This window comes from Balaenoptera musculus, chromosome 12 (genome assembly GCF_009873245.2).
Source record: "Balaenoptera musculus isolate JJ_BM4_2016_0621 chromosome 12, mBalMus1.pri.v3, whole genome shotgun sequence".
NCBI classification, from domain to species: domain Eukaryota; kingdom Metazoa; phylum Chordata; class Mammalia; order Artiodactyla; family Balaenopteridae; genus Balaenoptera; species Balaenoptera musculus.
Window position 1 is genome coordinate 50,108,018 of NC_045796.1, and position 57,390 is coordinate 50,165,407.

A 57,390-nucleotide genomic window follows, 5' to 3' on the forward strand; every position below is an offset into this window, starting at 1 on the left:
TAGATAAAAGAGAAACTAGAGGTATATATATTTTTTGTAAAAGAAGAGCTAACAATCACTATCTGCAGATGAGGTAATGCTATACCTAGAAAGTTTGAGTCACATGAAAAATGATGTCAAACAATATGGGAAGTAATTTGGCTTGTTAAAAAACAAAAACAAAAACCCAACAGAATGAAACAGTCTTTTGGGACTTTCCTGGTGATGCAGTGGTTAAGAATCCACCTGCCAATGCAGGGGACAAGGATTCGATCCCTGGTCCGGGAAGATCCCACATGCCACGGAGCAACTAAGCCCGTGTGCCACAACTACTGAGCCTGCTAGCCACAACTACTGAAGCCTGCGTGCCTAGGGCCCATGCTCCACGACAAAGAGAAGCTACTGCAATGAGAAATGAGAAGCCCATGCACTGCAAAGAAGAGTAGTCCCCGCTTGCCACAACTAGAGAAAGCCCACGTACAGCAACGAAGACCCAACACAGCCGAAAATAAATAAGTAAATAAATTTATTTTAAAAAAACAGTCTTTTAAATAAAAAACAATAATCAATTACAGGACGTAACGGAAGACCTTACTTGCATTGTAACTGAAAAAATAAATTAAACTGAAAAGAAATATGGAAGTTCTAATTAAAGAAAAACTTAAAACACCACTGAGGGATACAAAAGAGAATGTGGACAAATGGAAAGGCATATTCTGCTTTTGAGTAAAAAGACTCAACATCGGAGTCAAGTAAACTTTCCTTACTTGGGCTTCCCTGGTGGCGCAGTGGTTAAGAATCCACCTGCCAATGCAGGGGACATGGGTTCGAGCCCTGGTCCGGGAAGATCCCACATGCCACAGAGCAACTAAGCCCGTGCACCACAACTACTAAGCCTGCGCTTCAGAGCCCACAAGCCACAACTACTGAGCCCGTGTGCCACAACTACTGAAGCCCGCGCTCCTAGAGCCCATGCTCCACAACAAGAGAAGCCACCGCAATGAGAAGCCCGCGCACCACAACAAAGAGTAGCCCCCGCTTGCCACAACTAGAGAAAGCCCGCGTGTATCAACGAAGACCCAACGCAGCCAAAAATAAATACATTTATTTTTTTAAAAAAGACAAAAAAACAAAAACAAAAGGTTTAAAAAACAAACAAACAAAAAAACTTTCCTTACTTTAAGGCAATCTCAGTAAAAATACTGTAAGGAACTTTTTTGAGACCAATTAAGATACCTCTCAAGTTAATATGAAAAATAAATGGGCAAGGAGAGCCAGGATAATTATAAAAAAGAAGAGGGGAAAACCAACCCAGTTATTAAAACATTTAAAGTCAAAACAATTTACACAGTGCAGTGTTAGCATATGATAAGCAGTTCAGTGGAACAGAGTATAAAGTCCTGGACTCGACCCCAAAGCTTATATATGACATAGTATATGACATTTACTGTTGTTCTGGTATATGATAAAGGTGCATTTCAAATAAGAGGAGGAAAAATAAATTTTTCAGTCAATGGCATTGGGACAAATTGGGTAACTCTCTGGAAATAAACTAAGTTGGACCCATACTTCATACGTTACACCAAATAAATTTCAGGTGGGTCAAAGACTTAACTATAAGAAGTAAAGAGAAGTAGAAAAGAGTATGGATATATTTTCATCTTGGAGTAGGAGAATTTTCTAAGTATGATATGAAACCTGGAAGGCTTGAAAAAAAGTTTGATAAATTGAACTATATAAAAATGAAAAAGTTCAGTATGAAAAGAATTACCATAAGGAAAGTCAACATACAAATAAACTGGGGGGAATTTGCAATTCTTATCACGCATACGTTTTATTTTCCTGTTATAATAAAGAGCTCCTACAAAACAATAAGAAAAATACCTACAACTAAAAAAGGATGTGAACTGTTGAAGGAAAACACAGAAGGCTCTTAAATATATGAAAAGATACTCAATCTCACACATAATAAGAAAATGCAAAAAAAGAAGAAAAACTATAAAGAACATTTTATATGTCAATTTGGCAAATCTCATAAGTTTGCTAACATACTATGCAAGTGAAAGTGAGGGAAAAATAAACATTATTACACATACTGAATGGAGTGTAAATTGGCACAATGACTCTGAAGGGCAATTTGACAATAACTATCAAGATTATAGATACGAATATACTTCCACCCAGCAATCATTTCTAGGAAATTAGCCAACAACTAGCTCTCATATGTGCAAATGGTATATGTGCAAAGTTATTCATTGTAGTATAATTTGTAATTGCAAAAGACTGGAAACAATCTAAATGTTCAGCAACAGAAGTTTGGTTAAATGAACTACTGTATATTCATACAATGGAAAAAATGTCATGCAACTATTGAAAAAAGAGATGTAGTGACTTGGATTATTCTTCAAGATAGAGTACAGCAAGGTGCAGAACCATTTGTGTGAAAAAAGTAAGGAAACTAATAGAAATATATTTATTTTTGCTTGTTTATGCATAAAATATTTCTGAGTGGATCCCCAGTATCTTAGGTCAGTCTGCAACTAGACTAGATGCCACAGACTAGATAGTTTAAAGAACAGAAATGAATTTTCTCACTGTTCTGGAGGCTGGAAGTCTGGGATCAGGGTGTTAGCGTGCTCAGGTCCTGGCGAGGACTCTCTTCCTGGCTGAAGATGGCTCTCTTCTCCCTGTGTGCTCATATGGTGGAGAGGGAGTAAGCTCTCTGGTATCTCTTCTTATAAGGGCACTAATCTAATCCCATTATGGGGGCTCTACTCTTATGACCTCATCAAAACCTAACTACCTCCCAAGGTCTCCATCTCAAGATACCATCACATTGAGGTGGGGGGACTTAAGGCTTCAACATATGAATTTGGGAGGGGGGGATACAATTCAGTCCATAGCACTAAGTAACTGATAATAGCAGCTGTCTCTTGGCCCAAGGAGGGAAACAGGAGCTAGGGGATAGGACAGTAAAGGTGATTTTTCATTGTTTGCTCTTTATACCTCTGTAATTCCCCAACACCAGCTGGATGTCCAACAATTTGATTCAATTCTGATACTATCTACCTGGAGTTAGTGTCAGATCCCACAAGTTAAAGGGCTCAGTCCCACAAGGCTGCCCCCACTTCAGATGCCAATCACAACTCCTGGGCCACCAGTAATTCTGACCAACCAGCTATAAATTGGGGGTTCCCATGACCCCTTCCTCAGGTACGATAATTTGCTAAAATGGCTCACAGAACTCAGGAAAACATTTACTGGTTTAGTATAAAAGAGGCAAATGAACAGCCAAATGAAGAGGCACATAGGCGAGGTCCAGACGGGTCCTGAGTGCAAAAGCATCTGTCCCTGTGGAGTTGGGGCGCTTCATCCTTCCAACATGTGGATGTGTTCACCAACCTGGAAGCTCCCCAAACCCTGTTTAGGGATGTTTATGGAGACTTCATTGCAAGGGTACGATTGATCAAATCACTGGCCATTGGTGATTGAACTCCATCTCTATCCCCTCTCCTCACCCCTCCCCAGTGGTTGGGGGGTGGGACTGAAAGTTCCAACCCTCTAATCAAGGCTTGGTCTTTTTGGAGACCACTCCTGATCCTGAAGCTATCTAAAGGTCCACCGAGAATCACCTCATTAGCACAGACTCAGACATGGTTGAAAGGGGCTTGTTATGAATAACAAAAGACACTCTGTCACTCAGAAAATTCCAAGGGTTTTAGGAGTTCTGTATCAAGAAGGGCATGGAGGGGGACATAAAGACCAAATATATATTTCCTATAATATCACAATACCTTTTCTTTTTAATTTTTTTTTGATGTGGACCATTTTTAAAGTCTCTGTTGAATTTGTTACAATATTGCTTCTTCTTCTTCTTTTTTTTTTTACCAGAATATTCTCACATTTTATTTGTTTCAAGGCACTTTCCACCAGAAAGTGTAAAAAGAAGAAATAAACTACCCTGGTAAAACATTACATTTTAACAAACACAACAGAGAGATCCAAATGAGACAAAGCAGAAAAACTGACATACTTAATGCTCATTATCTTGAAATGGCTTAAAGTAGTTTGCTTGCTGAAAAAACAGAGACTGCAAAAAGGAGGAAACAGAGAAGTCTGCCAAGATGCCCCCTTGAAGATTTTCAGCCCATGGGGAAGGAACTAAATCCCTTAAACAAAGGTAAAGAACCGAAGAGTAACATCTGAATTCTCCACATCTCGCCAGCACCCAGCTCACATGGGTTTTAGAACTGGCTGATCAAGTCACTCACTGATTGAACTGGTGAATAAAATAGCAACACTTCTCATAAGCATTTAACAACATTTCATGCACGTGACAAACCCCATTCAGGTCCCAATAGTTTATGGATGATTCTTGCCCATTACTATACATCTCAAACCCTCTATCTTGAAAAATATGACAAATTGATTATATATTAATTATGTACATAAACGATCTTATATACACTAATAATAAAGGATTAGGAATATGCTGAATTACCTGGTGCTTTTCAAAAAATGTACGGTTTTATCTCTACTTCCCTAATATTTTCCTTCCAGCTTCTGCTGTATTTAACTCTTAATTTCCTGAAGATTAAAACCCCCTTTCTCCTTAACTTATTTTTATCCTCAAACCTCAGAGGAAATGATTGTACAGAAAGGTCACACCTGAGGCTGACGACTGAGACAGAATTGAAACTCATCACTTCTAGGAGGTAAGGAAAGGACCCCCACCCCAATCCTCACAAGGTCCAAAGGGCAGCACAAAGGGCCAGTCTAGGCCCTGAATGGTCTACAAGGACCGCAGCAGTTTTGCCTTTGCACCCGTTACTGAATTACACCATCACCTGGGGAAGGAAAAAAAAATATGGAACGCTTCATGAATTTGCGTGTCATCCTTGTGCAGGGGTCATGCTAATCTTCTCTGTATTGTCCCAATTTTAGTATATGTGCTGCTGAAGCGAGCACTGCTTCTGTTTTTTATGTTTTGGGCTTTTTTTGGCCGTGAGGCATGTGGGATCTTAGCTCTCGGACCAGGGATCGAACCTGCACCCCCTGCATTGGAAGGCAAAGTCTTAACCACTGGACTGCCAGGGAAGTCCCCCACAATACCTTTTGAATTTTGACCTATGTACACACACACACACACACACACACACTAAATAGTATTAAAATACTGGAGAGGGGGGAATGCTCAAAAAGCCTGAGTTAACCAATTTCACATAACTTGCTAGGGTGAGACCTGGGCCTCAGATTTCCTTACTTCTATTTAAAGATTCTTTACAATGTGTCATGATTATTTTTTCATCTCTTTGAAGATGTTTACTGCTTTTGTGACTTCAGGGTTCTGAGATTTCTAGTTTTCATATTTTAAAAAGGCGGGTCCTCCAGACTTTGGGGCATGGGACACCTGTGGGAGATCAACATTAATGTAGTTTTTCTCCAAATATCAGTGCAAGACAGTATACAAAGAGACAGTTATTTATATCATGCAAATTGGGAAAGACTTGGAAACCATCCCATCCAAAATACCTCTCTACTAGTCTGTTCAAAGACCTGAAAGAAATCTTACTACTGTAAACCTCTTAAGAGAAATGCAAATATTTCTAAGAGAGGTACTCTCACACTCTGAACAACCATTATTAACTCCTGAAAAAATGAATTTATTAGGTTCCTACCTCCAGGTCAGATTCCAAGAGCAAGCTCCTAGAGGAATGGGACTAAGGATAGTAAATTTTGGTAAAAAACAAAGTTTTAAGGCTCGGTTTTATCATCTGTAAAATGAGTGGGCTGGACCAGTGTCTCCTCAGATTTTCTTCCTAAATACCTGCTCTGCTAAATACCTTATTTCATTTGTTCCATGGAAAAACTGGGATGTGTGAAAAGGGGAGAGGGGATTGTTTTTCTTGTCAGATGAGGAAACTGAGGCTCGAAAGAGCTGGGTCTCTTGTCCAAGATCATCAGCCAAGGAGCCTGTTTGACATGATCACTTAACTCCAGGTTCAGTGACCTTTCCACTGCATCATATTTGTTTCTTCATCTTTTGAGCCCCTACTACAGTGTACGGTGCTGGGATGCAAAATTGAAAAGATGAGGCTCCTGCCCTCTTGGGGTCTGGCAGCCATTGGAGAAGATAAGTACCTAGCCACATTGTCAGCTCCATGCTGGAGAGAGAGATAGATGGGAGGATGGAGAGTTGGGAGTGGGGATCAGCAAAAGCTTCACAGGAGAGGCACATCGCTGAAGTTGAACTAGGAAGGATGAGCAGGTGTTTGGTATAAAGAAAGGGAGGGCCAGTGCTCTCAGGAGAAAAGACTTCCCCTTAAAGTGGGACGCAAGGTGCAGTGAGTTGTCTGCAGCAGATTCTCAGAGAGAAACTTTGGGGCACAGGGGCCTTTCAACCTCTTTTGGATAACATCATTTGTCATTCCCTTGTTCAGGTCTGTGCCAGATTGTTGGGGTCATAGGCTCCTTCTAACTGGCTCCTCTGCCATCCCTATGTGGTCCTTTATTTAAGGGGTTATATTATGAAAGAAGATGGAAAGTGACACAAATAACCGACCATGCCATAACTTCTTCAGTTGTTTTATACTTAGTTTTACTTCCCAGATTATGGAGTAGGGGATTGGAATCCCTCTTGAAGTTTTCACAAGAGCCAGTAACACACCCAGGTTACAAGTGAAAGACAAAGACAAAATTTTCATCATTGATTAAAAGAAGAAATCCATCAAGGCTACTGCCTGGGCCAGCTGGAGTCGTGGGTGACGGCTCCTGGAACAGGGACAGGTTGCTACCAGATGGCTTTGAGACACCGCATTGTGCAAGCCTCCCCTTAACATCCCAGAAACGCACTTCGGAAGTAGAACTAGAAAGTCTCTCTCTTCCCTTCCTCACGTTTGCTCCTCAATTTTTGACCACTTGGGTCAGTATAACTCTGACATACATCTGCCTCTGACATGTCAGTGGTTCTCATTTAGCTCACTTACAGACCTGTAAACACAGACAGACAGACAGACAGACAGACACACACACACACACACACAGACCTCTTGTACCTCTCTCCTGAAGTGGGTGAAATCCATCTTCTGCTACACTCTTTACATTTCTAACACAGACACAATACTCTGGGCTCCTAGCCAAAACTCTAATTCATTTCATGTTCTTAAAAGAGACAGGTTATTCCAAATCTTTTGCCCATTTTACAAATTCCCTCTTGTTTGCTTGTTTTCTTTTACGGTAAGGGGGGAACACTGCATTCACCTGAGTCTTTCTTACCACATTGCATTTGTTTATAAATCAATCCTTTTAAAGCTGCTCCAGGTAGATCCCTTGGTGGGTGTGCAAGTGAAATGCACCAGAGAAAGACTGTGCTGTCTAGGATAAGAGAAAATTGCATAGTTCCCTAAAGAGAGTGGGGAGGGAGGGTGAAGATGAAAAGAGGAAGGAGGAAAGAGAGGAGCCCGAGTGGCCAGGCCACCATCTTCCCAGTCAGCCAGGTTTGTAACCTCAGGGACTTCTCACCTCCTCACATTTATGTGCCCTCCCCAGGCAGCCAGTTGCCAAAGCCAGCCATTCTTCCTTCTCTGCCTTTTAAGTGGGAATCCCCTTCATTCTGTTCTTCTATCACATCTTTAACCGGGATCCTGAACACTGAGATCGGAATATATCAGCCTCCCAGCTGACCAATTTATCAGCTTCCCGGCTGACCTTCCTACCACCAACTTCTCTACCCTCTGTCACACCCCCATTATCAGACCAATCTTTCTAAAACATACTTTGTTCACCACATTGGACAAAGCCTTGGCGGCTCCCCACAGCCCTTTAACTAAAGCTTGCTAGCTTTAGCTTAAAATTCAAGGCCCCATGCATGTGGCCCTAACTTATCCTTTTTGGCCTATCTTCATAGCATTAGCTATTAGTAAACACTTACCAAGGGCCAGGCACGCTGTTAAAAGCTTCTAAATGTTGTTTGTCTAGTTGGAATCTCTATCCAGGAAAGGTGTTTGTCCCCCGGTTTGTGAGACCCTGTCGGGTGGCCATTGACGAGAGCTGAGCATGTGACACAGACCAGCCAATCAGAGCATTCTTCCACCCCAAGCCGCAGGCCAGCCAATCAGAGCATTCTACTCTCCCCCATCTCCAAGCCCAGCTTTAGGAAATTTGACTTGCAGGTACGGGAGAGAGTGGGTTTGTCTCTTCTTCTGGGGTTGAAATCTACACAGAAAAGCAGAGAAGAGCAGAGAGGAGAAGAGATGGAGAATGAGAGAGAGGGGGAAACCTGATGACATTGTTTGTCCCTCTGGATCCCACCACGAAGGCAGTTAGTTGTACGTCTGGCCTTTTACCATAATGAGTGAAAAAGTCCGTTCCTTACTTAAGCTTGTTTGAGTTAGGCTCGCTGTTATTTGCAACTGAAACAATGACTAGAGCACTTTACAGGACTTAACTCATTAGACCCTTACCACGGCCCGGTGAAGTAGGACTGTCACTTTCAATCATTTTGATGAGGCAGTGACACCAGAGGGATGTGACTTGCCCGAGGTCTCGCAGCTTTTAACGCGGAGATATTTACGACCAGGCGTCCGACTACAGAGCTCTTACGGTGTGTTCTAAGGCCCTTCGGGAAAACATGCCCAGTATTTCCTGTGTGCCAGGCAGGAGGCTGAGTGCAACGCACGCCTGCTCCCATCCCATCTGCTGATGTGCTGCACACTATGGCCTCACACAGGTCCTGACTTTTTACATCTGGATCTTTACTCAGGCTATTTTCTCCACCTGAGCATGCTCCCTACCCCACCTCTGCCTGGCAATATATACTTATCCTTCAAATCTGAAATCAAATATCAAATCCTTCTGGAGGCCTTTGAGGTTACCCCACCCAGAAGAAATTACTTCCTCCTTTGAGTTTTAAAGACTTTGACTTGAACACGGGGCCACATGGGTGTCTTCCAGGGCTTACTGCACAGTAACTTGTGGGCATTTCTTATGGAGGTTGAGGGGACTGGTGGTTTGAAGTCACCAGATTTCCGCTCCAGTCATTTCAACGGTAGCTCTGCAAAACCCACACGTTTTGTAACAAGCGGTGCCAGTGCTGTGGTCATGAGTGGTAGCTTTAGAGTGTACAGGGCTGGGTTGGAACCTGGCTCTGTAACTCTCAAGCTTGGGCAACCTTAAACAGATTGCTTGTTCTCTGGGTGTTTCATTTTTCTTATCTGAGTACGGAGATGAGAACAGCATTGATTTAGAGAGCTGTGAGAAGTAAATGAGATAACCAACGTTAAGGTCTTAGTATCTGGCATACAGCATATATCTCTATCTATCTATCTATCTATCTATCTATCTATCTATCTATCTATCTCTCTATCTAAAGTTTTTATGTAAGGGATCATATCTTCTACTCATGTTGCCTCCTCATACAGAGCAGACACAAGTAAAATACGTATTTATTAAGTGAAGGACCAATCTTACAAATATCCACTCCCTTAAACCTTCTCCCAGGCTTCTACAGCAAATGACCAATTACAGCTGCTTGAGGAAATGAAAGAGAGTTGGAAGCAGCAGGATAGAGGTGGGGGGGAAGGAAGAGGGAAGATGGGGACCAATGGAACCTTACAATTCTGGAGAAGAGGGACATGACTGGAAGTGATGCTTGAGAGGTAAGCAGGGATCCAGTCCTGGGAGGCCTTGGAGGCCATGCTGAGGAGATGAAACTTAATTCTGAAAGCCAGGGGGCCATGGAAGGATTTTACTGATGGCATGGTCTATTTACATGGGAATTTTAGAGAGGTCATTCTGGTAATCTGAGGTGTGATGGGTGGAGTTGTCCAGTAGAGAGCTGGGATAAGGGGCTAGAATTATGGGAGAGCAATGGGCTGGGGGAGTCTGTAGGTAGGTGATGAGAACAGAAACCATCTATCTTTGCATGGTTGATGGTCCACATTGAACAAGACAGTCCACATTGGGATGAGGGCTGGGATCTGGAGGCTGTGGGACCACAGGGCATCAGAATATTTTCTCACATGCCAGGGACCCTAAGTCACCCAATCTAACAACTACTCTTAGATTTAGAAGGATGCACGAACATTGTTTTCTCTTAGGCCACTTCCTTTATCCCCTGCCTGTCTGCCCATGTCCCTTCCACCCACTGGCAGAAATACATCTGCACTGTATTTGTGTTAAAATGACCTCATTGTATTTCTAAGATGGAAAGTGTGCTGTTAGTGGGCTCCTCTTTAGGAGAACCCAAGACTTGTCTGAGTGGTGGGTAGTGTTTGAGCCAGGCCCTTTTAGGTTTCTTCCATTCATTTGTGGAGAAACTGGTGCCCTTAGGAAACTGCTTAAATTTTGTTTCATTATTCCCTATGTTTGGATTATGTCCATTCAGTCATTCAACACATACTTACTGTATTCAGTCATTCAGCACACCTGCTATATGTCAAAGTTCCTGCCCTCATGGAGCTTATATTCTATAGTAGTGATACTATATATATATATGATATAGTAGTTATATATATATATTAGGTTGAAGAAAAATAAAACAAGGTGGCATGGTAAGGGGCTAGAGAGTGATGAAGACTGATACTTGAGGAGGAGCAGAGAAATCTTCTTAGAAGAGGCAACATTTGAACAGTGACCTGACTGACGTAAGGAACCGGCCATATGGCTCTTGGGGAAAGAGGTCTCAGGTAGAGGAAATTGAACTCAGAAACAGAGACTAGATTTGTGGTTACCAGGGGAAGGGGGTGGGGGTAGGGGTAGGGAAAAAGGGTGAAGCTGGTCAAAGGGTAAAATTACCAGTTATAAGATGAATAAATTATGGGGAGCTAATGTACAGCATGATGAATACAGTTAACAATATTGTATTGTATACTTGAAAGTTGCTAAGAGAGTAGATCTTAAAAGTTTTCACCAAAAAACTATGTGAGGTGATGGATGTGTTTCCTAACCTTACTACAGTAATAATTTTGCCATTTATACATATATCAAATCATCACATTGTACACCTTAAAATTACACAACGTTATATGTCAATTATATCTCAGTAAAGCAGGGAAAATAAAAGTTACAGGAAAGTTTCCAGACTGTGGCAGGCGGGGTGTGATTTTTTTTTTTTTTTTTTTTTTTTTTTTTGCTGTTGTTGTTTTGTTTTTGGTTTTGGCCGTGCTTTGCGGCTTGTGGGATTTTAGTTCCCCAACCAGGAATCAAACCCAGGCCTTTGGCAGTGACAGCATGGAGTCCTAACCACTGGATCACCAGGGAATTCCCTGTTTGGTTTTATTGTTGTGGCTGTTTTATTTGGGACATAATCTTAAATTGAAAAATAAACAGAAAGTCAAAGTGCAAAAAAAAAAAAAAGAAGTTTTGAGGTAGAGGGAATAGCAAGTGTAAAGTGCAGGGACCGGGGTGTGTTTGCTGTGTTAGAGGAATGAGCTAGGAGGCCAGTGTGGCTGGAGTGAAGAGTGGTTGAGAAAGAGAGGTAGGAGATGAGTCAGAGAAGCAACCAGGGTCATGGAAGGACTTTGATTTTATTCTAAGTGTGCTAGGAAGCTGCTGAGCAAGGGAGTGTCATGATCTGAATTATATATATATATATATATATATACATTTTTTTCCCATAGAAAGCAGAAAAATTATTTATTCCAAAAGATGGCAGAAATAAGAAATTCATCCTGAAAATATACTTTGGTATAATTCTGGTGAGACAGATTTTCCCTCTGAACATATTCTCCTACTGACTGCCCCACTGGAGTCTTACTGTGTGTAACAGTTTTCAAACACTTCACTCATTCTCATGTTGTGAGCAGGCAGGAGCCACCTTCAAATCCACAGGATCCAAGGAGATAGTAACATTATTTCTCAGAAGAACGGCACTTTCTATCTCGGAAGAGTACATAAACATTTTGTGGAGGCAGCACAGTTTAGATTAAATAGGCACATCATTCATCAAAATGTAAAGAAGGAGACAGGAAAAAATACTGCATTCTAGAATAAGATATTCAAATGTGGTGTGAATGTTTAAGGCAGCTGATGGCCAATGTGGGCAAGTCAGGGAAGGTGGTCTGGGTACGGAGGTGCTTTTGCATCTAGAGGAGTTCTCTTCGTGACCTCAATGACTGAGCCCTGGCGAGCAGGTCTTCTTCCTCAAGGCCAATGATGCTTGAGGTACCTACCAGATGGTTTCATTTTTCAACCGTGGTCCAAAGAGAGGGTTAAGTTGGGCCAGAACTGCAATCAGCCAAAAGAGATAGCAGCAAACTGAATAGGTTACCAACATGGCGATGACAATGGTGCTAACTCCCCAGCTGGGACCCTTAGGGATGAACCCAGGGCACCAGGAAGCCGAGGAAGCCCTAGAATGCACTCATCACGACGAGAGGCACCGTGAAGCCAGTATACACCATGGCTGCTGCGGGAGGGGTCAGCCCCTGCCCCGCCACCTCACTTTGGTCCCATCTGGAAGTGTCAACTTGAATTATATTTTTCAGGAACGCTTGCCTGCTGTGTGGGGCAAGGGAGGAAGCAAGGGGACCAGTTAGGAGGATGTTGCGTAATCTAGCAAGGGATGACGGTTTGGATAAAGAGGTTAGCAGTGGGGGTGGAGAGAAGTGTTCAGAATCAAGCTCTATTATAAAGGCCGAGCAACTAGAATTTTCTGATGGAAAAGAATGTGGAGTGTGAAAACGGGAGAGGAGTAAAAGAAGACACCAAGGGTTTTGGCCTAAGCAACTGGGTAAAAGTGGTACCATTTACTGAGGTGGGAAGTTCTGGAGAGAAGCAGGATTGAGGGTAGCCATGGTAAGTTTGAGGTGCCTTTTAGATAGGTGATGGAGACATGGAGAAGGTAGTGGTATTAACAAGTCTGAAGTGCTGGGGTGAGGTCAGCTTGGACATATAAATTTGGGAGTCATTAATGTAAGTTTTGAAAGCCATAGGACTAGATCACGGTTTGGTATGCTTTTTTCTGTTTGCCATCAGAAGGGCAAACAGAAGGGCCAGATAGTAAATATTTTAGGCTTTGTGGGTCATACAGTCGTTCATAGCTACTTAAGTCTGCCACTGTAGTATGAAAGCGGCTGTAGGTAATCTATGAATGAATGAGCATGACTATGTTCCAATAAAACTTTATTTGTAGAAGCAAGTGGCAGGCCAGATTTGGCCCATGGACTGTAGTTTACCAGCTCTTGGACTAGATGATGCTACTAGGGAGAGTGTAAAAAGAGAAGAGAAAGCTCAGAGCCGTGGGGCACTCCAACATATAGAGAAAATGGGAAGAAGAGGAGGATCGAAGAGACTGAGATACAGAAAGTGGCAAAGTAAGAGGAAAATCAAGAGACTGGGCTGGCACAGAAGCAAAGGAAGATGTTTCAAGAAGGACAATATGATATTGTGGTGCCAGTAAACACTGTGAAAGATTTTGAAATGAGCGCCCGCCCCCCCGCCTGCCAAAAAGAATGTCTGTCTAGTATACCCTTTAGGATTATCTTCATCTTTCATTGTCTTTGAGCTATTTTATAGCTTTTTAAGTTGTAGAAAACTGATCATAACCAATGATTCTTGTCCACAGAAATGAATTGCATCCTGTGGAATGCAATTGATTGCATTGGTGGAATGCAATTACCCTGTGGATAGACCAGTTCTGCATCTATTTGTAAATCTGTTCTAGCATTCCTTATTGCTTTAATACTTGGGCTTCATTGAATTCTTCTTTGAACTGATTGTAACATCTTATTAGTTCCCTCATTAATTAATGATTAAAAGAGGGGCTTCTCGGGCTTCCCTGGTGGCGCAGTGGTTGGGAGTCTGCCTGCTAATGCAGGGGACACGGGTTCGTGCCCTGGTCTGGGAGGATCCCACATGCCGCGGAGCAACTCGGCCAGTGAGCCACAATTGCTGAGCCTGCGCGTCTGGGGCCTGTGCCCCGCAGCGGGAGAGGCCGCGACAGTGAGAGGCCCGCGCACCGCGATGAAGAGTGGCCCCCGCTTGCCACAGCTAGAGAAAGCCCTCGCACAGAAACGAAGACCCAACACAGCCATAAATAAATAAATAAATAAATTAAAAGGGGAAAAAAAAAAAGAACAATTACTAAAAGAGGGGCTTCTCTGGTGGCTCAGTGGCTAAGAATCCACCTGCCAATGCAGGGGACACGGGTTCGAGCTCTGGTCTGGGAAGATCCCACATGCCGCAGAGCAACTAAGCCCGTGCACCACAACTGCTGAGCCTGCGCTCTAGAGCCCGTGAGCCACAACTACTGAAGCCCGCGCACCTAGAGCCCATGCTCTGCAACAAGAGAAGCCACCACAATGAGAAGCCCATGCACCGCAACAAAAGAGTAGCCCCCGCTCGCCACAATTAGAGAAAGCCCGCACACAGCAACGAAGACCCAACGCAGCCAAAAATAAATAAAATAAATAAATTTAAAAAATAAAATAAAATCATTGACGTGTTCATTGTATATTTGTATGTGAGTCATGATTTTACCTTTTAAAATTATTTTTTAACAGTGGACATTGAGTAAAATAAAGGTTGAAAACTGACCATGGAATTTGGCAATATGGAGATCATGGTGACTTTGATAAGAGCTATTTTGGAGAAGTAGTAGTAAAAGATTGGAGCAGATGCATAAAACTAAATGATAAAGACACATGGGCACAGGAAAAAGTAAATAGACCAACGGAACAGATTTAGAGAGTCCAGAACAAACCCACATGTAAATAGAAACTGTATAGATGACAGAGGTGAAAATGCAGAGAAAAGGATGGAATATATTCAATAAATGGTGCTGGGACAATTTTTTACATGTATGGAAAAAACCAAAATTGGATCTTTACCTCAAATCAAATAATCTGTTCCAGTGGCTTTAAGACCTAAATAAGAAAAGCCAAAGACTAAAACTTTTAGAAGAAAATAGAATATTTTTGTGACCTCATGGAAAAACAAAATATTTAAAACAAAATACAAAATCACAAACTATAAAGGAAAATATTTATGGATTTGACTTAATTAAAATAAAAAAATACCACTTCTGATCATCAAAAAACACCACAAAGAGATTGAAAATACAATTATTCCTAATGCTTAACTGACAAAGGTATCTGGAATATGCAAAAAGCACTTACAAATCAAAATAAATAAAAATAACCTAATAGAAATATGTGCAAAAATATGAATAGGCAATTCTCAGGAAAGAAAAACCAAACGATCAATGAAGATATGAAAAGATGTACAACCTCAGTACTAATTAGGGAAATGCATATTTAAACTCCAACATAATACCATTTCACATCTCTGAAACTGACTAATGTTTAAGGGTCTGATGAAACAAGTATTGTGACAAAGGTGTGGGGAAATTTTATAGCCTCCCGGTTGGAAGGCAAATTGGTATGACCACTTTGGAAAGCAATTCAGCAATATTTAATAGTTGATGTATGTGCCTTACAACACAACAACTCCATTCCTAGGTATATACCTTAGAAAAACTCCAATATATGTACATAGGGACTGTTTACAGCAGTATTGCTGTAGTAAAAATCTGAATACAATCTGCATGTCCATCAATTAGAAAATGGTTAAGTAAATTGTGGTTTGTTGGAACAATGGAGTACTAAATAACAATGAAAAAGAAATGAACTAGAGCTACACATATTAGTATGCATGAATTTCACAAACAAATATTCAGAGGAAAAATCAAGTTGCAGAATACATGCACATACCTAGATTTTAGTGATATATCTTGCACATTTTTTTGTTAGATTTATCCCTAAATATTTATATTTTCAGTGCTATTAAAATGTTTTTTTTTAAATTTCAATTTCCAGTTGTTCATTGCTAGCATATAGACATACAATTAATTTGTTGTATATTAATCTTGTTATCATGCAACTTTGCCAAAGTCACTTATTCTAATAGGTTGGTTTTTTTTTTTGTAAACTCCATCAGATTTTCTATATAGATTATCATATCATCTGTGAATACAGACAGTTTTACTTCTTCCTTTCCAATCTGGAGAACTTCTTCTTTTTCTCTTTTCTTGCCTGAACCCCCAGTACAATATAGTGGCAGTGAGAGTGGACATCCTTATTTTATTCCTGATCTTACGGAGAAAGCGTTCAGTCTTTCAGACATTAAGTATGCTATTAGCTATGAGTTTTTTGTTGATGACTTTTATCAGATTGAGGAAATTCCCTTCTGTGATATTGTGATATAATAAGAAATACATATTCGGTCTTAATTCTCAGTTCCTGACACAGAGCTCCTAAAGCCCTTGTAAGTTCCTGAGTGATAGGGGTGATAGGAGGATCTTTTGTTATCATATTTGGTCTTAATTCCCAATTCCTGACACAAGAGCTTCTAAGACCCTTAGAATCTCTAGAATCTCTAGAGTGATAAAGGTGTCTTTCTGGTATGGTAATAAGATGACAGGTGGTTGGAGGCCCCTAGATAACTTAAAAATGGGGGCTGGTTTCTAGAAAGACCAAGGCAGGCATTAGAGAGTTGGAACTTTCAGCCCTACTTTCTGACCTCCCAGGAAGGGAGAGGGGCTGGAGAGTGAGTTAATCACCAATGGCCAATGATTTAATCAACCATGCCTGTGTAATGTAACCTCCATTGAGATTGAGAGAGCTTCTGGGTTGGTGAACATATGGGGTGCTGGAAAGGTGGCGTGCCTTCCGTGCTCCTTCCTCCGTACCTCGCCCTGTGTATCTCTTCATCTGGCTGTTCATCTGTAGCCTTTATAATACCTTTTATAATAAACAGGTAAATGTAAGTAAAGTGTTTTCCTGAATTCTATGAGCTGTTCTAGCAAATTATTGAACCTGAGGAGGGGGTAGTGGGAACCCTGATTTTTGTCAGTTTATCAGAATTACGGGAAGCCTCGGACTTGCGATTGGCATCTGAAATAGGGGACAGTATTGTGGGACTGAGCCCTCAACTTGTGGGATCTGATGCTAACTCCAATAGTTAGTGTCAGATTTGAATTACATTTAGGTAACCCAGCTGGTATTTGGAGAGTTGGAGAATTGGTTGTTGGTATGAGCAAAAACCCCACACATTTCATGTCAGAAGTGTTCTACGGACAGAAACAGATCATAATACCTTCTATTCCTAGTTTGTTGAGTGTCTTTATTATGAAAGGATGTTAGGTTTTTTGTCAAATGCTTTTTTTTGCATCTATTGAGATAATCATATGGTTTTTCTTTTTTAGTTTGTTAGTATGATGAATTTCATTGATTGATTTTCAGATGTTAAACCACTCTTGCTTTCTTGGGATAAACCTTACTTGGTCATGATGTATTGTCCTTTTTATATAAAGATGCATTCAATCTGCTAAACTTTTGTTAAGAATTTTTTATGTCTATCTTCATGGGGTATACTGGTCTGTGGTTTTCTTATGTCTTTGCCTGGTTCTGGTATCAGGATAATACTGGCCCATAGAATGAGCTGGGAGGTATTCCCTACTCTTCAGTTTTCTTGAAGTGTATGTGCAGAATCAGTATTATTTCTTCCTTAAATGTTTGGGCCTGGGGTTTTCTTTGTGGGAAGGTTTTTAACTACACATTCAATTTCTTTAATAGATATAGGGCTATTCTGGTTATCTGTTTTTTTCTTGAGTGGGTGTTGGTAGTTTGCGTCTTTCAGGGAATTTGTCCATTTTATCTATGTTGTGCCATTTCTATTTGGTGTAATTAGAATAGCAGATAAAAGTTCAACTTTCCCCATATCTCCCCCCCTCCCCCCACCACGCGTACCTCCCCAGCATTTCCAACCTTAAGACTTTCTAGTTAGTAAGAATCTACCTAATTAAAAAAAATCCATTCCAAATTGTTTATTACTTAATGGATTAATCATTCCAGGAGCATTTGCATTTCAAAAGAAAATAGAATTATTCATAGCAAAAATATATAAATCATTAATGGTGTTATTTCAGGCTTTGTGACAAGTAGGTAAGGGAAGTACTTTGGGAGATGTGCTTTCCTCTTTTTCAAATCCTCTTCGAGTACAAGTTTGCTATTTTCACTATTCTGCTTAAGTTTCTACCCAGGGAGTTCCCTTTGCCCTTTGGTTAACATAAGATATTTCACACAGCTCTGCAAGATCCTGCCACTTCTCAGGGTCATCAGAATCCATTCTCTATGCCCTGCTCTTGTACATCCCTGTCGTGGCCCTCAAAAGGGTGGACTTCTCTGAGAAAGTGATATTTGTGCCCAAGAGTGGAGTCCAGAAATGTGCATATAAAACCAAGTGCTGGGGCAGACTCAAGCACAAGTTTGAGAGCCATGGTTGTAAGGCGCGCGCCTCCAGACCGAACCCCGGCCTCCGCATTCCCGCCTTGGGCTGTCGGGCGACAACCTTTACCCAGGCACCGGCGCTTCTCTCGAGCGTCGACCCAAACGGACGTGGTGAGTGTCCAGGGTCTGATGGGGCGGCGGGGAGGCCGCGGGAAGTGGCGGGGCTGGGCGCACCGTGCTAGTGGGGCTCCGGGAGCACAGCGCACTGGGAAAGAGGCCGCGGCGGCGGGGACTCGCTCGATGGGAAGAGAGAGGAACAAAGCCTGGCCCCGCGCGCGGCTCGAGCACTTTGACGCGCGGTGGACGCAGAAGCCGGGGCGGGCCGAGGCGCGGCGGGCGGGGGCCGGGTTGGGTTGGGTTGGGCTGGGCTGGGCTGGGCTGGGCTGGGCTGGGCTGGGCGCTGTGCCCGCAGCCCCCGGCTCTAGGCGAGCCTCACGCGTCCGGCTGAGGAGCGCGGGGCACGGCGGCAGCATGGGGTGCGGCAGCGTGGGGTCCGGCAACTTGGAGCTGGTTTTTGACAGCGTGGGGCACTTTGGCAGGTAGGGAGTTGGAGTGGGGGTGAGGAGGGAGGACGGTGCCGGGGGGGGCGGGGAAGCGGGAGCCGAGTTGGGGGAGGCGCCGGTGGGGTCTATTTCTTCCCGTTGCGACGGGGTTCTCGTGCTGAGCTCGCGATCCGAAAACATTTCCATCCCTCCTTTCCCAGAGAAGTCGGGAGGCCTGCGTCCCGACTCCTGGCCCTGGCTGGGCTCATCCTCTCGAACTCTGGCGGCGGCACCTCCCCAGAGCAAGCAGGGGGCGCTGGGGCTCGCTTCGGGAGTGGTGGGCGCAGGGCTCGTCCGGCGCGCCTACCGCTTGGCAGGTGGAACCTGGGGCGCGCCGTCTGCGGGTGCCGGCGTCCGGAGCCCCGGCTGGAAAGGCAGCTCACAGGGGTAGAGGAATGCCTGTTCTTGGCGGCTCATTTCTCTAATCGGCCAAACGGGCTCCTCTTTCACTTCCCCAGACGACTGCTGCCCCGCCCCGCCCCGCCCCGCGGTAGAGTCTCCCTCAGTGCCTGGCAGGTATTGAATTGCTCCAGAAACAACCGTTAGCGGTTGTTGTTGTTGTTGTTGTTTCCGTTTATAGAAACCTAATATGTGCCAGCTACACAGTGCTTTATTTGATGCCCACGGAATCTTGCAAAGGGGGTGAATCCTTATTTTAATGATTGGGAAACTGAGGGACGCACAGGTCCCTCAGTCTGTGGGCCAAGGACCCAGAGCTACGGCAAGGTGGGACCTAGGTTTAACCTTTGTACGATTGTCACCCTCTTTTCATTTGTCAAATTAATTTAAAAAATTTAAAGTGTATTCATTCATTCATTCATGGAGAAAACACTTCTCTGACCTGGAACGTTTTGGGAGGAGAGGTAGCTGGGTGAGGGGCCATACAGCGTGCGGATCAGAGGTTGGGAGCTCAGTCTGAATCCTGGCCTGCCACTCACCGCGAACGTGACCATGGGAATACTGTGCCTCGGTTTCCTATCTGCCAAGTGAGAATTATAATCGTTCCTGCCTTTAGCTCCCTCCCAGGCTTGTGGTGAAGAGATGATGATGTGCTCTTCTCCAGGGTGGAAAGTTGCACAAATGTTGGTTATGATTCTCAGGGTCCACAAAAAAGAAGTGGTGGAGCAGGCAGAGGAGGGGCAGGAGGTCCCAGCTCTCCCCTGCTTCCTCCTGATACCTGCATTATTGAATGCTGAGTTGTGCCTGGCTCTGTCATAAGTTCTTTGTACATGTTACCTTTAACCTTCACTACAGTCCCATGATATCGGTGGCAGCACTCATTTTACACATGAGAAAACCGGGCCTGCGCCTAAATCACAAATCTGTTAGTAGCAGAGCAGAATTGGACGTCCATTGGCCTTCACGGTCCATGCTGTCAACCATGGTGCTCTCCTGAGCACAACCCTGGCACTCAGCCAGGTCCTTCATGTATTCCCAGGATCACGTTAGCAGTGAGTTGCAGGCCAGGATTCAGACTGAGCTCCAAACCTCTGATCTGCACGCTGTATGACCCCTCGCCCAATATTATCTCATCTTATCCCCCTTGAAGCAGAACAGCATGGGGATTACAAAATCAGCTCTGGGGATGGATGTCTGAGTTCCGATCCTGACTTACCAATTATTAACTGTATGGTCTCCGACATTTGACTTACCACTTCCTCATCTGTAAAATGGGGGTAATAATAGTACTACAAACGTTTACTTTAAGGACTCCACCTTCAGCCTCTCATTTCATCATCACAGTAACCCTATGAGGTAGTAGTTACTAATACCATTCTTTCCCCATGTATTTTAGGGATTAACTAAGATACTTAGGTGCTATAATAAAAAGATGCCTCAGTTGGAGGTTGTTCCTCTCTGGTAACTGTGCAGGGCAGGTTGTGCTCCATGGGGTTGTCCAGGGACCCAAGTGGGTGAGGCAGCTCCGCCATCCACAGCACCGGGGGCAGCTGCTCTATGTCCTCACCCACATGGTCAAATGTGGCTCACCATGGTGGGAGAAGGGGAGAATGGATTTTGAGAGACAGCTCTTAGCCAGCTACAGTAATGTATGCAAAAGTCTTATCATTCAGTAAGTTCTCAATAAATCATGGCTATTATTATTACCTGAGTCCCCATCCTGGTGGGAAGGGTAGATTGTGAAAGCTGCTTGTAGGAAGGTAAAGGGTAACAAGTCAACGCTTACAGCAAAAGGTGAAAATAGTGTGAGCATATCACAGTACCCATATTTTCTCTGGCATTTGCTCTAATTGGTCTCTTTATTGTTTATAAATAGAGAGTTTATTGTGTATTATTATTATTTAGTCTTAAGGAAACCTAGTGAAAGTGTTAAGTAGAAAACCCTAATTATCTCTCATTTCTCATTAGTCATTTCTAAGGTGAGGAAGCACTATCCTAATCACCTTTAAGAGAGGAAAGCGAGACACCTAAGAAGAATTAGGTTTCCAGGACTTGTCCTGAAGCCATATTGAAGTTACAAAAACTTCATGGCTTAAGTCCCATGTTAGAGGGAGTTGAGGAAACCAAGATTCAGGCATCTGTGTTGGGGGATCTAAGAACCTGGATCTTTGAGTTATTTTGGGATAAAGGGAGAGATGGTTTAAAATTTCAGAGTTGGAATGTTGAGCCTTGTGGCTGACTTAATCTATGGATATAGGTACTGGGGTTTTTCCCCCCCAATATATGAACCTTTTAGATTTTTTTTTTTTACTTTGGCTGCTTTGGGTCTTCGTTGCTGCACACGGGCTTTCTCTAGTTGTGGTGAGTGGGGGCTACTCTTCGTTGGGGTGCGTGGGCTTTTCATTGCAGTGGCTTCTCTTGTTGCAGAGCATGGGCTCTAGGTGCACGGGCTTCAGTAGTTGCGGCATGGGTTCAGTAGTTGTGGTATGTGGGCTCAATAGTTGGGGCTCACGGGCTCAGTAGTTGTGGCTCACGGGCTCTAGAGCACAGACTCAGTAGTTGTGGCGCATGGGCTTAGTTGCTCTGCGGCATGTGGGATCTTCCCGGACCAGGGATCGAACCCTTGTCTCCTGAATTGGCAGGTGGATTCTTAACCACTGCACCACCAGGGAAGTCCCTTAGGTTCTTTTTTGACTTCACCTTATGAACATCATAATAACTAGCACTTTTATGCACCTACAATATGCCATAGTGCTTTCCATATATTAACTCTTTACATTCCCACAACAACCCATTTTTCACATGAGGAAACTGAAACTCAGAAAGGGTAAGGATCTTGCCCAAAGACCCAGATGGTAAGTAACCAGAGACAAAATTCAAACCATGGCAGTCTGGCTCTGGATCCATGCTCTTAACCACAATGGGATGACACTAGTTATGCTTCATTATACAGAGTGATATAAATCTAGGACCAAAAGTAATCTTCTTCACCTGTCACCCAGATAGCATGAGTCTGTTTCCTGGGGGTTCTGATAATCTTTGCTTTTCCTTGCCTCTGGGTTTCCTGTCTATTGTGTCTGTATGACTCTTTTTCCATTAGTGTTTCTCTCCAGCTGTGGGCACAGTGATATGTTGTGTCTCTGTTGTTCTTTTTTTTTTTAATTAAAAAAAATTTATTTTGCCTACACCACGCGGCATTGTAGGATCTTAGTTCCCTGACCAGGGATGGAACCTGAGCCGCCTGTAGTGGAAGCGTGGAATCTCTAGGTCTGTTTTTCTGAAGGGGACTTAGGCTGGGGGGGACACCTGATGGACAACAATCTTTATAAGGGACAAAGTGATATGTTAGAATGCTAGACACCTAAGGAAGTAGGGTTTTGTTTTTTTCGGGAAGTTATCCTTGTAACAGGGAAAGGGAAATTCAAATTGAAAGAGTGCTCAAGACCTTCCCAGCACATAGAAAATATAATTATATGAACTAGCATGGTTTGTTTGGGGACTGCTAAGTGGTTTATTTTTTATGGAGTATAAAGTATGAGGGTGAGAGAAGGCCAGTGAGGGGTACACTTACAGTCATCCACAAGAATATTTTTGATGTCATGCTAAGCAGTTTGGGTATTAGGATCACTATGAAGAATGGAAGGTGCATTGGAGGGGCAGGAGTTGGGGCAAAGAGACCAGAGAAGACCCAGGTAAGAGCCCTGGTGGGAGATAATGAGGGTCTGGACCGGATCAGGGGCAGTGTGAGCAGGTAGGATGGGATAGTTTTAACCGGTGGAATTGATGGGACCTCCAGGCCCTAAGGCATGAAGGAGAAGTGGGAAGGACCATGAGGGCCCCCCATGCCCTGCCCCTACACCCTATTTCTGGTTTGTGTGGATGGTGGTGCCCTAAACTCAGAAGCAGTTACACTCCAGGTGGGGCAGGCTTGGGACTTAGGTATTGAGATCCGTTGGAGACTCTTAACGCAAATTCATTGTGGGAATTCCAGATCGAGACATCCAATAGGCATTTGGGTAAATATGTATTATTCAGGTAAGACACCTTCTTGTTTTTGTTTTTTTAAAAATTTTCTTTACTAGTTTTATTTCAAAAGAAGCCAATAAGTGGTATTACATTGGTACATTAATGATAGAGGCTTGATGGACCCAATTTGACACTTATCATTGTAATCGTTGTTTTTGAATAGCTATAAAACAGAAATGCTCATAATGTATATGTCTATACATTGCTATATATTTCTTTTTTTTTTTGAATGTTGGACCATAGTTTATTCCTGCAAGTCACATTGAAAAGAAAAAACAGCTAACATGGAGCTGGTGGGTGTATGCTGCTGTTAGAATCTTGCACCACTAAAGTTCTCCATGGCACAAATTATACCCCTTTTGTTGTCATAATAGATATACATAAATTTTTAAAATTTAGAAGTGCCAGTCTTTTTTTTTTAAACATCGTTATTGGAGTATAATTGCTTTACAATGGTGCATTAGTTTCTGTTTTATAACAAAGTGAATCAGCTATACTTATACATATATCCCCATATCCCTCCCTCTTGCATCTCCCTCCCACCCTTCTAGAAGACACCTTCTTGTCAGTATGGATTGGGTGGCCAACCAGGGCTGCAGTCTAGATGATAGGCACCATGTGGACAGATTGGGTGTGCCTTGGCAGCCATGCCAATCACACCTCAGCAGGGGCATTGCTGAATACTTTTTCCTCTCCCTGGGTCTTGCAAATATAAGACTTCTAAATTGATGTATTATGTATGTACAGAAAAGTGTGTACCCTAATCTACAACTTGATGAATCATCATAAAATGAACACATACGTGTTACCACCCCAGATCACCCCTTCTCATGCCCCCTTTCTCTCCCCCAAACTCACTACTATCCTCACATCTAACACCATAGGTTAGTTCTGCCTGATTCTAAACTTTGTATAATTGGAGTAAAAAATCACGAACTCTCTGTCTGGCTTCTTTTGCTCAACACTGTGCTTGTGAGATTCACCCATATCGTATGTCACAGTAGTTTGTTGATTTTCATTGCTGTGTAGTATGTCATGGCATGAATATTCCACAGTTTATTCATTTACTGTCAACAGATATTTGGATTGTCTCCAGGTTTATTATGAATAGTCTTTCTTGTATATGACTTTTGGGAGCTCATGTACACATTTCATTGGGTATTTTCCTAGGAAAGGAATTGCCCTGTTACCTGAGTGTGCATGTGGTCAGCTGCCAAACGGTTTTGCAAAGTGGTTGTAATAAATTACACCCTTGCAAGTTGTTTATGAGACTTCCAGTGGCTCCACAACAATTGTTAAGTATTTTGAATGTCAAACGTTGTGTCAGCATATGGTTAAACCAGGGAATTTGATTTTTCGGACCGGGAAGCTTGCTTGCTCACTTATTTATTTACTTACTTATGGCTGTGTTTGGTCATCATTGCTGCGCATGGGCTTTCTCTAGCTGTGGCGAGCGGGGGCTACTCTTCCTTGTGGTGCGTGGGCTTCTCATTGCACGGGCTTCTCTTGTTGCGGAGCTCAGGCTCTAGAGCACGCGGGCTTCAGTAGTTGTGACACGTGGGCTCAGTAGTTGTGGCTTGCAGGCTCTAGAGCACAGGCTCAGTAGTTGTGGTGCACGGGCTTAGCTGCTCTGCGGCATGTGGGATCTTCCCGGACCAGGGCTCGAACCCGTGTTCCCTGCATTGGCAGGCAGATTCTTAACCACTGCGCCACGAGGGAAGTCCCTCTCCTGGGAAGCTTTTTAAGCTTGTATAGAGTCCTGGATCCCACCTCAGACCTCTTGAGGGTGGGGCAGAGAAGACAAATCCTAGCTTCAGGGGCCTGCCAGGGTAGGTGCTCTGTTGGGGGGACTGTGTGTGAATAGAGAATGAGAATAGAACACTTGTGTGACTCTGTAGAGAACTCTAGTGACAACTGTGGGGTTCGGGTTGGCTGGGGAAGGACCTGAGGCCAGGTAGGTGGTGACAAACTAGAGAAGCTGGTGGGATTCAAAGACTGGAGCCCTGGACGGTGCAGGAGGTGGGGTGAGTGGGAGGGACAGGGGGAGCTGGGAGGATGGGAGGCCGTGGTCAGAGAGCAAAATGTGAGCTTTTCAGCAGTGGAGCTGCTCCAGGTGATGAGACTACTTAGGTACCAAACCCAAACGCCTTCAGGGGCAGGCAGGTAAACTTCAGACAAACAAAATCTGTCTGCTGTTTGCGGGGGCTGTGTTGTAGTTTGCAGTGCTGGAATTTGTGGGGTGGGGAGGAGTCAAAGACTTATAACAATGATGTATGTTACATTCTCAGTCATATTCATATAGGATTGTTATTATAGGATGCCTCTTAGGTCCCAAACAGGATTTGGTTGCAAGAGGATCTGGTGCCCAAGTCTTTATTGCCTCGGTGTCTGGCAGTTAGACACTGGCCCACCACAGACTCCACTCTGTAATGATCTGGACAGGGTGATTCTCCCTCTGTTCTAGACACCAGGAGCTTGCCTTTAGTGAAAGACTCCATGCTGCCCTTTTCCTCTGGAATCTCCCAGGCAGCATTTATAACTTTTACCATAATTTATATAACTAATCTCCTGCTGGAAGACATTTAAATTTCCAGTGTTTTCCAGTTACAGACTAAACTTGTACATTAACTTTGGGAGAGTTGATATCTTTATGATGTTGAGTACTTGTTACTCCAGGGAGGTAAAAAATAAAAATTACTCTCAAGGGCAGATGGTAATACCCATTAGTGTAGTAGAGACACTTAGGTGCTTGATTTTAAAAAAAGAATTAGTAAATCTGAACTCTTTTCTTAAGTAAGATTAGCTTTCCACTTTATTTACATGAGTAATTTGCTAAGCAAAGATTGACCAGTAAATTTCAGGTCACTGTTGGCTTCAGTCTGTAAATTTGGAGACCCTACATTTACTTTTAAAATTTTGAATAAACTTTTAATTTTTGGATAATTTTAGAGTTACAAAATAGGTGCAAAGAGAGTAAGGAGTGTCCCTGTGCGACCCTCACCAAGTTTCCCCCATTGTTAACACTTTATACTACCATGGGATATTTGTCAAAACTGAGGAACAGACATTAGTACATTACTATTAGCTAAACTCTAGACTTTATATAGATTTCATCAGTTTTTCCAGGAATGCCCTCTTCCTGTTCTAGGATCCAATCCCGGGTACCACATTGCATTTAGTTGTCATGTTATCCCACTCTTCTCTGGTCTATGGCAATTTCTCAGTCTTTCCTTGTTTTTTATGACCTTGACACTCTTTAGGCGTATTGACCAGGCAACCTGTAGAATGTCCCCCAATCTGGGATTATCTGCTGTTTTTCTTATGATTGAACTGGGGTTATGGTTTTTGGAAAGACGGCCACAGAGGTGAAGTGCCTGTTCATCACATCATATGAGGGGGAATGTGATATCCATACAACATCTCTGAGGATGTTAAGCTTCAACATTCGGTTAAGATAGTGTTTGCCAGATTTCCCCACTGTGAAGTTTCCTTTTATCCTACTATGTTCTTTGGAAATGAGTCACTAAGTCTAGCCAAGGGGGAAAGAGTGGGAATTAAGGTCCATCTTCTGTAGAGAGGGAATATCTACAGGTATTAGTTGGAATTCTACTGTAAGAAAGATTTGTTTCTTCTTTCTTTTTTCTTTATTTGTTCAGTCATTCTCTTATATAAGTGTGTATTTGTCAGGGTTCTCCAGAGAAACAGAATCAGTAAGAGATAAATAGATATAGATAAAGGTAAGAGGAGATTTATTATAGGAATTGGTTCATGTGGTCCTGGAGGTGAGAAGTCCCACAATGTGATGTCTGCAAGCTTGAGACCCAGTGCTATAATTCAGTCCAAGTCCAAAGGCCTGAGAACAAGAGGCTGATGGTGTAAGTCCTGGTCTCAGTCCAAAAGCCCAAGAACCAGGAGTGCCAGTGTCTTTGGAGAGCAGGAGAAGATGGATGTCTCAGCCCAAGCAGAGAGATCAAATTCGCCCTTCCTCCACCTTTTGTTCTATTCAGGCACTCAACAGATTGGATGATGCCCACCCCCACTGGTGAGGGCGATCTTCTTTACTCAGTCACATGCTAATCTCCTCCAGAGTCACCCTCACGGACACACCAGAAATAATGTTTTATCAGCTGTCTGGGGATCCCTTAGCCCAGTCAAGTTGACATGTAAAATTAAACATCATAGTATGGGACATCATATCATATCATATATTCCAAAGTGTTAAAAGGATTGTCAGTGCAGGCTATTTTTCAACAGGTTAAAAAAAAAAAAAATGACACAAGTGCTCACTAGATCTGATTTGCCTTCTAAATGACATAGTTGTGAATACATTTTATTCAAAAGCTATCAGCATGTGTACTGGTGGAGTTCAAATAATTTTAAATGTTGTGAAACTAATTTTATTAATGTAGCTAGTGGGTGAATGGCACTTTCACATTACTGTGCTACCTCAGGTTTTAGCTTGACATTTGGAAAGAGCTTGCTTTGGCTTCAGATAGACTGAATTTATCTCCCAGCTCTTAATTCTGTGCTCTGAGCAAGTCACTGGCCTTCCCTGAGCCTCAGTTTCCCTCTCTGTAAAATGGAAATAAAAACTACTTCATGGAATTCTTAAAAAATGTTTTATTTTATTTTATACTTTGGATTATACTGTGCTATTTATTTTGTTGCTCAGATTGTTTCAGCTTTGCCCTTTGGGAGCTCTTTCATACTGGTTCCTCTGTCCCCTTGACATGCCACCACGTTTTTTGTATTTTGAGTACTTCCTTACTTTCTGATACTGTAAGATGCTCCAGGCTTATTTTGTATTCTCCCTGTCCTGGTCTTAGAATCAGACATTTTTCCTGGTTCCTTTTTTTGGAGAATGATAGTTAGAGCCCAAGATCTGGGCACTGATGTGCTTGTTGCTATTGGGATGTCATCGCTTTTAGGCCCTGTTGACAGATATATACACTTGTGTATACACACATATCTATAATTATTTCTGTGTTTATCCCTTTATCCAAGCTAAGGCATAATGGAGGCCTTTCATATTTGCATATGTCTTTTTTTAGCCCATAGGCCAGATATAATGACTTGATTTTTTTTTCTCTTTGCAGATACCAGATATTCCTCTATTTTATATGTGCCTTCCAGAACATCTCTTGTGGTATCCATTACTTGGCTTCTGTGTTCTTGTCAGTGTCCCCACAGCATACTTGCAGGCCCCCAGGCAATGTGAGTCAGGTTCTTTTCCAAGGTATCTCTAGTTGGAGGTTGGAGGACATCTGGACCCAGTTTTCCATAGGCCGTGAAGATCACATCATAGTGCAGCTACAGGACAGTGAGATTTGGGAGCTCACAAGCTGTCACAGGTTCCGGAGGGATAACAAGTCGAGTTTGAACTATGATTATAACGGCCATAAGAGTAGTTTCCCTTGCTTGGATGGCTACATCTATGACAAGAGCAAGTGGCGCAGCACCGTGGTGACTGAGTGGGATCTGGTGTGTAACCGAGAATGGTTTGGAAGGCTGATCCAGCCTACATTTATGCTTGGAGTCCTGCTGGGAGCGGTGATCTTCGGCTACCTTTCTGACAGGTAAAATGAAATGTTTAGTATTGTTGCATCAGTGTAGGGTTCATTTTCTTATCTGATTTCCTTAGGGGACAGGGAATTATGTTCAAAACTGTAGTCATTTTCATACCTTCTATCTAAATTCTTTGCCGATCTATTATTTAGAGACACAAAATAACATAGTGTTTAGGGGATGGGTTCTGAAGACAGTCTGCCTGTGTTCTGCCATTTATTAGCTGTGGGACCTGGATGAACTGCCTAGTATGTGTTTCAGAATTTCATGTGTAAGCTGGCAATGAAAATAATAGCGCTCACCTCAGAGGGTTATTGCAAAATTAATACAGAAAAAGTACCTTGGACACATAACCACTCAGTAGGTACATATAACCACTTAGTAGTGAATTTTTTTTCTTTAAATAGACTTGCTTTTTAGGAGGATAGTCTGGTCCTAAGCAATAATATCTATGAAATTGTGTGATATACCAGCCATATTTTTAAGAAATACACATTAAAATGAATATGTAGCTCTTAAAATGAAGCAAAGTTCATCTCTATATGGACATGGACCACACTTTTCGTATCTGTCCTAAAGTACAGAGATGAACTTATTTATTTGGTCCCCATAGTTGTGAGTTTTACAGGTATGTGCTGGGCACTGGGAACCTAAAAACAACTGCTTAGGTCAGAAATCCCTGCCCTCAGGGTGTGCTAGTCAAATGGGACCAATAAGCACGTTCAAATAAAGATTATAGGGCTTTGTTTTGTCCAGGGCCATACTAGAAGTAAAAGCAATGGAGGCAAAGACTGTGGAAGCCTAAAGGGAGGAGTACCCAGGTCTTTCCCCCCAACACACACATCCCCTCCAGGAGGTGGCATTTGAATAATGAAATTGGAGCAGAAGTGGAGTCTAGTTATTATTTGGTGATTGAAGTTATGTTTCAGTGTTTAAGAATCTTCTGCTTCATAACTGTCTTCCTGGGAAGTGTGGAAGTTAGGGTGTCAGTGGGGAGAGGAACAAAATAGGAGATGAAGAGGTAGATATTCCCTTTTGGTAAGTCTGTCAGTGGAGGAACTGCAAGATGCAAGGTGGGTACCAGAGTGATGGGGTCCAGAGAAGGTTCTTGTCTTTGACTGGAAGAGACTTATACTGAAAGGGAGAAGTCAGAGGAGAGCGAAAGACAGAGGAAAAAGAAGTAATTGGTAGAATAAGGCCTCAGAGGAGGTGGGAAGAGACATGATCCTATACAAAGACTGCAAAATGGTATTTGGAGAGAAAAGGGTGTGTGTCTCTGGAGAGGAGGAAAGAAGAGAAGCCTGAAGGCAGATGCAGGTCATGTTGGCAGGTGGGCAGACCAGGAACTTGTGGGGCTTTCTCTTTGATGGTCTCTGTTCTCTGCAGGAGAGGGCTGCTCATCTGCTGAGAGTGAAGACTTTGCGGGTGGTACAGGGGGTTGATCAGGGATGAATGGAAAATAGTTTTAAATGGCATTCAGGGCTCAAATGAGATTGGGAACATTTATGTGCAGGGCCAACAATCCCTACTAATGCATGTGGGAGCAGAGACGGCTGAGGCCATGAAAGTGACAGTTTCCAGTTTGCTTGCATACCCTCTGCTGCACTGGGCAAGCCTGTTGGTTGGAATCTCAGGACTGTATTTTTTTTTGCCTTACAATTATCTGTCAGGGACATCTCACAGGGAGAAAATATCTGCAAATCACATATCTAATGATAGTCTAGTATCTAGAATATATAAAGAACCCTTATAACTCAACAATAAGAAGACAAATAACCCAATTTAAAAATGGACAGGTGATTTGGATAGATATTTTGCCAAAGAATATATACAAATGGCCAAAAAACACATATAAAAATGCTCAACATCATTAATCATTAGGGAAACGTAAATCAGTGCCACAGTGGGATAACCCCTGCTCACTAGAATGGCTGTAATCAAAAAGACAGACAACCGCAAGTGTTGTCAAGGATGTGGAGAAATTGGTGGGATTGTAAAACTGGGGCAGCCATCCTAGAAAACAGTTTGGCAGTTCCTCAAAAAATTAAACATAAAGTAGCTTATGACCCAGCAATTCCACCCCTAGGTATATATCCAAGAGAATTGAAACATAACTTTACACAAAATCTTGTTTGCAAATATTAACGGCAGCATTTTTCATAATAGCCCAAAAAGTGGAAACAATCCAGGTGTCCATCAACTGATGAATGGATAAACAAAAGGTGGTATTAGCCATGCAATGGAATGTTATTTAGTCATAAAAAGGAATGAAGGACTATAACATGGATGAAGATTGAAAACATAATGCTTAGTGAAATAAGCCAGGTCATATATTGTGCAACTCCATTTATATATAGAGTCCAGAATAGGCAACTCTATAAAAACAGAAAGCAGATTAGTGGCTGTCAGGGGCTAGAGGGAGCAGAGCATGGGGAATGATGACTCCTGGGTGCGGTTTCTTTTCGGAGTGATGAAAATGCCTTGGAACTAGATAGTAATAAGAGTTGCACAACGCTGTGAATACACTAAAAGCCACTGAATTGTGTACTTTAAAAGGTTAAATTTTATGGCATGTGAATTACATCTCATTTTTTTTTTAAGTCTGCAGGCATATAATTGTTATTTGTTTGCTTTTTAGGCAAAGAAATGCACTTCCCAATTATGAAAATATAGGGCAAGTAAGCAGCTTATTCTAGTAGTAGAATGTAGCAAGACTTCTGTTTTTAGAGGGGCTTAGTAAGAGTTGTCTCCCCTTGGTGGGCTGAGCCAGCCCAACAGGGAAGATGATCCAGCAGGTCACAGAACAGGTCCTGACAGGGAAAGGACAAATCTTCCCTCTCCTTGCTCCCAATCTCAGGTTAGGTGGTCCTTTGGGGACCACCCAGAGTGATCGAGTGTGTATATTAGCAGCTCAGGTGGAGGCCAGTCCACTGAAAAACAGGCCTCTTGAAGAAATCATGTATTAACTCATGATTTGCTCAAAATAAATGAATGAGTAACAACAATCAAATATTGATACATAAGCTATTAAAATATAGGTAGCACCTATCTTTCATGAATTAGAGTGGATGTTTTAAACTGTTGCAGCCACACCTTGCTCCTTCCTCTGTGTAATTCTTATTTTTCAGGGCAGGAAGACGACTTGTCTTGTGGGCCACAAGCACCGGTGTATTTTTGTTTGGCATAGCAGCGGCATTCACGTTTGATTATTACAGCTTCATAGTCGCACGCTTCCTTCTTGCTATCGTGAGTTGGGTTGTTGTTGGTTTGTTTTGTTTTGTTTTGTTTTGCCTCTTTAATTCCACTGCAGGACTTTTATATTAAACCTTAACTCTCTTAGTCTTGTTCATTTAGAATCTAGTGAGAGAGATCAAGGACTAATCTTTGTTCGCTCCACCGCAGAAGTCTTTCTGTAGCATATTAGTGTCCTATGCTTAGAATGGAACTCATTAAAATGAAAACTTGCTGCTTAGTAGGCAGAAACTTTACATTTGACCCGATGCCTGACAGGTGATCCACATTCCACGATTACTAACAGCAAGGATTTGTGAAACATCACTTCCACCTGGCATTGTGCTGGGGATTCTAGCCGATACTATAAAACAAAAGAGAGAGAGGAGACAGGGAGAACAAGAGGGAGAGAGGAAGGCATAAGGGGAAAGAAAGAAAAAAAAAGTCATTATTTGTAGCCATTACAAATAATCGCTGCAAATTATTTTACTTCTGAGCAATTGTGTGGGTCTAGTCAGGCTTTGTATGCATGAGCCAAACAGAAGGTTCAGGTGTATTGTTAAGAAAGTCACTTGTATAATGTGCAGGAAGAATGAAAACAAGAAGGCATCAGGCATTTCTGTTATGGGGAACAGGGGAGTAGAGTGGGAAGGGCATGAGTTTGAATCCCAGCTTTGTCATGTATTGGCTTCTCAACTGTATGACCTTGGGCAAACACCTTATCCTCTTCAAACCTTAATTTCTGATCTATAAACTGGAGAAAATAATACCTGCTTCACTGGGCTGTTACCAGGATTCAGTGAGATTCATGTAAGCATCCACAGTTCAGTACCTGGCATGTAGTAGGCACTCCCTACTGTTAATAATAAATTGCAATTTATTATTAATAAATAATGCAATTACAATAGCACCTACTAGGGTGCTATTACTGGAAGTGGACCAGAGAGTGAAGAAGCTGTTTCCACACTTGGTGAAGCTTCCAGACAGCTTCCAAACTACCAAACAACAGCAGCAGTGATTCTCTTTGGAGGTCACTGGGCAAGGATAACCGAGTGAAGTTTTATCTTCAGGGAGAGCTTGTGATCTTGCTGAACACAGAGCAGGGCATGCATCCCCTCTCACCAGAATGGATGATCCAAGGGTCTGGAGAGAAGCCAAGGACTTCAATCTCAGAAGAAGAGGTCACTGCACCCCCTCAGAGGGCAAGGTGGTGTATTCTCTTTTGGAGTCTTCATCGATGGCTGGGAAGGGTTCCTAGAAAGCCACACAGATGGCCAAGGATAGGAAGATGCGTTAAAAAAAATTTAGGAGAATTGAAGGTGTTGCATCTTAAAAAAATGTATGTATATCTAGGAATATGGAGAGTTCTTAATACGAAAGATAACAACCAGCAGTTCTGTCTCCACCGAGGACAGAATAAGAGGAAATGGCTCTGTAGCTACAGAGTGAGATTTGATAAGAGACCTTCTGGTGAGAATGATGGTACAACAGAGGCACAGACAGGTCTTGAGAGAGTGTGGAGCCCTCTTTTGGAAGATTTAAGAGGATAATTCTAAAAATATCTGTTTCGGTCTTGCAAAATACCATGAGTTGATTTCCAGAGCCAAGAAAATGAGACAGCCACCCATAGAATACATCTGTAAAATGTGGCCTTAATTTTCTGTGTCTCCTTCCTTTGGTTTTTATGGGAAATGTATTTGTGATACAATTCTGAGTAGGGAAGATACAGGCAGATTCATTCACTCAGCACATTTATGGATCTGCCTACAGAGTGTAATGCTAAGTAAACCTGACCAGGCTGTTTCAATAACCCTACATCTTAGAGGAAGTCAAGACACTGACGGGCCATTTTAAAAATCCATACAATGTTGACGATGGAGGACTAACAGTGGAGGGGGTCCCGCAGCGGGGGATGGGATGGGGGCTCTGGAGAGTCAGGGGCTTTTTAGTCTGAGGGGTGGGTGAGAGAGGCAGAGGCAGCAGCAAGTGAGAAGGCCCTGAGATGTGAAGAAACTGAAGGTCCCGATGCCTGGAGAATAGAGAGGAGGTGAAATACACGATAAGGCTGAAGGAGAGAGAGAGGACTAGGCAGGGCCTTGTAGGATGACAAAGAGTTTGCCTGGTTTCCTAAAGGCAATGGGAATCCCCTGAAGGAGTTCAGTGAATTCAGGGGTGAAGTGGTCATTTTGGCTGTTATGTTGGGGGTGGGGTCAGGGTAGATGTGAGGAATAGAGTGTTATCAGTGGAGGTGACAGGTGTGAATGGTGTCAAGGAGGCTTCTGGGATTATTTAGGCAGTTGTGCAATGGATTGTTTGAACCCAGTGACAGAAGTAACCAGTAGGAAGTGGGAGTGAACGCAAAAAGAACTGGCACTGAGAAAAACATTTTGGGGACTGGTGTTACAACTTACTTTAATGGGGAAATTTGTAGTATTTGAAGGTTTAAATTTACCAAACAACTGGATTCTTCAGTACGGGAGTGCTCATTATCAGGGTTCATTAACTGAGTCTTGCAATTACAAGGTTTCGTGGGGAAATAAAAGCGGTTGCCACAAAATATGAAACTGCCCATTAATACAATAATCCCCATCAAGCACCTCTCTGCTTACTGCTAGTAGGCTAGCCTCTTTGCGACTCTGATGCAAAGTGAAATTGCAGATCTCACAAAAGATTCTAGATTACAAAGTCTTTGAAAGCAGTGGGGGAAAACTGCCTGAATCCTACACAGATCCCTTGACCAATTGGGATCTGGCAGAGATAAACCAGTTAACTTTTTTTTTTTTTAATTAATTTTTATTGGAGTATAGTTGACTTACAATGTTGTGTTAGTTTCTGCCGTACAGCAAAGTGAATCAATTATACATATACATATATTCACTCTTTTTTAGATTCTTTTCCCATATAGAAACCAGTTAACTTTTGAAGAAATTAACATCCACAAGGATAATGACAAGATGAGCCTTCAAAAGAGTATGATTCAAATATCAAAGGATTAAGAGAGGCCTTTGGAGAAATCAGTGGCACTCTAGAATAATTCTGCAAAAATTAATTTTATGATTTGTTTTATAAAAGTCAAATGTGAAATAATTTTGTAGGAAAAATTCTAATCCTTTCACCACCACCCCCCTCCACACACACACACACAAATCCATCATTTGTTTCATTCTTTGTTTATTCCATGAGGGGTCACATATTGTTATTATAATCTAAATTTTGTTAAATTAAAGATAGGCCTATTTTGGGGGGCTTCCCTGGTGGCACAGTGGTTAAGAATCCGCCTGCCAATGCAGGGGACATGGGTTTGATCCCTGGTCCGGGAAGATCCCACATGCCGCGGAGCAACTAAGCCCACGCGCCACAACTACTGACCCTGCACTCTAGAGCCCACGAGCCACAACTACTGAAGCCTGCACGCCTAGAGCCCATGCTCCACAACAAGAGAAGCTACCACAGTGAGAAGCCCGCGCACCACAACAAAGAGTAGCCCCACCTCTCGCCGCAACTAGAGAAAGCCCACGTGCAGCAACGAAGACTCAATGCAGCCAAAAATAAATAAATAAATAAATTTATTTTTTAAAAAAAGATAGGCCTATTTTCAAAATAAAGTTTTTCCCCCATTTTTTTTTATTGTGGTAAAATACACATAACAATATTTATCATCTTAACTATTTTTAAGTGCATATAGTTCAGTACATATTAAGTACATTTATATTGTTGTGCAAGCATCACCACCATCTGGATCCATCTCCAGAACTCTTCATCTTGCAAATCTGAAACTCTATATTCATTAAACAATAACTCCCCATTCCCTCTTCCCCTCTACCCCTAGCAACCACCATCCTGCTTTCTGTCTTATGAATTTGACTGCTCTAGGTACATCATAAAAATGGAATCACATAGTATTTGTCTTTTTGGAGTTAGCTTATTTCACTTGGTATAATGTCCTCAAAGTTCATTCATGTTGGAGCATATGTCAGAATATTACTTTTTTAAAGCTAAGTAATACTCCATTGTATGTATATACCACATTTTGCTTATCCATTCATCTGTTGATGGATGCTTGGGTTGCTTCCACATTTTAGCTACTGTGAATAATGCTGTTATGAACATGGATATAAAAATATTTCTTTGAGATCTCACTTTCAGTTCTTTTGGGTATATTCCCAAAATAGGATTGTTGGATATGGTAATAATATTCTTAATTTTTTGAGGAATTCCCATACTGTTTTCCATAGCAGCTGTACCATTTTACATTCCTATATGCACCAATAGTGCATATGGGTTCTGATTTCTCCACATACTCACCAACACTTGTTATTTTTTGTTTGTTTGTTTTTTTGTTTTTTTGATACTATCCATCCTAATGGCCATGAGGTGGCATCTCATTGTGATTTTGATTTACATTTCCCTAATGATTAGTAATGCTGAGCATCTTTTTGTGTGCTATTGGCCATTCCTGTATTTTCTCTGGAAAAATCCAAGCCCATTTTTGAATTTGATTGTTTGTTTGGTTAGCAGACGTTTGGTCCTGTCCAAAGCGTCCATAAAACATTTGGTCCAGGCCAAAATGTACTTGATATTTGGTCCTGTCCAAAACCATTTGGCATAGACCAAATATGCTCATGGATGTTTTGGATAGGAGCAAATTTCAAGGACCTTTTGGTGTGGAACGAATGTTTTGTGGATGTTTCTGACAGAACCAAATATCCTGTAAGGGTTTGTTTTATTGTTGAGTTTTAGGAGTTCTCTACATATTCTGGATGTTAGTCTCCTATCAGATATATGATTTGCATATATCTCATTCCGTAAGTTGCCTTTTCACTTTGGTGATATAGTGCCCTTTGATGCACAGAAATTTTGAATTTCCCTGAAGTGCAATTTGTCTATTTTTGTTGTTGTTGTTGTTGTTATTGCCCGTCAAAATGAAGTTTTAATCAAATCTTTTTTCTTCTCACTAATTACCATAAATTGTTTGTCCCCATTTAAAATTTAGGATTTGATAATAAGGCTCTTCTCTATATAGATAAATTGATACACACATTTGCAAGGAACTGAGACATAAATTCACACCGTAAAGGAATATTTAAATGAAGCAAAAGGCAGTGTCTAACATTTTTATCATGCATAACCACTCAAGTTTTGCCATTTGGGGTGGACAGGGTGTGGGAAGATGAGAGGACCCATTTAAAGAAGAAGGATGGATCGGATTAAACGCCATTGTATAAATATGATACGGGTTTCAGAAAACAATGCTTTGTCATTTTCTTTCTTGCCTATGTGTGATTTGCAGAGAGATTGGACTCCTTAGTAGTTATGTGTGTGACCTTAAATCTGGACCACTCTCCCTGCTTTGTTTTGCAGTGTGGAAGTGGCTATCTCGTGGTGGTGTTTGTCTATGTGACAGAATTTGTCGGCATGAAGTCTCGGACGTGGGCATCCATCCACTTGCATTCCTTTTTTGCTTTTGGAACCATGGTGGTGGCTTTGACGGGCTACTTGGTCAGGACCTGGTGGATCTATCAGATAGTCCTCTCCACAGTGACTGTCCCCTTTGTCCTGTGCTGTTGGATGCTCCCAGAGACACCTTTTTGGCTTCTCTCGGAGGGAAAATATGAAGAAGCACAAAAAGTAATTGATACGATGGCCAAGTGGAATAGGACGAGATCCTGTAAATTGTCAGAACTTTTATCACTGGATCACAATGGTTCTGCTGGTAATAAGCCCTCTCAAGTTGAGAAGCACACCCTATCAGATCTGTTTTATGACTGGAGTATTGGAACAAGGACAATTATTGTTTGGCTGATTTGGTTCACGGGGTGTTTTGGGTTCTACACCTTCTCCCTGAATTCTGTTAATTTGGGAGGCAATGAATATTTAAATCTCTTCCTCATGGGTAAGTGGTTAAATTACATTTAAGTTGTAGCCATGAAGTGAAATTTCTACCAAGTTTTGAGAGTGTTTCTATTGTCTTTTTTTCTACCAGGAGCAATACTGCCAACTATGTTATTATGGTCTCTTTTAGTGTTACACCTGTATATATTCTCTTTAAAAAAATGCCAACAGTTAGAAGACTTGAGTCCCTCCTTCCTCTTCTGCCTCTTCTCCTTGCTTGCTTCCTTTCTTTAAGCCCATTGCCATCTCAGAGCTATCCTTCAGAGGTAACTTCTATAACCTTTGGCTTGTACTTTCAGATCTCTTTTTATGCATCTCCATATATTTGTGCAGATAAACGTTTTATATTTTAACATAAATGAGATTATTCACTACATATTGTTCTTTGCAAGTTGCATTCCTTTTAATATTTAACATGTCTTGGAGATCTTCTAGTATCTTTCTACCTTCAAATGCCCTTAATTTAGGAATTTTAGTCAGTAAAATAACCTAAATACATGCAACTGTAATTTATGTTGTCATGCTTCTTTTAATTCAGTAGCAGGTTAAGATAGCTTCAGATACTGCTGTGATAGCTTGAGGTGTGACTCCTAGGGTAAACCAAATTCATACCAGACACGAGAGAATTATCAGAAATGCATTTGTCCAGCTGGTTACTTCCGTGTAGGCTGCTTGTATTTGATATTATCCCCAGAAAAGTTTGCTTTAAAATTTTTATACATAGCTAACATCCCTTCTCATTAAAATGCTCTGATAAGACACCTGTTTTTGTTTATTATAGCTCAGCAGAAATTATGAGAGAAGTAATTCTAAGAAAAAAACTTTACTCTTTTTTTGGGCAGACCAACAAGTTTATAAAAAGAGCCTATCTTGACTTCACACACATTCTATGTGTCAATTGGAGAAAGGATGCAGTATTCGTAGAACAGAGCAGCAAATGGTAGGAGAATCAAGTAGGGTGGGGTGTGGCATGGGGAAGCTTAGGAGTGCTGGAGTTTTAGATCTCTATGCTATAGTCTTAATTTTGATGGAGATGTAAATTCTCAAGAAACCGGGCAATCTCGTAAATATAAAAATGTTTCCAACACAAGTACCATGGTTTTATAGTCTTCACTGCCTTTGATTTTTCATGTCATTACCCTTGCCAGCAGCCCTCTGCCTGACAGGCGCTTCTAGTCAACACTTCCGTGCTGTGAAATTTTTGAACAAGTTTTCATCTCCTGAGATGGTTTGGGGCTGGTGGGAATTTCAGCTTAGGTTTTGTGCTACTTGCAGGCGATAAGCGCTACAGTAGCCTGAAGACGTATCTTTGAGGTTATGTGGAGATAGGAGCAGAATGGGGTTATACATTATAAAGTAAAGAAAATAAGGGCACATGGTCCTAATCCCAGATAGACTGGGCCTCATTGGTTGCACCATTTCTAACCCAGACATAGTCAGGTCAAAATTTAGATGCAGCATCTATACAACAACTCAAGAAACATCAAGGTGGAATATAATTTAAAAGGTCTCTTCAGCTGTTTCCCAGTTGCTGTGCAGCTTTGCTAGACTCCAGGAAGTCGGTTGGTGGCCTTGCACACAGTGCTGTAGAGAGGGGAGCCCTGAGTCAGACGTGGAGGGAACCAGACATGAGGGAGGGAGGTTGCAGGAAAGGGGCCTTGGCTCCCAAAGACCAGTCCCTGAGCTGTCACTTGCTCACTGGGCTCAAGTCATTTAATCTGAGTTGGAAAGTGGGGGTAATAATCCAGGCCTATTCTCATGAGGTTCTTTGGAGAATCATTGATTTATTTGACCTTGAAAAGTGTTTGATAAACAAACAAACAAAAAAAGAGTAGAGTAATAGATGTACCTACTGTTCGGGCCTGGAGGCATGGACCTTACAGCAGGGTCTGTGAAAGGGAGGCCTCTTCTCTGGAGTTGTTTATTTTCCATGTTAATGAAAAGGAGGGAGGCTGTCTCTCCAATGGGGCTCAGAATGTTATTTTTTTGTCTTTGCCAGGCCTTTTTTTTTTTTTTTCTGAGCAGCTGCACCTGAGTTTAACTTCTGATGTACTGCTAAGAATGTTAACTCAGAAAATATGTGTCCACCTGCAGAGATATGTTCCCAAAGCTGTAGGAGACATGTAGATCCAGACCTGCCGGTCCAGGTGCTTGCACCATTCTGTAGTTGAATGGGAAAATGCACATCAGTCCTAAAAGGCAGTGGTGGGTAGTGTCCTGGGGTTAGGCAAGCTCCGGAGGGTCGAAAGAACAGACCTTTGAATTACGTGGACAAGCTAGGCTAGTAAACAGTGACAGTTTCTCAAAGGCTATTATTGGGTTTGGTCAGTTTTGCTGAGAAAACTTCTTGCTTGCTCCCTGATGCATTCTGGCTGATAGATGTAAAGCTGACACTGAATTTTCTACTTTAATTGCTATGTTCGAAGTTACAGTACAAACATTTCCCCATAGTTCTGCCAAGCAGAAGAAGCCAAAGGTCAAAAAAGATCAATGTTGTCTATTAATTTACATATTTATTCATTCAACCGGCCCATCCTCCAGTCACTGTGTTGTGTCCTGGGGAGCTTCCTGCCTAGTCTGGGATAAGATTCCAAAGACAGGTGAAAAGTGCTAGGCAGATTATGTGAGCATTAGTGCACATCACAGCAAACATCCTGCCCACTCCAGTGAGTTTAAAAGTCGTGGGGCTTGCTGCCTCTCAGGCGGTTGTTGGATAGTTCTTAGAAGCCCCTGGAAGCAGAGAGAGAGGGCTGACCATTCCTTTTGGGTGGTGGGTTAGAAGGCAGGGTCCCCTTGTTCAGTTGGACACTGTGGCTTATTGAGATGCATCATTTTGCTCCATGACAGGTGCAGTGGAAATTCCTGCCTACATCTTTGTGTGCTTTGGGATGGACCGTGTGGGGAGAAGAAGCATTCTGGTTTTCTCCCTTCTCTCAAGTGCAGTGACCAATGGTGTGATTATGGTGATCCCCAAGGTGAGTTACTTTATGTTTTATTTAGGGAATGGTTAATTAGACTATGACAGTGTGATGGGAGCATTTTCAGCTTATGAATATGAAGATGAATTAAGACATATGGATAGAGTTTATGCTGTACATAGTATTTTAAATGTTTTCTTTAAAAGTCATTCTCTGTTACACAGATAGTTGAAAATTTAAGGAAAAAAAGAAATGTGGGGCGGGGGTAGGGGGAAGAGCCTATAATCCCACTTCCGAGAGATGGCCAGTGTTGTATTTTGCCAACATGATCATCCTGAGTGAGAAGAGTAGATTGCACCTTCCAGTAATTATCGTCATCTTAAACTTTTATTCATTCATGAAAGATCTATCCAGCATCTAGTATGTGCCAGGTTCTTTTCTAGGTGCTGAGGATGTGCAGTAAGTCGAGTTTCTCTGAGTATAATGAAGAAAAACAAAATAGGATGAGGGCTGGAGAATGACTGTGTATGGAGGGGGAATGCACATGTGAACTATTTTATTTTATCTAAGGTGACTGAGGATGGTGTGCCTCTCAGACAAGGTGACATTTGATCAGAAACCTGAAGGAGGGAGGGAGCCATGGAGACAGCTGAAAGATACGATGAGTCTTATGTTCAGGATTGTTCCAGTTTAAGTAGTCTTGTGTTTTTTTTCACTGTGGTAGATTAGTAGCTTCCAATTTCTAGTGTGCATAAATCCCCCGAGGAGCTTGTTTTTAAAATTCAATTTCTTAGTGAGAAACAGTGCCATAAACTACTGAAATGACTTTCACGTTCCTGTATTTTGGCAAACTCCATCCCCTAGAATACCTCTTGCACCCAGAAGTGCTTCTTCTCTTTCCCCCCAAAATGTAAAACCTGTATTTTCATTCTCAATATGGAAAATATGGTCACTATAACAATACTTTAAAATACTTTATTTTAAATTGATTTTATAATTATTAAGCAATAGTATCTCAACATTTAGATCAAGGCATTTTAAGTTTTGCATATTGTTTGAAATTTAACTTAAGCTAACCAGTGACTTCCTTTTATAGTAACGCTTCACTTAATTATCAGGTTTGGTGAATCAAATGTTTCATGTATTGACGTTTCCAGGTGATTGATATATACAACTGATACACATCAGTTAAAACTGCTTAAGGCAAGGGTCTCTGCCAATTTGAGGGAGCTTCATCCACACCCTTTTTGTTTGTGTTTTTAAGTAGCTTGCAGTTATATTTGTTGAGTTGATGGCAGCTGTCTTTGAGCTGGTGAAGATTTAGGGAAACCCTAGAACCTTCAGTTCCTACGGTGGTTAAGCCCCAGCGGTAATGTGGAAGACAGGAAAGTGGCTGATGGGGATTTCTCGAAATAGAGTACTAACCCTTAGCCACAAATTTTTCCCCTCTCATAAAACTTCTCTCCAAATGGTAATGTTAACACAATACAAAATTTTTTAAGTCCCATTAATTCATTCAACAAATATCGTCTACAATAGTAATTAAGGTGACAAGGTGACACTGGTTGCCTTAATAGAGGCACCACCAAATCTCAGTAACTTCACATCATAGACATTTATTTCTTGCTCATAGAAAGTTGGATGTGGGTGTACCTCGTTGGTGGCTGTGGGAGTGGTGAAGGGGGTGTTTGGCTCCATGGAATCATTCAGGGACTCGGGTTGACAGAGGTGCTGCCACTCCTCACACATGAGCTCCAAGGTCACCTGGGTCTCAACACCCAGCTGGCAGACAGAGGAGGAGAGAAAAGATGGACTGTGGGAGGTCTCTGAGAACCACTGCAGGAAGTAGAACATGTCAGGGACGACAGCAGAAACCATCTGGGAGGGTCTCATTCCAAAGTGTCTCTTCCCAAATAGCTTTTCTTATTTGGTAGTTTGAAATCTCCAAGGCTGCAGGGAGGCACAGTAAAACTTTCCTCTAAATTTCATAAAGATGGAAAGCTTTTGCAGACCATGCGTCGAGTTTACAAAATAAAACTCTTCATTGTTCTGAAAAATACTGGAGAATTAGAAAGTTTTAAGTAATAATTTTAAGGATTTTCTATTTTTCTTTTAAAATATTACTTGATGACAAAATGATGGTCTATTTTGCTAATATATATTTCTTCAGGATTATCACGTTTGGTGTGTGGTGGCATCTATGGCTGGAAAATTTGCCATAGGGGCAGCGTTTGGCCTTATATACCTTTATACAGCAGAGCTGTATCCAACCATTGTAAGGTAAGAGTTACTTATTTTTCTGTTGTTATCTTTCACTTATGTGTCATTTGATTACATTTGGCCTTTGAGTATAAATGCTTTCTTTCCGTAGAAGTTACTGGAGCTCCGAGCTATGGGAGGGTTACATGATGATGCTAATTCTGAATTTGAGGCTTTGTCTATACGTCATTAGCAGGGATATTAGAGAACTGGTTTTGAAATAACACTCTTATTATCCTAAAACCATTTTAAGTCTCAAATACAGTTGACTTACATCTACTCAAGGCTAATTTTCTCAGGTTGTATCTCTTGATGTCCTGATGTCAGTTGTGTTAGTTTGTTAGGGCCGCCATAACAAAGCACCACAGACTGAGGGGCTCAAACAACAGAAGTGAATTTTCTCACAGTTGTGGAGGCTAGAAGTCTGAGATCAAGCTGTTTGGCAGATTTGGTTTCTCCTGGGGCCTTTCTCCTAGGCTTAATAAGAGATACTTATTCATGTTGAAGGCACATTCTTTGCTTCCTACTAGACATTCTATAAGGTTTAAATAACTTTTAAAGGAAAGCACATTAAGATATTGCTTGACTTTAAAAAATTGAAATAGGATGTTCCATAGATATAAATCTTTTGGTTTCCCAAATCCCCACTCCATACCCCAAATAAACTCCTGCTCTAGAAGGCAGATATTATCCGCAATATTAGACTCAATGAGTATATGTAAGGGCCTCATCTGCATAGCTGATGATGATTGGTTTACCTTCTTTTTTTGGTCTTGAATTGTCTTGAATTATCTGCATGCTTGTTTACACTGCTGTTTCACAGAATGTGAATATAAATCATGAACAATTCTTAAAAAATTAAGGTAAAATTATTTCCAAGTATATTAAGCTAAGTTTTACTACTTATTCTCTGCTGGAAGGGTGGACAGGGGCTCTGGGCAGCTGTTCCCTCACTCTCTGCATCCTGTGCCTTTCTTGTCTTCTGCTCTTGCTGCTGTATTAATGCTCTCCGTGTTTCCAGGTCGCTGGCTGTGGGGAGTGGCAGCACGGTGGGCCGTGTGGGGAGCATCGCAGCCCCATTCTGCATTTACCTCTCCAGCATTTGGATCTTCATGCCACAGGTGTTCATCAGTTTATAGAACTTTACTGAGATAGCGGCGAGGCAGAAGAGCTGACTGCCTTCTATATTTTTATTTATTGGAAGACAATTTATAATTCGGTTATGGGGGTTTATAGAAACCTAATTAACAGCTCACCAGCTGGTAAGTAGGGTGGTGGGTTGCTGTTTTTCTTGTTCGTTGATTGCCTTCTCCCCCTCTTCCCCATCCCGCCCCGCCTCCGGCTGGGAGCTATTAATCAATTGCAGCTCTGCCAGCCAGGGCAGGGCTTCTCCTCAGCACATCATGAAGCCGGGACTGCGCAGGGAGAGCTCTGGTCTCTGGTCTCTGAGCCTGCGCCCCTCTGTCTGGATCCGCAAGCTGCCTCCCACCCACAGCCCTTGCCTCCGTGTTCCCACCGTGTGACGGCTGGTCAAGGCCAGTCCTGGAGGCTGCTGCTCCCGGAAGGACCCAGTGGTGTCTGGTGGAGAGGTGTAGGGATCTGGGGTTTCCAGCTTCCCCGAAACTTGAGGGGCTCTTCACAGGCAAGGCTGTCTGCGTGCCTCCTCCTGGCTCCGGCAGTGTGAGCCGTCCGCCTGGTGACGAAGTGTGCGAGGGGTTCTGTGCAGTTTGCACGTGTCCTCGTGGCCGGGCTGAGAGTTTGGGAAACCACGCGGACCACTGTTACACAGCTGGGTCAGGAAGAGGATGGGGGGAGGGGAGGGGGCAGGGAGCTGAGGACAGTGGGGAATGTGGGGAGTGGCCTGAGGGGCTGCACCACCTAGGGGAGAGCCCTGGGTGTGCCGGCCCCCCCTCCCCCTCCAGGCTCCCTCTCCGGGACTCCTTGGTCCGCGTTCTCTCTAGGCTGTCCCCTCTGGGGCTCCTCCTGTGCTCCTGTCTTCTTCTGATTGCTTCATTCTCCAAGAGCCATTCTGGCTGTCTTTCTCAGCCCCTGCGCGGGTAATCTCTCCTGATTCTGACTTCTCTTCCAAGCTGCAGACCCACTAGCCCCAAGGATATTCTCCCTGGGCGACTTAACAGCTTCACCGTTTCCCAAACCCAGCCGGCCGGTGACTTACGCTTCCTCCTCCTCCCGTCTCCGCTCTGCGGTAGGAGTCCGTGGCCTGCAGCGTGACACTTGAGCACCAACTTTTTATTCTCCCACCCCCTCCAACCCACGACACCGAGTCCTCTCCTCTCTCACAACCAGCCTACTCACCTGCCTCCAGTCCAGCCCCTCATCACCGCCTGCCTCCCTAGTTCCCTCCCTGCACACGCCCCCGCCTCCCTGCCCCCATCAGAGTAGTTTGCTGAACCGCAGCTCTGGTCCAACTGCCCCTCACCTTCAGAGCAAAACCCAAACTCTGCCTGACGCTCACGGCCTTTCCAGATTGACCCCCTGCCCACGTTCCCTATTTTGTTTTGTTTCCTCACACACTTCCCCCTCCTCTCCACACCCTGTTCTCATTCATCCCCGCCCGCCTCCTCTGCCTGATCATCCCCTCTGCAGAGAATGCTCCTCCCCCGCCCCAAACTTCGTGTATCTTTTTTTTTTTTTAAGAGAATGGGACCAGTTTTATACATTCTGTAACCATGAAAGTAATGTTAAAACCAGAAAAGCAGATAAGGCTAATTGACTAAACCAGGACCACCTGTGGAGGAGAGAAGGGGAGGCTTCTGGGGTGCAAGCAGTGTTTTCTTGTGGGTGATCAAGACCATGATGTGTTTGCTTTATAATTATTTCTTAAACTGTGCATTTGTTTTATGCATTTAAAAAAATTATACCATATTTTATGGTAGATAGGTAGATAGACAGATATAGACCTTTTTTTTTTTTTCCTTTTTAAGAGGTAAATCCAAGAACTTTTAGGACCCAGCCTGCCTCAGAAGCTTGCACTCCATCTGGGTCAGAGCCCTGAGGGCTCCCAGGACCGTAAGATGCGTTAAGGCAGTGATTTCTTCCCAGTATGTCTATGAAGGCCCTTTCACAGGGTCTTCCTGGGCTTCGTGGAGAGCAACGGCCTCACCAGGTTCTTCTGGATGAGGGTGCCCTGGAGCTTTCGTGGCTGTGACTTGCATGGCTGGGGAAATGAGACCAGACCTGGACCCACTTGCCTCATTCCTAGTTCGTCCTCCTGCACTGCCTCTGCCGGACGACTAGTGGAAAGCCCAAAGCTCTAGGGGTTTAGATGAGGCAGCCAAACCTCTTTTAAGACCAGAGCAAACCCCACTTCTTTAAGAAGCTCACCCAGATCCAGTGATGCAACCTCTCCCTTTCCCAGGTCTGCATAGCGTTTCGTGTGTACCCTTTCCGCAGCCCGCTGTCGCAGTCTGGCTGTATTATTCACATGTATGTCTTTGTCCCCCAGTTAAATTGTTGAACTCTTGCAGGATAGGGCATTTTGTGTACCCAAAACTGGGTCCACCGGAGCATTTCTCTCACCTTGCGTGCCATTCATGTTATAATTTACTTAATATTTTAAATCAAATAGAATGGCTTTTAAAATTTAGCTGTGCCCTAAACAACAATAACAGTGAAATCATGGGTGTTATACTAGTTATATGTTTTTCTAAAATACACTAACACTCTCATAAGTAGTAAAACAAATTGTTTGAGACGTCCTTAAAAAAAAAAAAATCACCTGGCATACACAGGTGGTGTGCGTCTGCTCTTTGGGAATCATTGGCTCAGCATGGTTCTCTCTCATGTCCCAGTAACAGGCACTCAGTCAAGTTTGCTTAATTGGGGGCGTTGGGTCTGGCCTACACAGGAAGGAGTTTTGGAGAATCCACCACTCTTTTTAGGTCATGGACTTTTCCAGAAGCATCTCCTTTGTGCTAGCACTTTATGTTCTTTGTTAAATAAATAAAAGATAAAAATGGAAAAGATGTTTTTAAAAATAAGCTAAGACACACAGAAGAAGATAGACAAATCTATAAAAGCAAACTGCTATAAAATCACTGAAACCAAATAAAGATTTTTTTTAAAGGACATCCATAACGGTCCATTATGGACTACAGAGTTAAAGGGGTTTTTAAATTTTATTTAACAGGTACTTAAATAGTGCTTGTTAGGTAACAAGCTCTATTTTAAGTGCTTTACAAAAAGTAGTCTTCACAGAATGCAGGTACTGTTTTTGTTATCCCTATTTAAGTGACAGAACTTGGGTTCAAACCCAAATACCATGCCTTTTGTATAGGTCTAACAAATAAACAAACAGTCCTAAAAGGGATACAGAGAAATAAGTTCTTCCTCCACCCTGACCCTGGTCCCCCCTTCCCCAGGACAACCTCTGTCAGCAGGGTCTTGTGTATATTTGCAAAAGTATTCTGTGAAGGTACTTCCTTTGGATGTAGCAGATGTTACTTGTTATTTTTAATGAGTAAAAAAATAAATTATTAAATTTCTCATTAAGCTTATTTATGGGTGTCAAACTGCCTAGGGAGCCAGTATTTTCATTTTGAGGAATAGAAATGGTAATCTAGAAGATAAGTTTATATTTTCTCTTTCAAAAAGAAGCACATGAAAATCACTCCTTCTGTTGCTTTTATTATCAACCATCATTTTTTTAGTAATCTAAGGAAAAAAAGTGGACACCTAATTCATATCCTGTTTGTATTCATGAACTCATTTGGCAAAGGTCGAGTGTTGATTTTGAATTAGCCTCCCTGCTAGGTGATGAGCAGCAGAGATGAAAGAAACAGCGTTTGTCCTGAGAGATGTCCAGTCTGGTGCAGAAGGCAGAAGCCCCAGAGAAGAGGGCTGTGGTAGGGAAATGCTGGGGTTATGGGGTTGTAGGCGAGGGCTACCAACCGAGGCTAGGGCCAGAGGGGAGGCTTCCCAGAGGAGGGGGCTTTAATCTGTGTCTGGAGGAGCCAGTGAGAGTCAGCAAGGTGGAGAAGGAGAGAAGGGAGTCCCACGCTGAGGAAACAGGAAGGCAAAAACTTAGAGGGAAAAGGAACTTGGCCAGTTTGAGTTTGGGTGCAATCATTACTGCTAACACCCAGGGTGGGTTGAGGGAGCCAGGAGACATGGGTGAAAGGATGGGCAGGATCTCAAAGGAGAGCAGAACAGAAGAACATTCAGACCTAAAGGCAGGTTGGAGAGGACAGGATGGAAAAGTTGTATCCACAGGACCCATGATGAGTTTGCATATGGTGGAGAGGGGCAGCTGGAGGGATGGGAGGGTTGTTCTCGGGGCTGGAGGGAACCCAGGAGGAGGAACAAGGTTGAGGTGGGGAAGGACAGTGCACTTGAATTGTGGTTGATGAGTGTGAGGTACCTGCTTGATGGCGGAGACTGGGGGAGGCATCCAGGAGACAGGTCTGGAGCTCAGAGGACACCCGCATGGGAGGTACAGATTTGGGAGTCAGCTTATGAAGAGGTGAGGGAGACTGAAGAGCAGAACCCTGGGAACAGTGGCATTTAAAGCCTGATGGGAAGAGGGGTCCAGGGCAGAGACAGATGCAGCAGCCGGGGAGACAGGGAGGTGACCAGAACCCCAAAGGAGGAGGGCAGGTGAGGAAGGCAGGACAGGACAGCGGCTAAGAAAGAGCAGAACAGGAAAACGTGCATCAGGTTTGGCAGCTAGGAATCTGTGGCCTGGGAAGAGCAACTTCTGTGAGTGGTGGGAGTGGGCCATGCTGTGGGGGGCAGGATGGAAGGAGAAGCAGTGAGCGCTGTGGAGAGGATGGGCTGGGGGCTGCAGTGGGTGTGGGCTGAGGCAGAGGGCCTCTTTTGCTTGTTTCAAAAGACTCGAGAGTAGTAATGATAGCTACCATTTATTGACTCCTTAACATAAGCCAGTCCCCATTTTGAGTGCCCTAAATGTGTTACTTAATTTAATCCTTTCAACAGTCCTTTGGGGGCAGGTAGTAGTATTATTTCCATTTTACAGATAAGGAAACTGAGGAGCAGGAAAGTTAAGTCACTTGCCCAGGGTCATATAGGTCGCAAGTACAAGTTCCTGGGCAGAGTGGGTACAGAAATTATAAGAGGCTCAAGAACTTCTATTTTTACCGAGGGAAGCTAGCCAGTGGAAAGGAAAAGATCAAACATCAGTGAGAATTGGGATTGACATATACATACTACTATATATAAAGTAGATAATCAACAAGGACCTGCTGTATAGCACAGGGAACTCTTCTCAAGACTCTGTAATGACCCATATGCGAAAAGAATCTAAAAAAGAGGGGATATACGTATAGGTATAACTGATCCACTTTGCTGTGCAGCAGAAACCAACACAACATTGTAAATCAACTATACTCCAATACAGATCTTTTAAAAAGTTATATCCAATTGATGCGTTCCAAAAAAACAAATCAGCGGGTAAGAAGGGAGGTCTACTGATGGAGGAAGACCTCACCTCCACCGGCACCCTTCCACCTCCCACCCACAGGAGGAGGAGAGGCGACAAAGGCTCCTCCTGGCCAGGGCAGGGGGCGGCGGGGGGGAGGGGGGAGGGGGGAGGGGGGTAGGTTTTTGGGATTCTTGTAGGGGGGTTGGGGGAGCTGGCCAAGGGCCATGGGAGACCAAGTCTTCTGCTGAGAGTGAGAGAGGAGATGGAGGGTTCTGAGTTTGTTTAGTGCCTGACTATTCTTACTACCAAGTTAAAAAGGAAAATCCAGTCTTGTCTTGGATCTTCCATTTGATTCTATTTCTTGTTTAGACTTATTCAGTGTTTTTCAGACCCTGGCAGAGGGCTCTTCTGGGGTTTCTACGTCCTTTGCAATGTCACCTTAGATACTGTTACTGCTTCTAGGCTTACTCATGTATTTCTAGATTTAGGTTGGCAGTGTTCTGCAAACAAAGTAAGGAGCTGTCTTCCCAGGTCACGTCTGTTAGTGATGTAGCCTCACAGCACGTCACAGTTGCACTGTGTCTCAGAGGCTGTAAAAGCACCAAGTATGCAGATTTATCAGAAAAACCATGCCTTAATTTATTTTTATGGGGTCTTCCCAGGCAGTATTTTTTGCTAAAGGGGTTTAAATTATCTAAGGACAAAGTTTTTACAGACCATATAGAGATTTAGTTCTAAAATCCACCCAAAATCTACATAGTGATCAACAGAGAATAGATATGCAGACTTTAGTTTTTAATGTGATTTTCATTTTTAAAAGCAGACACCTTGGTGCTAGTCTAAAAGGTTGCCTTTTATGTGTCAAAACCTGGAAAGTTAAGAAATACTGAATTTTTACAGGAAATCGATTGGACCCACCCCTCCCCCATAGTAGCAGCTAGTTTCCATTGCCTCTGTTTTGTTTCCCCCTAAATCCTGTAGGTTTTGGTTCATTGAAACATTCATTTGTGCATGCATGCATTCATTCATTCCCCACCATTTATTGAATGCTGATAGCATGTCAATTTTTTGGGCCGGGGCAGGGTTGACTAAGACAGTCCGTGGCCGTCAAGTCCAAATCCAAGACTCTGGGTTTCCCTGTGAGACTCTGGAGTCTGGGAAGACAGGGCAGGGACTTTTTTCCCCCTGTGTAGCTCCTGGGACAGTGCCTACACGAGTAATAATGCAGGTTGTAACTGGGATTTATTTAGTAGGTGGTTAATGAGTGATCAGATTAAGCCTAGTCAACAAATTAAAGAACCCCTGGACCAGCATAAGTAACCAAAAGGTCTCACTGAGGAATAAATGACAACTGTTACGTCAAATTCAATTCTATTGCCCTCTGAAAAAGGTTCAGAAATGATTATTCTCTGAAGGATACACTTCTTTCTCGATGTGTCACTTATTCTTTTTTTAATTCCTTCTAGTTGCTTGTTGGGACTTTGGCCTTCGTGAGTGGAGTGCTAACATTCATGCTTCCAGAAACCCTTGGGAAGCCTCTGACAACTACTTGGGAGGAGACTGAAAAAGAGAGCAGTTCAGGCAAATTACTTTCCACAGCCGATAATACTGTGTTAGAAAATATCGCCGTGGTTAACTCTGAGGATTCTGGTCTTAATAAATAAATGTGCCAGACGTGCTGTGTAGCACCTGAAATATTGTTTAATGCTTTTGTATTAGAGGAACATTATTCTCATCTCCTGCATGTCATGTGTATGTGTCTTTTTTTTTAATTTTGTAAGAAAGTTTTGAAACAATGGTTTTGTAAAAGTAGAAGAAATAAAAAGCAAGATGAGAATTTGCGGTTTTTTTTACACTGCTTTCTTATTGCCACAAAATATTTTTCCGTATTTGTTCTTCTGTGTCACTGATTCTTGCAGGCCTGAGGGACTGCTGCACACTCCCTTCAGTATCAGGATGCCCTTCCCCCAACACCGGGACTGTCGACTGGGAAGAGGAGGGGCCATGTGAGAGTGTGTTTCTTTTGACAAAGCCGCTCGAAGATTTTATTTCTGCTATTCCTTCCTCTCTTAGGAGAATCATAGCTCTAAATTCAAGTCAAGTTTTCAAGTCATTCAGAAATGCCCCATCAAAAAACACTTGTCTAACCATAAAAATTATAGCTACAAAAAAAGATATCTTGCTTTCTAGCACCCTGAAGGAAGAGGGCTTGAACATGCAGACACATGTGCTTGTGTTTGGCCCACTTAAGGGACACACATCTGCTAGGGGCCAGGAGTGAGTTTTCTAGCCTGACAGTCTGATTTTTCCTAAATTTACCAAATGCTCTCCATAAGTCTCATTCCCTGTACATAGAAGCTGTGGCATTTTAGTGTATTGCAAACTTTTTTTAAAGGGAACTTGATATTTATTTATTTATTTATATCTGTGTTAGGTCTTCATTGCTGCGCGGGCCTTCTTTAGTTGCAGCAAGCAGGGGACTACTCTTTTTTGTGCGCAAACTTCTTATTGCGGTGGCTTCTCTTGTTGCAGAGCACGGGTTCTAGGCACGCGGGCTTCAGCAGTTGTGGCTCGCAGGCTCTAGAGTGCAGGCTCAGTAGTCGTGGTGCACTGGCTTAGTTGCTCTGAGGAATGTGGGATCTTCCCGGACCAGGGCTTGAACCCGTGTCCCCTGCATTGGCAGGCGGATTCTTAATCACCGCGCCACCAGGGAAGTCCGCAAACTTTTTAAGTTTGTAGATCATCTAAGAAATTGACATCTGGATCTGTTCCCAATATTTAAAAAAAATTTTTTTAATTATTCTTGCCTTTTAAAAATAACTTATAGAAAGATTTTACTTTTTTAAAGTAATAAATTTTGTTTCAACTTCACTTTTATTTCACAAAAATAGATTAATATCCTGAACATTTCAGCTGCAAAATTATGGCATAACCTTATCTGTTAGAAGAGTTTGCATTCTAGATAAGTTTCCCATAGGTTTTGGGTATTTTCTTCACTTGGGTTTCATCAGAAGTTCATTATTTTTTCCTTTGCTCTTGAAATTTAGCTGTTGGATATGTCTTAGGTCCAGTACATTAGAATTGATGAAACATTAGTGTTATCTGCAGAGGCAAGTAAAAGATTAAGACAATCATAGAGATACTGTTGTTTAAAAAGCATTATTATGGGGAAAAAAAGAGATTTGACCTGAACTATTTAGAATTTTTATACTAATTCAGTTCCCTGGATAATCACTCAATTCTTCACTTGGCCTTTTCACTTGTAAAATAAAAAATAAAACCAAAAACGTTTCTCCTTTTTTAAAAGAAAAGAAAACAAAACAAAGAGGAGGATATGAGAAGAAAGGAGGAAGACTTTTTTTTAATCCTTTTTCTCATCTCTTATTTTGTCTCTTTTTCTTTTATTCCTTCAAACTCAGCCTGTTGTTCTATTGTCATTTAGATTTTTCATCTTAGTTAATATTTGGTATTTTCTTTTTTTTTTTTTTAAACTTTGGGTTTATTTATTTATTTATTTATTTATTTATGGCTGTGTTGGGTCTTCATTTCTGTGCGAGGGCTTTCTCTAGTTGTGGCAAGTGGGGGCCACTTTTCATCACGGTGCGCGGGCCTCTCATTTTCGCGGCCTCTCTTGCTGCGGAGCACAGGCTCCAGAGGCGCAGGCTCAGTAACTGTGGCTCACGGGCCTAGTTGCTCTGCGGCATGTGGGATCTTCCCAGACCAGGGCTCGAACCCGTGTCCCCTGCATTGGCAGGCAGATTCTCAACCACTGCGCCACCAGGGAAGCCCCTATTTTTTTTTTTAACATCTTTATTGGAATATAATTGCTTTACAATGGTCCATTAGTTTCTGTTTTATAACAGTGAATCAGCTATACATATACATATATCCCCATATCTCCTCCCTCTGGCATCTCCCTCCCTCCCACCCTCCCTATCCCACCCCTCTAGGTGGTCACAAAGCACCGAGATGATCTCCCTGTGCTATGCGGCTGCTTCCCACTATCTATCGATTTTACATTTGGTAGTGTATATATGTCCATGCCATTCTCTCACTTTGTCCCAGCTTACCCTTCCCCCCCCCGTGTCCTCAACTCCATTCTCTAGTAAGTCTGCGTCTTTATTGCCGTCCTGCCCCTAGGTTCTTCATGACCATTTTTTTTTTTTTTAGATTCCATATATATGTGTTAGCATATGGTATCTGTTTTTCTCTTTCTGACTTACTTCACTCTGTATGACTCTAGGTCCATCCACCTCACTACAAATAACTCAATTTCATTTCTATTTATGGCTGAGTAATATTCCATGGTATATATGTGCCACATCTTCTTTATCCATTCATCTGTCAATGGACACTTCAGTTGCATCCATGTCCTGGCTATTGTAAATAGAGCTGCAATGAACATTGTGGTACATGACTCTTTTTGAATTATGGTTTTCTCAGGGTATATGCCCAGTAGTGGGATTGTTGGGTCGTATGGTAGTTCTGTTTTTAGTTTTTTAAGGAACCTCCATAATGTTCTCCATAGTGGCTGCATCAATTTACATTCCCACCAACAGTGCAAGAGGGTTCCCTTTTCTACACACCCTCTCCAGCATTTATTGTCTGTAGATTTTCTGATGATAGTCATTCTGACTGGTGTGAGGTGATACCTCATTGTAGTTTTGATTTGAATTTCTCTAATGATTAATGATGTTGAGCATTCTTTCATGTGTTTGTTGGCAATCTGTATATCTTCTTTGGAGAAATGTCTATTTAGGTCTTCTGCCCATTTTTGGATTGGGTTGTTTGTTTTTTTGATATTGAGCTGCATGAGCTGCTTGTAAATTTTGGAGATTAATCCTTTGTCAGTTGCTTCATTTGCAAATATTTTCTCCCATTCTGAGGGTTGTCTTTTGGTCTTGTTTATGGTTTCCTTTGCTGTGCAAAAGCTTACAAGTTTCATTAGGTCCCATTTGTTTATTTGTTTTCATTTCTATTTCTCTAGGAGGTGGGTCAAAAAAGATCTTGCTGTGATTATGTCATAGAGTGTTCTGCCTATGTTTTCCTCTAAGAGTTTTATAGTGTCTGGCCTTACATTTAGGTCTTTAATCCATTTTGAGTTTATTTTTGTGTATGGTGTTAGGGAGTGTTCTATTTTCATTCTTTTACATGTAGCTGTCCAGTTTTCCCAGCACCACTCACTGAAGAGGCTGTCTTTTCTCCATTATATAGTCTTGCCTCCTTTATCAAAAATAAGGTGACCATATGTGCATGGGTTTATCTCTGGGCTTTCTATCCTGTTCCATTGATCTATATTTCTGTTTTTGTGCCAGTACCATATTGTCTTGATGACTGTAGCCTTGTAGTATAGTCTGAAGTCAGGGCACCTGATTCCTCCAGCTCCATTTTTCTTTCTCAAGGCTGCTTTGGCTATTCGGGGTCTTTTGTGTTTCCATACAAATTGTGAAACTTTTTGTTCTAGTTCTGTGAAAAATGCCAGTGGTAGTTTGATAGGGATTGCATTGAATCTGTAGATTGCTTTGGGTAGTATAGTCATTTTCACAATGTTGATTCTTCCAATCCAAGAACATGGTATATCTCTCCATCTATTTGTATCATCTTTAATTTCTTTCATCAGTGTCTTATAGTTTTCTGCATACAGGTCTTTTGTCTCCTTAGGTAGGTTTATTCCTAGATATTTTATTCTTTTTGTTGCAAAAGTAAATGGGAGTGTTGTCTTAATTTCTCTTTCAGATTTTTCATCATTAGTGTATAGAAATGCAAGAGATTTCTGTGCATTAATTTTGTATCCTGCTACTTTACCAAATTCATTGATTAGCTCTAGTAGTTTTCTGGTAGCATCATTAGGATTCTCTATGTATAGTATCATGTCATCTGCAAACAATGACAGCTTTACTTCTTTTCCGATTTGGATTCCTTTTCTTTTTCTTCTCTGATTGCTGTGGCTAAAACTTCCAAAACAATGTTGAATAATAGTGGTGAGAGTGGGCAACCTTGTCTTGTTCCTTACCTTAGTGGAAATGGTTTCACTTTTTCACCATTGAGGACGATGTTGGCTGTGGGTTTGTCATATATGGCCTTTATTGTGTTGAGGTAAGTTCCCTCTATGCCTACTTTCTGGAGGGTTTTTATCATAAATAGGTGTTGAATTTTGTCGAAAGCATCTATTGAGATGATCATATGGTTTTTATTCTTCAATTTGTTAATATGGTGTATCACATTGATTGATTTGCGTATATTGAAGAATCCTTGCATTCCTGGGATAAACCCCACTTGATCATGGTGTATGATCCTTTTAATGTGCTGTTGGATTCTGTTTGCTAGTATTTTGTTGAGGATTTTTGCATCTATGTTCATCAGTGATATTGGCCTGTAGTTTTCTTTTTTTGTGACATCTTTGTCTGGTCTTGGTATCAGGGTGATGGTGACCTCGTAGAATGACTTTGGGAGTGTTCCTCCCTCTGCTATATTTTGGAAGAGTTTGAGAAGGATAGGTGTTAGCTCTTCTGTAAATGTTTGATAGAATTCGCCTATGAAGCCATTTGGTCCTGGGCTTTTGTTTGTTGGAAGATTTTTAATCACAGTTTCAATTTCAGTGCTTGTGATTGGTCTGTTTATGTTTTCTGTTTCTTCCTGGTTCAGTCTTGGAAGGTTGTGCTTTTCTAAGAATTTGTCCATTTCTTCCAGGTTGTCCATTTTATTGGCATATAGTTGCTTGTAGTAATCTCTCATGATCCTTTGTATTTCTGCAGTGGCAGTTGTTACTTCTCCTTTTTCATTTCTAATTCTATTGATTTGAGTCTTCTCCCTTTTTTTCTTGATGAGTCTGGCTAATGGTTTATCAATTTTGTTTGTCTTCTAAAAGAACCAGCTTTTAGTTTATTGGTCTTTGCTACTGCTTCCTTCATTTCTTTTTCATTTATTTCTGATCTGATCTTTATGATTTCTTTCCTTCTGCTATCTTTGGGGGGTTTTTGTTCTTCTTTCTCTAATTGCTTTATGTGTAAGGTTAGGTTGTTTATTTGAGATGTTTCTTGTTTCTTAAGGTAGGATTGTATTGCTATAAACGTCCCTTTAGAACTGCTTTTGCTGCATCCCATAGGTTTTGGGTCGTCGTGTTTTCATTGTCATTTTTTTCTAGGTATTTTTTGATTTCCTCTTTGATTTCTTCAGTGATCTCTTGGTTATTAAGTAGTGTATTGTTTAGCCTCCATGTATTTGTATTTTTTACAGATTTTTTCCTGTAATTGATATCTAGTCTCATAGCATTGTGGTCGGAAAAGATCCTTGATACGATTTCAATTTTCTTAAATTTACCAAGGCTTGATTTGTGACCCAAGATATGATTTATCCTGGAGAATGTTCCATGAGCACTTGAGAAGGAAGTGTATTCTGTTGTTTTTGAATGGAATGTCCTATAAATATCAATTAAGTGCATCTTGTTTAATGTATCATTAAAGCTTGTGTTTCCTTATTTATTTTCATTTTGGATGATCTGTCCATTGGTGAAAGTGGGGTGTTAAAGTCCCCTCCTATGATTGTGTTACTGTTGATTTCCCCTTTTATGGCTGTTAGCATTTGCCTTATGTATTGAAGTGCTCCTATGTTGGGTGCATAAATATTTACAATTGTTGTATCTTCTTCTTGGATTGACCTTTGATCATTATGTAGTGTCCTTGTCTCTTGTAATAGTCTTTGTTTTAAAGTCTATTTTGTCTGATATGAGAATTGCTACTCCAGCTTTCTTTTGATTTACATTTGCATGGAATATTTTTTCCATCCCCTCACTTTTGGTCTCTATGTATCCCTAGGGCTGAAGTGGGTCTCTTGTAGACAGCATATATATGGGTCTTGTTTTTGTATCCATTCAGCGAGTCTATGTCTTTTGG

General features: G+C 42.1%; 1 protein-coding gene, 1 non-coding gene and 1 pseudogene across 2 annotated transcripts; 1 reads left to right on the forward strand and 2 right to left on the reverse strand.

Moving 5' to 3' along the window:
- Positions 1-4,840: 4,840 nt before the first annotated feature.
- LOC118905547 lies at positions 4,841-4,947 on the reverse strand. The gene has a single exon (XR_005022253.1). It is a non-coding gene; the product is annotated as a U6 spliceosomal RNA (small nuclear RNA).
- Positions 4,948-12,120: 7,173 nt separating this feature from the next.
- On the reverse strand, positions 12,121-12,380 carry LOC118905441 (annotated as a pseudogene).
- A 6,300-nt stretch (positions 12,381-18,680) lies between these two features.
- SLC22A16 (solute carrier family 22 member 16) lies at positions 18,681-51,335 on the forward strand. Its single transcript, XM_036870946.1, has 8 exons — positions 18,681-18,805; positions 28,330-28,809; positions 31,927-32,044; positions 37,391-37,922; positions 40,769-40,896; positions 43,010-43,119; positions 44,120-44,219; positions 50,965-51,335. The coding sequence occupies exons 1-8, from the start codon at positions 18,738-18,740 to the stop codon at positions 51,160-51,162; spliced, it is 1,734 nt and encodes a 577-aa protein (XP_036726841.1). The 5' UTR covers positions 18,681-18,737; the 3' UTR covers positions 51,163-51,335.
- The last annotated feature ends 6,055 nt before the right edge of the window (positions 51,336-57,390 follow it).

Bases quoted from the DNA above. Each gene is read 5' to 3' on its own strand.
- SLC22A16 (XM_036870946.1), top strand. From the start codon at position 18,738: ATGGGGTGCGGCAGCGTGGGGTCCGGCAACTTGGAGCTGGTTTTTGAC. The intron at 28,810-31,926 runs GTAAAATGAAAT...CTTATTTTTCAG, and splicing joins TTCGGCTACCTTTCTGACAG to GGCAGGAAGACGACTTGTCT. The intron at 40,897-43,009 runs GTGAGTTACTTT...ATATTTCTTCAG, and splicing joins TGATTATGGTGATCCCCAAG to GATTATCACGTTTGGTGTGT.